The sequence below is a fragment of the Syzygium oleosum genome, unplaced genomic scaffold (genome assembly GCF_021117445.2).
Source record: "Syzygium oleosum isolate NSW1041296 unplaced genomic scaffold, Sole_v2.1 Sole_v2.45, whole genome shotgun sequence".
Classification (NCBI taxonomy): domain Eukaryota; kingdom Viridiplantae; phylum Streptophyta; class Magnoliopsida; order Myrtales; family Myrtaceae; genus Syzygium; species Syzygium oleosum.
The window spans coordinates 1,674,652-1,744,771 of NW_026607529.1; the positions used below are offsets into that span (position 1 = coordinate 1,674,652).

Sequence of the window (70,120 nt, forward strand, 5' to 3'; positions counted from 1 at the left end):
GTACCCTCAAACTATATTATCTCGATATCTGATAAGAGAATACCTCGAAGTATTATATTGTTGTATTACTTTTTCTTGGTTTAATGTTCGCTATCAGTCAAAGTTCGATCGAAATTTTAGAAAAATATTATTTAAAGAAAAGGTGACGTCGGCACTGCTGTCGTCGCCTACCGTCGACCAATTAGCAGCCACCACCTGCCCCTTTTAGTGCCGGGTCAGTTGGTTAGAGTGCCGATTTGATGAAGGCCTACGCTTGCTGTCAACATCTTAGTCACATGCTGAGCCGCACATGCCCAGCACATGAGCGGACCCGTGGGGCAACGTATTGATCCTACACGCTACTTCGCCGGCCGAGGCTGTTTCCAAGCCCGAAAATCGCAAGAGTGGGTTTTGAAGTCCGGATCGGCCTTCCTCCTCCCTTGTGCACGGTTTTGGAACCATTTCACATCATTTCCCCTTAATTGTATGCATCATTTCCCTTTCGAGGCTAGATTTGCCTATAAAAAGGCTTCAATTTTCTCATTTTTGTTCAGGGCAAGTTAGATTCCTCGCTTGTTTAGTTCTTTATAAAAAAAGGGTTAATACCAAGAAAAACCCCAAACTGATATATTTATGACAGATTTACCCCGAACTAATTTTTCAACCATAAAAAATCCTAAATTGATATATCCGTGACAAATTTACCATAAACTAATTTTTTTGCCACCAAAAATTCAAAATTAGTACACTTGTGATAAATTTACCCTCCATAAAATTGGATTAATACCACGAAAAATCACAAATTTGTAAATCTGTGACAAACAGAGAGGTAAAACCCCAAATTGATACATCCGTCAAATGTTACGTGTCATCCAACTTAGCAATTTGACGGTAAAATTTAACGAAAACTAACGGAAGGTAAATTTGTCACAGGTGTATTAGTTTAGGATTTTTTGTGGTCAAAAAATTAGTTTAAGGTAAATTTATCATAAGTGTACCAATTTGAAATTTTTTGTGGTATTAACCCTAAAAAAAATTATCATGAACTTACTACTAACATCTGTTTTCTTAATTACCGAGGGAATCTTGGTGGGCGAGGAAAATTGGAGAAGTGTGACGGATGCCAGGTGACAAGGTAGGGTCTAAATCACCTTTTTTTATAAAAAAAAAATAGTTGTTATAATGCTAGAATTAGCCTAGAAATTTGAATAGTATAGTCATTATGTTGTCAATTCAGAAAATTTTATTTCAATGGGAAATAAGCCGTCATTCTGCTGAAATATTATGTGCGTACCGAAGGGATCGGGCCGATGGGCTAGAGGGGTGGAGTCCTCGAGGGCCGTCATTCCGCGAATCGAGATCCCATGTATGTGCCTATAGTATACAAAACTCAATTATATCCATTTATTTAAAAATAAAATTCAACGATCTAATTTATTAATCCTCTAAAATTAAATAATATAACACAAAAAAATTGAAAAAAATAAAGAAGTGAACTAAACTTGAAAAAAAAATTGAAAAAATTGATTGACGCAACTTATTTGAAGCAGAATATGTTTTTACTTTTAAATTTTATGTTCTACTTTTTGAATGCGCTTCTGAATACATTTTTCATTATTCAATAAAGCCACTTTTTTTTTGGTCGAACAATAAAGCCACTTAATTTGTAACAATTCGAATAATTCTAATTATAAATCCATTTTTTGACATTAAAATATTTCAAAAGCATAAATAAGGATTAAGTTCTTGAGCTTTATTTTATTATGCTACCGCTTTTGTCTTTTATTATTACAACTCCCCGTGATTTTAAGCTTTAAATTAAAAAGAAAAACGCACGAGGGAGAGTTTCTGAAGTTTTGACTAATTTCATTGATACAATGAATACAGAATTTCATCAAAATCCGCTTAGTTTAATAACGACGTATTGAATAATGATGGAAACTTCTCATGTATATGTCTTAGTTTAGCAATTATAGTATACCAAGGTAAAAAATAAATGACATTTTGTCTTCTATATATTTCAATGGAGACAATTTGTACATACGCTAAGCGGCCTTGCTCTTTCAATGTTAGGATAATGATACAAATAATTCATGAAATCTAGCTCAATATGCAATGTAATCCCCAAAACTTCTAATTTGTTCAAGTCTTTATATTTTATGTATATATTCAATTTAGTCCCTGAACTATATTAAAATATTTGATATTGTCCTTCCATTAATTCAAGTTCAAGGATAATATCGAATATTTTCATATAATCCTGAAAATAGATTGAACATGTACCAAATGTAGTGACCGGGTCCAACAAGGGCGAGGAGTGATCGCCGAGGCATGAGGGCCTAAACAAGGAGCGACTATTGGCAAGCTTCTAGGATGGCAAATGAAGCAAGAATGAATCGAACTATGCACCAAATAAAGAAAGAATGATTCCGGGATATATATGTGAAAATTGGAATTAATTTACAAATGCACCTTTTGACGTAATGGTAATGCTTAGTTTTGGAACTCCAAAATTAAGAATGCTCGGGTAGGAGCACTATCAATATGTGTGACCTCCTAGGAAAGTGCTCGCCTTTAGACCTAAAGACAAAACGATGAGGCTCGGTATGGAATAGGTTAAAGCGGAAAATATATCAATGAGTTAACCTAAGGATGTCACAATATGGTATCAGAGAGAAACCCCTTCCAATAGGTGTGTGGTTTAGGGACGAACCACGCGGAAGTTGGTGGGCCTGTGATCTCTAGGGCATGAGGGCCTGCACAAGGAGTGGCTCATAACGGGCTTCTAGGTTAGCAAAGGGGGCGGGAGTAAACCGAACTATGAACCAAACAAGGAGAGAGTGATTCTGAGATATATATGTGAAAACTTGAATTAACTTATAGATGTGCCTTTTGACGTAACGACAATCCTTAGTTTTGGAAGTCCAAAGTTAAGCGTGCTCGGGTAGGAGCACTACCAAGATGGATAGCCTCCTGGGAAAGTGTCCACCTATATGACAAAGAACAAAACCGTGAGGCTCAATATAGAACGGACTAAAGCGGACAATACTTTGGTGAGTTAATCCAAGGATGTCACGCCAAAGTTCAAGGACCGCATTCAAGGATGACATTATATATTAGGCTAAAGTTCATGAACCATATGGAAACAAATTGAAAAATTTAAGGACCACATTAAATATTTGGCCAAATTTCAGGAACCATTTATGTCATTTTTATTTTATTGTTTGGTGATACATACATGGCCTTAGCATATGCGTTTTGTGTGCTTTTAAATTTTCTTAATTGGATTTATATTCTTCGTGAAGATTTTTAACATAACTCAATTGATTTGAATTTCTTATTTTAATACTATCTACTGTTAACAGGGCGTAATTTTCTGTATGTGGTATGCAATGTTCGGAGTCTTCTATATTTTTATCAATGAATAACAGCAAATTGATCACGAAAACTATATAAGAAAATTGATAGCCGAATATACTAGATTTAACCCCCAAAAAACAAATACGATATTGAAAAGCCAAGTAGTACATCAGTTTTACGAAGTAGTAAAATTAAGTCGTATCAATTCGTAACTCAACACAAATGTGACATTCAATTGGAACATTCAAACTCGACTTTATATTAAAAAAAATTACAAAAAAACAAGCGGTCAAAAAGATTGAACCACGTTCGCATGATTTGATAAAAGAAAAATGGAAAATGACATAAATGGTCCATGAACTTTGGCTCAATGTATAATGTGGTCTCTTAACTTTTGGTACATAGTCAATTTATTCACTGAGTTATATGAAAATGTTCAATGTAGTCATTTCATTAATTCAATATCAGAGACTATATTAAACATTTTCATATAGTTCAACACATTGCATATTGGGTTAAAGTTTAAAAACTGTACTGAAAAAATTAAAAATTCAGGATTCATATTGCATATTGAATGAAATAAAAATAAAAAATGGACTCGAGCCTGATGCTACTGCGAGATTCCTCTGCTGTCTGCGAAGAGCCGAACAGCGACACCGCCTCCCGTCCTACGTACGGGTACACGTATGCGAGGTTGAAGCGACAGAGACACATACATTGGCGATCCATTTAATTACTCGCAATGCCGATTAATTTAGTTCAACGTCCTTGTTGCTCCCCAGCTGGGACTTTGGATTCTTGCGGAAATTTCGTCTCCACCTCACGTGGCCAATCACCTCCTCGCCAAAAAAAAACAAGAACGCCTTCCCTCCTTCCCTCCCTCCCCGTGGACATTCCAATGCTTTCCCCCTCTTTCTTTATTCCCTTTCCTCGCGCTTTCCTCCCCTCTCTCGCCCCACTTGTTCCTCTATAAGACCACCCTTTTGCTTCCGTCTTCAATTCCTTCCTTTCTCCTCCATCCTCAGCCCCTCTTAGATCTGATCTCTCCGTCTGCCTTTCTCTGTCTCTCTGCTGAGGTTCTGCTGGTTTGACCTCAACAGGGGTCCCTTGCTCTGCTTTCCTCTGTTTCTCTCTAGGCAAAACGCCGTCTTGTTTGATTCTTTGCAGCTGAAACTTTGGTCTTTCGGGATCTTTGCACAAAATTTGTTTTTGCCCAATCGCTTGAAAAGTTTTGTTATTCGCGAAAAAGATCTGGTCTTTGTTCAGATCTGTGGCTGTTTTCGATCCCCTGTTGGAGAAATCTTTGCCCACTTCCGTTCAGGTTTGATGCGTATCTTGTGTACTTGATGTTTTTTATTCATGTCTCCGGTTCTCAGTGAAATCCTCCTTTCCGGGTTGATGATCGGTTCTTCAATCAGACGCAGGACCCACTTAGTTCAATCATTCTCTGTTCGATTCCTCTACTGGTTCTATGTTTTCTCATGAATAGTTTCCTTCGTTTCCAGCCTATATTACGCGACTAAGATCGATATTGATATACATATACATAAGCCCAAGAAATTATTATCATCTGGGTCCTGCGTCTCACAATATCTATAAATCAAAATCCAAAAGAACAAAAAAGAAAAGAAGAATTCGATCCCCTCTTCTCGGTCGAAGAAAGATTATTTGATGGCTTCGTCGAGCGGGAATTCCTCGAGCACCGTCCAGCTTCAGAACTCGGGGTCGGAGGGCGAGCCACGGCAGCTCCGGATGGACCAGAGGAAGAGGAAGAGGATGGAGTCGAACCGCGAGTCGGCGAGGCGGTCGCGGATGCGGAAGCAGAAGCACCTGGACGACCTCACGTCCCAAGTGACCCGGCTGGCGAAGGAGAACAACCAGATCCTGACGGGCATCACCGTCGCCACGCAGCACCTGGTCAACGTCGAGTCGGAGAACTCCGTCCTGCAGGCTCAGGTGACGGAGCTGAGCCACAGGCTCGATTCGCTGAACGAGATCCTAAACTCCATCTATCAGTCCAGCGGGGTCGCCGACGCCGACCAGGGCCTCGATCTGGGCTCTCCCTACGACGGCTTCTTCATGAGCCCGATGAACTTGGGTTGCGTGAGCCACCCGATCACGGCAGCTTCGGACGTGTTCGAGTGCCGATGATTCGGTTGGTCTATACGGGTGGTGGTCGACGACTTCCTTGAAGTTGGTCACAAACGGGTGGCTGAGGGGAAGCCAAGATTAGGGTACCTTTTGGTTATTTTGTTAAATAATAGAGTTGATTAGGTAAAAAGGGCGAGGTGGGTTTCTTAAATGTGACTGTCTGATAAATGTCAATGTCAATGTCGATGTTAATGTCAATGTTGTCTAGGCAATTGGTGGGGGGGTTTTGATCCTTTATTGGTGTTCCGTCGGTTCGTGTCATGTGAATGGGTTGATTCGCATAGTGACATTGTGACATTGTGTGAAGGTTTTGGAGGTGTTTGAGGTCGATATGGACATATGAATATGTATTGTGCACTTTTGTTGTTATTGATGTTGATGTCATGGCTCGAGTTTTGGTTGGTGGTTCAGAAAGAAAGACGCTTGAAATCCGGGCCTAAGCCGCCCTCTTGGGACTAATTTAATGGGGGCAAATCTGATTTGCATCATCATCAAATGTTGTGCTATATAGTCGAATGCAAGTTGCTTGATTGAAAAATGTTATGTTATGATGGAGATTCTTCGTTTTGGCTGGGTGCATTGCAATGGAGATTGCACTACGCTACACCACTTCTATAATGACAACGGAGAAGACGAGATAATGTTAGGTTTCTTGGTCAGTATGATTGACCCGTTCAATGTTTTTACTTTTACACTCGGTCCTCTTACATTCAAACAATCCTAATGCATCAACGACTGTAAATCAGAGAAATAGAGAAAAAATCACAAAGAAATAAAATGTGTACTTAGCAAAAGTCTAAAAACAAGCAAAATTCATCCTAAGCTTCCACTGGGCAGTGGGCACTCCTAAGTATCTTTGGACCCCGATCACTCCTACCTTCGATTCTAAAGAAACAAGAGATTAATTTGAGTGATTATGTGACATTATGGATTAACTCACTTGAAGTATTGTCTATTTTTATCCGTCCCATACCGAGCCTCATGGTTTTGTCCTCTGGCGTACATGTAAGCACTTTCCCGAGAGGTTACCCATCTTGGTAGTACACCCCAATACTAAACTTGATGTTATGTCAAAAAATGCCTCTTGTAAGTTAATTATAGTTTCACATATATATTCTAGGAACAATCTTTCCCTGTTTAGTGTGTAATTCAATTCATTTCAGCCTTATTCGCCATCCTAGAAACCTGTTAGGAGCCACTTCTTGTACAGGCCCTTTGCTCTGATAATCACTTCTCACCCTTCACGGACCGGGCCATTATAGGTTCATTTGCTCTTTGTAATGTTGTATGTGAATAGCATGATCATACATAAGTACGAATTTAGAATCCACTATGTTTAATTGAGCAATCAAATTATATGTATATGCCGCATGATAGACCTTAAATCTACACTTGGCAAAACTATTCTTTTTTTGGTTTTCTCTCTATTAATTTTGATCTTGAGAATGCATTCAACTCGTCAAAGCTAGTACCTTAGACCCATATTGCATCCCGAATCCAACAGTCAATTTTGACTCTTAGGGACCAATGGCTTATTTTCACAATGTCTAGAAGTTTGCGATGTCCCAATTTCAATTGCACGTGCCAAAACAAAGGATCGCAAGCATCCTAATGCAACAAAAATCAGGTTGAACGGAGGTTGAACAAGGGAGTATTTGCCGGTCAAATTTCAGTCAAATCTTCTAATACTCGAAAGTAAGGTCCTACTCTTAGAGCCCGAAATCGAACCTGGAGGTTTTGAAATCAAACAAAACTTTCCAGACCTCTAAGTTATGGTAAATGATGATTTTCACAAATAATAAATCACGGAAGCGCCATCTGATTCTTGGATTATAATTAGGCCCCGATTCAAGTAGAAATCTCAGTTTTGTGATTTAGCAATTTCATCTAGTAGTATTGCACTCGTCGGAAACTTCTAAAAGCATTCCGACGGTGCAAAAATCATAGAATCAGACGTAGGACGGACCGGATATAGACCCCGAAAGGGAGAATCTTGACCGGAGGCGCACGCACCTCTTCCTAAAGCGGCCAAATACAGCTATAGAATACCCATCCCTTTCTTCATTTTCACGTGGTGCTAAGTCTTCTCCTTTCCCTTTTGCTCTTGAAATTCTCTCAACTTGGGTTCAATTATCACATCATCTCTCTTACTTTCACGCGTTTTCCCGACCGAGTAGGTATGGGGACGTTCGCACTTTCGAGGTAAGTCCCGATTCCCTTGCTCTCAAATTCATATAGAAATGCATGCTAGGATGCCATAATGTCTAATACAATCATAGAATTGTAGAATATATCGTTATGCCGCCCATTAGTCGAAAAACGCATGTGCTTGCGCAGTTGTTATCCAAGATAAGAAATTAAAGGCTTGGGTTGTTATGCCGCCTGTTTGAATAGTCAAAAAAATGTTATTAGGCCGTTGTAATGTCGAAATAAGATATGAGTTATATGATACTTAGTTGTGCTACCGAAATATCACTAGAAAGTATACATGTTAGTAAGCCGTCATAATAACTGTGTAGTTCTGAAATTAGATCATTAAGATGCCAGTTACGATGAAAGTACGATAGAATAAATGAAGTTGTTACTTATCTATAAATTGTACAACTTGAAAGGAGGTGGTGGATGTATAGGAAAATTGTCCAAAAAGTCCAAATCTATTACACTTTTATCAATTCAGTCTTGAACCTTTTAATTTTGCTAATTAAGTCTTAAACATTTTTACTTCTTGTCAATTGAGTCAATTCGTCTAATTTTTACTTCCTAAACATTTTGTTTTAAACGATTAAGAAAATCGCTGACATGGAAGCCGGCTAGCCTACGTGTTGCTGACATGGACAATTTTTAATAATATTTTATATTTTTCAATTTTATATTTTATTTTCTATTATTTTTCCTTTTTCTTTTTCTTTTTTTCTTTTTTCTTTTTTTCCTCCCCTCCTTCCTCCTCCAGTCGGTCATCAAGCACCGGCAACTAGCTAGAGTCAGCCTCGCCGGCCTCAAGCAAGCCTTACCCCTGTCAAAAACTCGCCCACACCATCACTGGGCGAGGCCAAGCCTTGACGTTGCTTGTGAGGGCGAGTCTCGCCATGGCTAGGCGAGGCTCGACCTCGCTAGATCTAGCGAGGACGACCTCGCTAGATCTAGTGAGGACAACCTCGCAAGGGGCCGGCAAGACTCGCCCTCACCAGTGGCCTGCGGGGGTGAGCCTCGCCAACCCTCCCCCCTCTAGGCGATTGCCAATGTTTGGCAATCGGTTGGAGGAGGAAGAAGAGGAGGAAAAAAAAGACAAAAAAAGGAAAAAAGGAACAAGAATGGAAAATAAAAAAAGTAAAAATAAAAAATATTAAAATTATCCACGTCGGCACTTTACGATCAAAATTGGCTAGATTGACTCAATTGGTAAGAAGTGAAAAGATTTATGACTCAATTGACAAAATTGAAATGTTTATAACTGAATGAGCAAAAGTGCAATAAATTTAGAACTTTTTGAACAATTTTCCCTAGATGTATCAAAGTACTACATCAGAATACCCCTCATCCGTAAGTCAATTCACAAGCCATATAACAAAGGGATTGGGTTCGAGACTAGGATAGACTATGGCAATTTGGTTAGAAGTCAAAAGTCAATAGCCATCACGATTCGAACCCATGCACTAAAATCCCGTGCATGCGTCATTAAGATTCAAAGAATGATGATTTTGCTTTAATCTGACCAAAAGGAAAGAGTTTATTTCTACATAAACCTCACATTGTCCCAATATGAGAAGTTGAGCTACTCAATTGAGCAAAAATAAAGGAATTACTTGATTGAAGCATAGACAAGAATTCAAGTATTTGAGGCATCATTTTCCCAGAAAAATCAAGATTTTCTTAGTATGACTATGATTTTATTTATGACCTGTAATCGCATACTGGTTGGAGGATGCTCCCTCCTACTATGGTTAAAGAAAATATAGCCTTTTACTTTTTTTCTTTTCACTTAGACGAATGAAAATTCTCAAAAAATTTGGACATTGATTTGTATAATCATTTATAACTTTTTCATAATTCCTTACTTGAATTTGTTCAAGGCAAGCCTGTTTGATAATCGCATTAAGAGTTGAAAATTAAAATAATCGGCACTAGATAAAATTGAACTCATTTGGAGATGCTATCTGGTTTTGAGTCAAAAAATTTAATTTAAGTCGCAAATTTACTTAACAAGCTAAGTAGAAAGGATGGGTCACTTGTTGGACAAAAAAGGAAGGCTCGCTTAACTCATTTAATAGAAACATATCTTTTGAAAATTAGAATATTGTCCATTATGGCATTATGTATATGAAACATACCAACATTGCCTAATTACCTATTACCAATAATATATTGGTATTGCATTTTTAATTATTATCAAAACCTTATTTCTTTCTATTTTTAGCACTTGAAATTGTCAGTTCTTAAAATTCGGTACTTAAATTGTCACTACTTATAATTCAATTTCGATTTTTTTTGTGTAACCCAGACCCCCAAACTTGTATTTTGTTTGTTGCATTGATACAAGTTTGGAGTATTGGTGACACAAAAAAAGTTTAGATATTCATGTCATGGTACGTAAATTTTTTATAGTAAGAGAGGATATTTTTGTCGCATTATACAAGGTTGGACAGTTTCGGTGATTAAAAAAAGTTTGAAGTACTGATATTATAGTAAATATAGTTTAAGATTTTTGGTGGTATTTTTTATATAATAAGTTTGCTTTTGTGTGTGTGTGTGTGTTGGCCGTTATTCTCATGAGCTGCGCATTTATTTAGTGCCAAATATCCTAAAAAAAATATTAAAAATCGTCACGGCATAGTTTTCTATTAATCAAGTGGGTTAATATCACGAAACCCCAAACTGGTACACATGTGATAATTTTACCTCGAACAAATTTTTTTACCACTAAAAATCCAAAACTGGTACACTTGTGATAAATTTACCTCGAACTATTTTTTTGACCATAAAAAACCCCAAACTGGTACATTCGTGACAATTTTACCCCGAACTAATTTTTTGACCACCAAAAACCCCAAACCGATACTCTTGTGACAAATTTAGCCAAAACTAATTTTTTTACCACCAAAAACCCCAAACCAGTACACTTGTGACAAATTTACCATCCATTAAATTTGATTAATATCACGAAAAATCACAAATTGATAAACTTGTGACAAACAGAGGGATAAAACCCCAAATTAGTACACCCGTCAACTATCACTTGTCATCAAACTTAGCAATTTGACAGTAAATTTAAATGGAAACTAACGGAAAGTAAATTTGTCACAGGTGTACCAATTTGGGATTTTTGGTTATCAAAAAATTAGTTCGGGGTAAAATTTAGTTCGGGATAAAATTATCACATATGTACCAGTTTAAGGTTTTTTGTGGTCAAAAAAATAGTTTGGGATAAATTTGTCACAGGTGTATCAGTTTAGGGTTTTTAGTGATATTAACCCTAATCAAATTTTAGCAAATTGGGTTTGCACCTGCTGAAAAGTCCTAATGTTGTCATCACTTTGCCCATGACAACCTCTCGACCGACTCTGTCGCCAAGCCGCCTTTGCCTCTGGGCTCCCCTCTCTCCTACGACTAGGCCCTCACGACGGACAATGACGGTGAACAACCATCTATCGTCATCGTTCACCTCGCCATCCCTCAATCTCTCTATATCATAGGCGAGCTCGATGTTGTCAACATCGAGCTCTTCGCCCGTGGTAGAGCTTCGCCTCGTTTCCCGACTTCACGGCTTTGAAAGACCATAGTGACGACTAGAGGCACTGTCCGGAATGGGGTGGTGGTTCGCCGATGAACGGAGGTGAAGGATGGTGGCGGCAACGTCTACATCTTTGGTTGAGGGGCTGAAGAGAGAGAGAGAGAGAGAGAGAGAGAGAGAGAGAGAGAGAGAGAGAGAGAGAGAGAGAGGTGCTTGGACATGTTTGAGAATGTAACTTGCAATTGTGAACAATACTTTAAGCTTTAACCTCTTGTCAACTTGCTAAGCTGGATTTATTGCCGGCATGTGAATGCTAGGGGTGTAAACAGTTGGGTTGGGTTGGGTTTTCTTGAAAAACCGAACCGAACCAAACCATTAAATGTGCCCTCCTGAACTGAATCAAAACTCACTCGAACCGAAAAATTGATTTGGTTCGGTTTGGTTCGGATCAGTTTTCGATTTGATGAAGTCGGCGATGACATAAACATTGCCGCGTCAAAGGGCTACCAAACCTCATCACACTACGGAATTCTCCGAACACGACGGAGAACCGCGTCAAGCTAAAATAATCCAAATGCAAAAATCCACAAAACAGGTGACGAGAACAAAAAAGATCGAGACTTTTCCACAATTCGTACGCAAAAACAGCACACCCATAAGAGGGAAAACAATCAACAAGAAAATCGAGAAGCAAAGAGAGAGAGAGAGAGGGAGAGAGGTGACCCGTAGGAGTCGAATCTTAGACAAATTGTTGTAGGCTTCTTGCTTTGAGCGACGTAGGAGTCGGTGCTGAGAGAGAAAGCCCTAAAAGTTTTGAGTCGTTGCCTCAGGCAAGAGCCCTGCGATGAGCGAGGGCAAGAAGGAGGGGGCCGGCGACCGCGAGAAGGAGAAGGAGAAGGCGGAGGCGAAGGAAGAGCCGGAGCGCGATGATTCGCTGAGGCCGGGGACGCAGAGGAGGTGCAACGCTTGTGCGAGGGTGAGATAGAGCTTTTACTTTTTAGGGCTAAAACCAAAGTGTTTATTTAAGTTCATTTCGGTTTGATCCGAACCGAACTGAAAAAAAAAATTGGTTAATTTTGATTATCTGAACCGAAATCGAAACTGAATCGAAATGCACGAAATTTTCGGTTCGGGTCGATTTGGATCGTATTTCGGTTCGGTTATGACACCCCTAGTGATGCCACTTCAGACGACTAAGAGTGACTTTAGACCGAGGTTAACAAAGGACACATTTGGGATTTAGGTAAAAGTTTGTGATTTGTTTTTAAGCAAAGGGATATCCACACTAAAAGTCTTAAAACTTGTTACGAAAGTCCAACTAATTCCTAAAACTTGCAAAAAGCGCAATCAAGTCTTAAAACTTGTCAAATTTGTGCAATCGAATTCTTCTGTTAACTCCGTCAAATTTGGTTGACGAAAAACGCCGATGTGATTTTTTTTATTTTTAATCTATAATACGTGGGGATGACGTGGCTAAACGATATCGTTTTGGTCAAAATCTAATTTTTAATACAAATTTAATTCAAATTAAATTAAAAATATACTAAAATTAAAAAGAGAGAGAGAGTTGGAACATGAGGGCTTTGCAGCCTTCGTCGGGAAGGGCCGGCGGCCCTCGCAGGCAAGGGCTTGTGGGCACTTCCTGGTGAAGGTGGGGCGGCGGCGGTTACGAGGGTTGCAAATCCAACTTTCCCTTTTTTTAAATTTTAGTTTTCTCTTTATTTTTTAAATTTTAATTTAAATAAAATTTGCATCGAAAATCATATTTGGACCAAAATGACTTCGTTTTAACCTTATATTTCATGTTTTAGCCACGCCATCGCCATTTAAGAGAGAGAAAATATTAAAAAAAATATCACGTCAGCATTTTTCATTAATTAAGTTGGACGGAGTTAACGGAAAAATTGGATTACATTTTCATGACAGATTTTAGAGAACTTCCGGTACACATATACCTTAAAGAGAAAAGAGTTTGAGGTAAAATTGGAATTGTGTCTAAAGTTGAGAGTCGTTTTTAAGGAATCGGGCCGAACCCCCATGCTCCGTGGAGGAGACAATCGAAGACGGGACGGAGGAGGAAGGAAGGAAAAAGGAGAAGAAAGAGGTAACAACAGAACAAGAAAAGGAAGACAAAAGAGAAGAAGATCAATTCAAAGGACGATTTCTAAAAACCGATGTGCCATTCCGAGAGCAATTGCACCCACTTGACACTCTCTCGAACGGATCCCAACACGAAATTACGAGTCGGCAAAAGTGCGTGCCGTCAGATCATTAAGGTCCCCGGGTCAACGGTCAACCGTCGTCCTCCTGTTTAAGGGGGGGTGTACGACTTCGCGTGGGGCTCGGCTTCTTCAACAGAAGGACGAGCTCAGCCGTCGAACTGGGCCAAGGGCGGGGCGTGGCCCATCCGTGGGCGCCACTTTGTGGCCGAAAAGTCATGAGTGAGGAGTGCCACCATTCCCCATACACACACACACTCTCTCTCTCTCTCTCTCTCTCTCTCTCTCTCTCTCTTTTATATATTTTTTTAATTGTTAAAACAACTTTTGAGGTAAAGGAACGACTTCCTTGCTAAGATTTGACTGCATTGTCAACCCGAAATAATAAATGCTTCTTTCTAACTTGCTCACACGAGTATTATTCATAATCTTAGCAAAGTTTATGATACCAAAATTATTCGCTCGTCAATTTAACTTGTATAAAAAAGTGTACGGATCATGAGGCCTTCACACTTTATAATATTACGTGCGAGTGATCAATTCCTTAATTATACGTCCATGAAATGATATCGATTGCTCAGAAAATAGAGAAATCCCTTTAAAAAGTTCCTAATGATATTGGTTACTTAGAGATTAGAGAAATCCCAAATTTTATTTTATGTAAGAGAAGTCCTTTTGAAATGATACTAATTAATAAAAGATTAAATTGGAAAAATGACCAAAAAAAAGGTTACTAAATATACTCCTCGCACATGTTATCAGCCTGTTGACATCCACTTTCGTGAAATGAAGAAAAGAAATATCCCGGTACCTATTCTCAATCCGAGAAAATGACTACGAGAGGAGGAATTTGAGAAAAGTAAAAGGCCCCTAAAAATTAAAATAAATAAAAAAAGAAGGAAAAAAAAGCGAGAACCAAACACTTTTTTCAGCTTTTCTTCTCTGCCGTACAGCGGGCCTCCCCACTCCCTTAACGCCGTCATAACGGTACCGCTCCCTCCTCTGCCGCGAGCGCAAACGGCCCACCCCCACTCACCACTCACGCCGTTATAAGCGAAGCTCCGCTTTCTCTCTCCTTCTCTCTCCTTCTCTGTCTGTGCTCTCTCCCTCTCTTCCGTTGCAGAGGAACTGGAGCTCCCCCTTCTCTCTCCCGTTGAAGCCCTAGCCAAATGGTTCGTGCTCGCCTCTTGATCTTTCCATTCGCCCGCGAGAGCATCGCGTTCTCCATCGGAGGACGACCACCCTCGCGCAGACCTTGAGATTCCGAGAATCCGGTGGCCTGGTCTCTTTTGTCGTTTTTTTGGGCATGGTTTTCCGTAGTCGTTTGCATCCTGCTTGATTCCCGTGTACTTCCGGCATGTGGTGGTGTGTCGACGTCGCATTCCGTGCGGGCCGATTGGATTCCGCTCCCGCCGCTCATTTTTGGGTGTGGGTGAAACCGCGCACTTCGTTAAGGGGGTTTCGATCTTCTGGGTCTCTCTCTGTGCTGAGATTTGATTTGCTTTTGTGTTTTGATTGAAAGTAGGGTTTTGGTGCTTCTGTTCTTTTTTGTTTGGCTGTGTTTCATGGATGGTGTTGCTATCTTCTGGCGTTGATGCTTGAGCAAGTTGCTTGAGCCCCTCTGGATTATCGAGCTTATTGGGAGAAGGGAAGAATAGAATATATGCTTTGGCTCGGTGTTTCTTCTTTATCTGTTTGTTTGCAGTTGATCATTTGATGTCTTGTGAAGCCCCTTTCTATTTTGGAATATTGAAACAAGGTGGGATGCTTTTAGGATTATGATGCGCATTATTGGGATCCCATCTTTAAGATTTTACGAAAGCTTAGCAGGTTTTGTTGGAAGTAATTGAATGAAGTCTTCCCTTCTAGAACTTTTGTAAGGGATAAAGAGTGCATTTTCGTGTTTTTTGATTGTATATTACGAGGTCATCCTACCGGTCTTTGAACATGACCCATTTCTGTTTTTACATCAATTGTAGTGAAAGGGCGATATATTCTTTCTTTGGAAGAGCTTGCTTTCCCGAATTCCATCGCATATTTCACATGTCGGTTAGAGCCACACTATATACTTAGCATTTCCATCCATGAATTATGTGAAACTGATGCTAACACGTAATAATCTTTTTCTGCAAGTTTTAATCTGGTAGTACCGGCCTGCTAGGCATCCTCCCTTTCATGCATCTATATCAATGATTACCGTGTTATCGAAACAAGCTTGGAGCATACATATATCTCTTCCATTTTTAACAGTTTGGATTTTCTTGTTCATTAGTCATGATTTTGTTTTGCTCGATAGCTTGTGACTGTGTTTGATTCATTTGAATCTTTATCGTCTCATACTCTTCCATACACTCTAAATTGACACTTTATTCCAAGGATAGTTTTAATCGTATGGTATTTATTTTGTTGCATAAGTCTTATGGTTGCTTCCATTTTATGCAGGATGAAATTGCATGAAAACTGTGAGCAGAATTACATTGCTTTGAGGTACTTTCCCTTGGTCTTCTGGGTAGTATCTCTAAACTTTGGCTGAATAATCTTGATGCTCATCTTAGATTTGGATGACATCATTGTTTAACAGCGCTAGATTGCTTCTAGACTCGATGCACTTTTAAAAGTAGAGAATGATGGTCAGACAAAATACTTGCATGTGAAAGAATCATGGGATCAGCTTGCTGTGTTGCTTCCAGAGAACAAACTGTTCCCTGCCGAGCAGCCAATGAGACTTTGCACAGGAATATCATATATTCGCCGTCGTGGAGCTTCCGTTGGGAAAATAGAAGACGTGTGGCTGGTGAAATTGACAATCCACCATATGAGCTCAATCATGGAAATAGCGACTGTGCTCCCACTGAGATTAAGGAACCAATCAGTTCAAGACGAGGCCACATATCAGATGGAAGAAGTCCGTTGGGAATCATGGGTGCTCCTATCTCTCAACAGTCCCCAGCTCATGATGTAGTAGGAGCTGATTCAGCAACATCAATATCTGGTAAGTATGACATTCTGTTAATTGTGTCATCTTTGGAGGAACATTTCACAGGGCATTACTTAACAAGGTCTGTATTAGGGTCCATTTGGGAAACTTTAAAGTAACTAGTTCCCCTGGAGAAGTTGTTATACAGGAAAGTTATAATCTTAGAAGCTGGGAAGGCTTGGGCTAATGTTCACATGATTAATCTACACGATAATGTTGCCTACTATTAGTCTTTGTTCAATTGTTGTCTTCTAAATTATATTGATCCAACAAAAGAAAGCTCATATAACAGGTTAAGAGATTTCTTGCACTCAAGCCGTTGGTGCAGTGTGTTTCTTCTTAGTTATTCCAAAATGTCTCTTCTCTTGTCCTAAGAGTGTTTATTGGAAGTTAAGTTCCCATTTGATGATAATTCTGATTGCACTCGGTGGTGGAAATCATAAACACATGTTGCCGATTATTGCAGAGAGCTAGTACAACCAGTGAAACATGTTAGGTGGCAAGTTCCTCCTGTTTGTGCATGCCATTACAAACCAATAACTAAACATGTTGATCTACCATCTTGTTGATAGGTTATAGCTATTTGGGACTCCTCAGAATGAGATGAATGGGAGCCTTGTTAGTTACTGTTGTTTTTTGGCCTCAACCAGCTTGTTTTTTGCTCAAAACGTCCTTCTCTTAAGACTTGTTGTGCTAAATCTGATGATCTTCTTGTTCAATGTAGATATATCCCAGGCAAACAATGACTCTGCAGAGGTTAGTTTGAATTGATTGAGGCTGATTCTGCGGGAAGAGTTTAGGATGATGTTCTCATTAAAATTGCTAATTTTTCAGCTGAAGAATGCTGCAGAATCCCCTGAATCAGTCACACCGAAGATCTCATTTTCCACAACCATACCTCCATCCTTTTCAATGCCAATAGCAGATCCATTGTCTTCCCATACTCCTGCTATTCCTCCAAATTCTACCCCCTCAAGACGGGCTGTAGGACACCAGTTGTTGAGACAAATTTCTGATAGTCGGATTTTGGGAATGAAATCACCATGTAGGAACTCGGTATCTGAAGGAAGACCATCATTCGTTCTGTCCCCTTGTAGCAATGAGTTCACTGCAGGATCCCAAAGTGGCTTTTCTGATGGCTGGTCTATGCGCACATTTTCTGAGCTTGTGGCCTCTTCTCAGAAAGAGAGGTGGTCTTTTGACAGTGAGCAGTTCAGCTCTGGTTGTGGCAAGATTAGTGGATGTAGCAGCAGGTTCTCATCTTCACCGTCCATCGATTTGCAAACATGTGGCGCGTGTACTAAGCTCCTGACAGAGAGATCATCATTTAGAATTACCAGCAATGAGGTTGCAGTGGTTGCAGTTCTGGTCTGTGGGCATGTTTACCATGCGGAGTGCCTAGATATCATGACTCAAGAGACAGATCGCTACGACCCGAACTGCCCAATTTGTACAATGGGAGAGAAGCAAGTATTGAAGATGTCCAAGAAAGCTGAGTTAAAGTCGAGGAGCTATAAGATATTCAAGAAACGGGTTGGGGATGGTGACTCAAAGATTTTTGATAAAGGGAAATTGATGGCACAAGAAAGAAAAATTCCCAGGTTAGAAATGAGTTCCAGTTCAGGGAGCTCTTTTACAAAGCCCTTCTTAAGAAGGCACTTCTCTTTAGGATCCAAGTGGGGCAGGTCCTTATCAGAGAATGATTCTGCGAGGAAGAGGGGCTTTTGGTCGAGATATCGCAGAGATTGAACAGTTCTAAGAGGTTAGTAGTCAAAGCACATTGCAAGATTACAGATATTTTAGTTTGATTTTATCAAGCTTTTGCGCAGTTTAAGTCTTATTATGCATATGTAATTTGAGGACTCACTTAATATGTCTCTATGACAGTCAATATCTTTAAGAAGTATACTGGGAGCGATCGCTCGGTTGGGCTTCGAGCACTTCTTGGAGTCTGATATATGGAACTAAAGAACAGCATTTTAAATGCCGGCACTACCTACGCCATCAATATCAGGAGTGGTACATGGGATGTGATGGCGTTGATCTGAAGTTACAGCAGTACGGGGTCCTGTTTTGCCCATTCATATGCCGAATTTCCATTGAAGTCAGTTTCACCTTAGGCAGCATGGGACTTGATTTTGTGCCCGCTAATGGAGAGGATTACCTCATTAGGTTACTGATCGTATAATGTGAATCCTACTCTGGATTCGGGAGCAATGCAACTCACCTTAGTTTATCTATTGATGGCTGCTTATATATTGATCAGGCGGCTGTTATGACATGCTATTGATGGCTATATCTTTAAAATAGTGCTGTACCTTGTAACTCTAATACAGATCAACTTAAGGTATGTCATTGACATTCCACTTGGTAAAGGGGTTGATCGCTTGAATTTGTCATGATTAGTAAGAATTTCCCGCGCGCATCTGAGGCTACTTCGATTGGAAAACCAACTGATACAAGAAATCAAAGGCTGACATCATTGGGATTGATTGGTTTTCTCAATTTTATAGGAAGAAAATGCAGAATCCATATTTACCAACATATAACTCGAATGACCGTTCAATGCAACAAATTGAATATGAAATATTAAAAGAAATTGTCAAGAAGGTTGTCTAAGAAAGACCCAAACATAAAAGCTATTCTAAGTTATCTAATGACCAAGTTAGCTTCAAGTATCATCATATTCAAACTCAAGACTGGACTTTCGATTGTCTCCATGGGTTGAAGCATGTGTGGCTTGTCAATCAGCATTTCCATTAGCATAATCTCCAAACCCAATTGAGATTGTCCTCAACTGAATCAAGGAATTCATCTCCGATCATTCTGCTGTTATCTTTGGCGAAGGGATCGTCGCCTATGTAAGAAGGTATCTAGCAAGAGTCTTGACAGCAACCCACCGATATTTGTCCCACATATCTTGCACATAAAACACTTTGTTGAACCTGAGAGACCAACACACATGGATCATCACTCAAGTTCCAACCGTAGCACGTGAGATCACCCATAATTGGGTGTTGGTCCATCGCACTGCGCAGCTTGAAATCTTTGACTTGATGATGATAAGTCCACTATTTTAGCCGGTCTACTCTTCTCGTGATCTCTTGTTTGAAATCGGATGCCATCTACGGCATACCCCTTGAATCGTCTCCCCCACAGTATCTGGTCCTTGAGCTAGCCGTCTAATTTCATCAATTTGTGTTTTCGTTGCTCTCCAAAGAAGCAACCTACATATATAGATAATGTTGAAAGACTAAAGTTTCTTCACATACTCAATTTCATCGAGATACAAAAGCAAAACAAAAAAAAAAAAAGAAAAAGAAAAAGAGAAAGATTACGTGTACACGAGATATAAATCAAGTTTGGAAACCTCCATTTCATCTGTCCAACTCTCTTCTAGATAGCTGATGAGGACGATTTTTTCTCTTGATCTCAGATTCAAAGTCAGTGTGCACAGTCAAAGACAGGCGTCAAATAACAAACAAAAATATTGAAATAGCCTTTTCAAGACTATCCTACTATCAAGATTTCTATCGGATTGACTACTCCCTATTGAATAAGGGTTATTGAAGTATCTCGAACAAAATGCGACACTTTCTTCCGTAAGATACCCTTCTGCAATGGAACCTTTGGGATGTCCTCTAGTTCGAACATAAGATTTTGACATATAGAAGGACCGATGGACACACGATATAGTTCATGTTTAGTGTATAAACAAAAATAAAGTAATCTCAAGATTAAAACATTTCACCTTTCAGGTAATAACATCCATTGGCAATGCACATGTCCGGCCACGTTTGCCTCTGCTGCTGAATTAATAACTAAATGAACCATAGCGGTAAAGAAACCTGGTGGAATTATTGTTTCCATATTGCATATTGTTACCACAAATTGAGACTGCAGCCTCTCTAACTCACCGACATCAAGAACCTTTAAACATGATGCTTTATAAAATCTGCAAAATTCCATAAGATGCTATTCTCACATCTTTCGGCGACAGCCTCCGCAAAGCTATCAGTAAAAGTTCTTGTATCAATATATGGTAATCAGGACTCTTGTTACCAAAAGTTTTTGGTTGCTTTAAATTGACATTTCGAGGTACAGTTGATGCATAACCATCTGGATCATTTACTCGCTTCAGCACTTAACAAAAGATATTTCCTCTTTTGGCTTTAGAGAGTAGCAACCACGTGGCATATACACCATGTTTAAACCACATTGCTATGGATGAAGCGTTGTCTCTGAAGATTAAGATGCCTCAGTCAACTGCACAGGATGGCATCAGAGTGATGATATGAGTCTCCCTTTGTGAAAAAACCGCAATGCTTGGTGGCCAATCCTGCAGCAGCGCTCCACATTCATAAAAATCCCCATAGGGAGATCTATGGAATGACAACAAGAACATCAAGCTGTTGAGGTTGTCAAATGCCTGAAAAGTTTGTGACTGGTTCACCTAGCTAACTACCCATAATCCACGTCAATCTGCTCGATAATGCTCTGAAGCCCTGATTTATAACTTGGATGAAGCAGCTTAATTCCTAGCTCCTGTTTCAAACGAGTATTCAGAACTCGCTTCTCATCCCTTCTACTCACTTTCTGTATTGTTGACTCTGTTCGTTTAGGATATTTGTCATCTTGAAACCAGCCAGAAAACCTTTTCCCAACCAAGTCCTCTGCATACTTGAATACTTCTTCCCTTGGTGCTGGATCATCATCGACAACATTGTATATATTGCTGGGTAGTAAAGAGGAGTGCATTCATTAGCAATTGCAAACATTTTCTAGTATGCATAAGTAATGAAGAGGGGAAAGAAATCAGGGATCCAGAGTGGCTCTGCTTATTCCATGTGTTTTCATATAACTGTCATATATTCTACTGTCATAATAAAGTTGCTCCCATTATGTGTAATCTAGCAAAGTTTAGGGATAAGTGCATTGAAAGTCCTAAAACTTATCATCAAAGTGCAATTGAGTCCTAAAATTTTCAAAAAGTGCAATTAAGTTCTAAAACTTGTCACAAAGTACAATTAAGTCCTAAAACTTGTCAAGTTAGTCCAATTAAGTTCTTCTTTTGATTGCACTTTTTAAAAGTTTTAGGACTCAATTGCACTTTCGTAACAAGTTTTAGGACTCAATTGCATTTTTTGAAAGTTTTAGGATTTGATTGCACTTTCATGACAAGTTTTAGGACTTGATTGCACTTTTCGAAAGTTTTAGGACTCAATTGCACTTTCGTGACAAGTTTTCGGACTTCTAATGCGCTTATCCCCAAAGTTTATTAGTCAAGATATGATTTGGAGCGATCTGAGAGATAGAAGGTGAAAGAGGCAAGGATGGGACTATGATTGGCGCATTGTTGCTTTGACGGTAAAAACTTTTGATCCAGGGGAATGACGAGGCACATAATAACAATCCTGGAAACTCGTTCATTCAGAGTACAATGCTACGGCCATACAACCCGTTTAGGTTGCTCTCAGCTTGACAAAGCTACTGTTTTCATGTACTTTAGGGCAATTTCTGTGTTAGGCCGATTTTCCATCACTTGTGGGCCCATATGTTATGTCATTATTTTCGTTTTAATTCTGATTAGTCTTACTTTCTGAATTTATTAGGGTTTTGCTAGGGTTTAAATGGTACTTATTTACTTCATTCGACCATTGCCTTTTCTCAGATTACAGTAGCATTAAAATTTCTATCAATTGTGCTTCAAGTCTGTTGTGCCATTCTGTGTGCATTTGAGATTTATTTACGATTTTCCATTTCCACTGTGTCTAATTATTGCCCCAATGGCGCCTGCCCCGAACATAAAAAAAGCCCCAAAAAAGAGCACCCTAAGAAGGAAAACCACAGGGACAATGCAATATCTTAATTTTTCAAGTTTATGGACTCAAGATAGTGCATGATAATAATAAACTGTTAAAAAATACCTCGAAAATGGCACATAAATACCAGCTCTGAGTGCTTGACAAATGTCATCAACATGAACTCTGGATGTGTATTGCCTTGATATTCTCGTCTTCTGACTGTCCGACAAAGGTTTTTTGCTAATTATTGTATCAAGGGCACTGCAATGATGAATGTAAGGAGATCAGATTAAGTGAAAAAAGTAATGAATTCAGTAGCAAACAACAGTCACCAAGCGAAAGTTCAACTAAATCATCATCTATCACCAAGCATGTTTGGAAAAAAGGATCACTGGGGTTAAGTGCACTGCAAAATGAAAGACAATTTATAACATCTCAAATCTCGACATCCACTGATTTCTAGCGCGTGGAAAATTCTAAACCAATAAAGTTTGAAGTAGTTTTTTTTGTTTGGTTAAATATAAAGTTTGAAGTAGTTCTGTTGTCTAATAACTAAAAAAGCCATATTGCAGATCTGAGTATTGACTTAAGGCAACATCATGCCAAAAATATCCACAACCTTCTTCCAGGGCCATATATGCCTCCAAGTCGGAGCACCAAGGAAGAAATTCCAAGATTGTGGCCTACATCTAGCCATTCCTCCTCAGCACGTAACCTCAATCTAGCCAACTCAGTTGAAGGATTTACTGGATAACTGCCACACAATATCACATGACTTTAGCAATGAAGTAAATTCATCTTACAAGAATCCAAAGGTGGTCATTGATTACTCACTCTTCATTCACCCATTCACCACCACAATCTCCATACACACCTATTAATCAGAAACAAATTTAGACAACCAAATGACATCAAGAAGCATGACTAGACAGAAAATTGCACACAGAAAAAGGTCCCAGCTGAAGTAAAGACACAGTACTCTTTATGCAAGAGTTTAATCTTTCTAGATATAGCAGTGTAACGTCATTCTGCTTTTAAAAAATCAGAGCAGATCATTCCAAAATCCAATGTAAGATGTTGATACAGGCTAAATTCAGGAACTAGCATTTGGATTTGCCTGGATGCTTAAACATATAAAGTCCTTGTAGACTACTAAAAATGCCTCGAGCCTAACCAAGGTCATAAGTCAAGCTAACAGGTGCACCAGATGCATGGTCCCCAATTATAGGGACTAGGGAGTCCTATTCATCCTGCTCATTTTACTCTAACACTAGAGCAGCACGAGCTGGAAATAAACTTGGCAAGGCAAACTATGCTATAATTGAGTTCATTGAGTGACATTCATTCATCTTCTTTTAATTTCCACTGTCACTCTCCTCTCTCCATCACTTCAAATTGACCTCCAGCTAGGTTTTACAAGTCGAGCTACCTATTATCAGTGCTACAGCCATGTAAGCCTTAGAATCAAGTTGATGAATCCATGTTTCTTGGATTTTAGCAATAAATTGCAACCAACAAGTCTTCTAAGAAGGCCAAACCAATCAATAATTAGTTTTCATTTTCCTCTGTTTTTTGCCCTCTATATGCATGTGTGTGTATGTGTGAATAAGTGAGTGGTGGAGAAAATGTGCACTTGATTCAAACACAGCAGTTAGATAATGCACTGGGTACAGTCATGTGAGATCATCCAGCAATCCAGAAGAATGCCAGGACAAGAACATTGCACAGTGGCAGCAACACGTGGTCTGCATCATTGTAACAATGTCCCTCATTATTTTGTAGGAGATACCCATTCCAACATGTACATGTTATGCAGAGGATCCACGCATCAAAAAAATTACATACAGAGCAAAAAATAATGGCGCTTATATCCAAATTCTAAGATGATTCTCTTGATAACGTTGTATAAATAAGCACTGTTCCAATTCCAACTCTGATGTGGACGTACCTGTAGATGACAAATAACAGAGCCATTGCAGATTTCCATCTCTCAGCACGCGCTCGAGAAATTCTCGGTGTTGTAGCATCTATAAAACAAAAAAGTAGCCAAAACAGCCTAATTAGCCGACATCGGGATCCATTCATTCATTCACATTCTGGAAGGAAACTAACACGCGACCAGGAGAGCGCCTGTACGTACCGGATCGCCAACGCCCCTCACAGGGGGTATAGAAACAAGTAGGTGGGTATAATCTTTCAAAATGTCCAGAGTACTCAACCTGAAAAATAACGACACCCAGACGCAATTGACGTCGAAATCGACACTCGACTTCAAAGAGAACAACTGGGTCGATACAATGCACAATAAAAATGCCATAGCATAAGGGGACACACCAAAGTTCAAATTTTTATTACGTGATTCTCAGTCTCACGCTACCATGAAACAGCTTTGACTTCGAAGTTTGAGGAAGCTAAGGAACAAACACTCACTCTGGTACATTCGCGTCCAGAACGTGTGCATCCAAACCCTCCTCCTCAAGCTGCATCTTCTTCTCCAGGCTCCGGCAAGACCCCGAAACAGCCCTATAGCCCACAACAATTCACCGAACAGATTACACACATTCTGTGAAGCTAACCGAGCTTAAAGCTACTCACGAACTCCGCTCGAATTCGAACAGATCGCGGAATGAGAACTGTACCATCCCCGGTCCTTCATATGCAGCGCGAAGGACCGGCCGACGTAGCCGGCGCCGAGGATGAAGAGCCGCCGGCGAGAGAGCTCCCGATCGAGTCCGGCTTGGGATTTGCGAAGAAGAGGAAGCGGACGCGGGTTGGGCCTCGCGGCGGTCGACGACGCCCGTTCGGGATCGAATCGGAGCGGAGCGGCGGTGAATCGGAGCGACATTTTCCGGCGAGTTCGAGTGCGGGAAAGGGAGGGAGAGAATGGGAGTAACCCGTAAACAATAAACATCCCTTGCATATGTTCTCGTGGAAATTCAATTTCGCTATTTTTGTAATATAAACATAGGTTTATATCACAAAAAAAATCCAAATTGGTGTATCTAAATTAATATTTTGACCCTAGAAAATTCCAAACTACTACAGTTATAACAAATTTATTCCAAACTAATTTTTTAACCATTAAAAACTCTAAACTGGTACATTTGTGCTAAATTTATCCCCCGTTAATTTCCGTTAAATTGGATTAATACCGCGAAAAATCATAAATTGGTACACCTGTGACAAATGGAGGTAAAATCCCAAATTGGTACACCCGTCAATTGTCACGTGTCATCAAACTTAACAATTTGACGGTAAAATTTAACGAAAACTAATGGAATGTAAATTTGCCACATGTGTACCAATTTGTTATTTTTGGTGGTCAAAAAATTAGTATAGGGTAAATTTGTCACATGTGTACCAATGAGGATATAGAAAATTAAATTCTAAAGTATCTTTTTTGTCAATATTCATGGAATTTCGCTTTAAATCTTCTTGCTCTAGTTAGCCTTTGGAATCTATTGTATACATGAATCGTTTAAAAAACGTATGAGCCGACCTTTTTATTTATGCAAAACATCATAAATAAAAGGAGGAAGACAAAATGTTTTTTAAATTTTTGTTAGGCTGGAACTTTTATAATTGCACGTTGACGATATCCAGAGCTATTTTTTTAGTTTAGTTAAAGCTCAAGACCATGACTCAATTTCGATTGTTCAATAACTGCGAGATCAAAGCTAACAGCTGTAGAATAGCAAATTATGATAGCTTTGACATATTCTATTAGCTAACTAACTAAAATTTTAGATTCAATCATTTATTTATAATTCTAAATCCGGTGCTAAACGTTGTGTACGACGCTCATTTTAGAATCAAAAGTTTTTGCCTAATTACTTCAGTGCTAAATCGAAGAAACAGTTCACCAGAAAATGTTGTTATGTGGCTTTGTTAATTAAATTTTTTTATATGAGTTGACATTATATTTAAAAAATCTCATTCACGCGGAATTGCAAAACGACGCCACTTCATCCGACGTGGCACCATAGTCCCAAAACAACGTGTTTCATGGGTCAACAAAAACGACATCGCACCAATAGTCACAAAACGACGCCATTCTACGGCTCAATAAAAAACGATGCCCTTCCTTCCGTCGTGGTCAACCCTCGGACATTGTCGCACCTCTCCCTTTGAAAGTCCTCCCTCATCGTCGCCGTCTCTCGGTTGCCGTCACTCGCTCTCTTGAATCCCGCCGTGCAGTGCTTCTGTCCCACATCGCTGACTTTTGCCGTCAAAACTTCGTCGATCTCTATCGTCACCCACCTGCCATCGCGCCCTCGTTGGACCGAGGTGACTCTCGCCCCCTGTCCGACTTTCGCCGTCGAACTTCATCTAGTGGTTGTGGCCCTCGTTGTGAAGTTTCATCGTTGCCACTCATTTCCTCTGTTTCACCATGTTTCGTGGCCGAGAGGGTCAAAGTGGTTGAATCTCGGCTGAAACTTCATCGCTTGTATCCATCTTCGATGACAACGAATTCCTTGATCTCTTCTTATCAGTTTGACGATTGATGGTGATTAGGATTCCTCCTCATTAAGGCAATTTCTTCGAACTTCGTTTTTGCTGCTTATGAATAAAGCCGAGTCTATAAATTTCAGCTAGCTGGCGTAAAAACCGGCCATGATTTAGTATCCATTGATGATTCGAGCTTGCTATTATGATGTTGCGATCGGTGGGAGCGGTGCTTAGCGACAGTAAGCGATCGGTGTGAGCGGTGCTTAGCGACAGTAAGGTGAACACTTCATTCAGCCAACAGATTTAACCAACTTTCTCAAGTACGCTTCACAACTTCATGGAGACATTTCAACAAATAGCCTACGTGCAAAGAGATTGCTAGATCTAGTCATGAAATCGAAATTGCTTTCCATCTAAAATTAGTAATTAGAATAACAATGTCGTTACCAATCCTCAACTAACAATTTAGATGTTCAGTGATTTACGCATGGGTTTCATGGACAGAAATTGGTCTCACACTTATCCAGAACAAGGCAGGAAAGAGAGGAATGAAATTGCCTTGTCAAGGAGGGATTCTCGGTTGCGCTTACTGGTCGAGCTACACGAGTAGATGCAGCTTGTTGATACTGCTGGTTTGTGCTCTCACCAGCACGTGTTTGTGCAATTGATACAAGCACAATATTGCACCAACACTTGTTTGTGCTGGTGCGTGCTGGGCATTGAAATGATCATTTTTTAACAACGATTGACACTAAAGCGATCACTTTAAAAAAAATTGGCATTCAAACGATCATCATTTACAACTTTTAGATGACATTGTTTAGGGGTTACATGCTGACTAGGCACACAGGCGAGCCACGTAGGACTAAGAAATTAATAAAATATAGCCACATCGGATTTCCGGCAACCAAGATCGGAGTTGGCACTTAAATGATCCATTTTTTTTTATAAAAGTGGCACTTAAGTGATCCTAAAACAAATTTTGGCACTAAAATGAGTGCCGCACGCAACTTTTGGAACTTCTACTATGCTTCTCCCTTCTAAATCTTATATAAAGTGCAAATATGCTGTGATTTAAATTATATATATTAATATTAAAGATAATTGCATGATTGAGTAAAATTCTTTATTTTATTCTAAATCTTGTTTAACTTCTATATATTTAAAAGTAGGAAATATATGCTAATTTTTTTAAATAAGATGTAATTCATCATAATTTTATTTAATTGTTTAGTCATTGATTGAGCTGCTTCAATAATGGTCCTATAAATTATTACAATGCCTTTTCTTCTATTCATGCACCTTTGTGGAAAGAAACTATTCGAATAGATTAATTATATATTACAAACCAAACTTGCGATCGGTTGTTTCCCCTCCAAAATCAAAACCTACCAGACGTAAGTGGACTTTGAAACTTGGAAGGTACCTTCTGCACTTATTGAATGATGGAAATTATTCTTAAAAATAATACTTGCACGCCTCATACGATAGTGAATTCTCAATTTCTATAGTGGTTCTCCGGATTTTCACAACAATACGTGAGCAAATGATGTTCACCCTTTTGCTTAAAAATTATAGGGTTAATACCACACGAAAAACCCTAAACTGGTACACCTGTGATAATTTTACCAAAAACTAATTTTTTAACCATCAAAAACCTCAAACCGGTACACCTGTAACAATTTTATCCTATGTTAGTTTCCGTTAAATTTTGCTGTTAAATTGCTTTGTTAAATGACATCCGGTAGTTGACGGATATACCGATTTTGGGTTTTATCCTTCATTTAGCACAGGTATACCAGTTTGTGATTTTTTTTGCATTAATTCAATTTAACTGAAATTAACGAAGGGTAAATTTGTACATTTGTCACAGGTATATCAGTTTGGGATTTTTCGTGATATTAACCCAAAATTAATATCTACACAAATTATTCTACTTCTCCTCTTCTCTTAATGTATAACCATCTAGATTTATGCCTTCGAGCGATTCAAATCTTTACATATTTCCTCTACAAAATATGAGGCTGAGGCAATAATTGGCATCTAGGGGCAAAGTTCAATTCCTATATTGTTTTTCAAATTTCATTTTTCAATTTTCTTGTGTGATCGAACACTAACTCTTGAAATTCGTACAATATTTAGACATTCCTAGTTTGTCAGTTTTTACAAATTTTTTTTTGGTCGAAGTCAGGTTTTACATTTATATATGGAGCTGATGCATGGAAGGTAAAATGTGGAGAGGCCATTTTTTTTTTCTTGGATTGAAATAAATTAGGGAATGTAGAAAGGCCAACCACTAGGCTACACTTCCAAATTTTAACAATACAAAGTCAAACCAACCATTTTTCGTTTCTCTCGAAAGCAATTAACCCAGAATCATTAATTACCATTTACCAAGGTAAAAACCAAGGAGCAAAATCCCTTCTCAAATACACTGGTAAGCAGAAACCATATGTGTCCTTTTCTTCTGTGAGTGAGCAGCCAACAGCAAGGCAACCCATATGTTCATTACTGAAAACCACATGCATAAGATCATGAAATATCATGTAAGAAAAGAAGCCCCACACCCAACCAGGAAAAGGACAGAAAAACCCAGAAAACATCTCTCATGTCACCTCCTTCAATTCAATTTTGTTCAGTTGTCCACCACAAAAAGAAACCAAAAATGCTAAACTTGCACTCAACCTGCCAGGTTTCCCCCATTCTCCAAACTAGCTCATTGAATCCTGACAGTGAAAGTGACTATTCGATAAACACTGCCCGGGTAAACTTTTCTTTACACAAGCGGGTTTGAGATCAATATGCATGTCCATATTGATGTTCATTAACAACTCACATGGACACATATCTCGATCTCCAGCTCGCTTCTCTAAAAGAAATTTTGCACTGCTAGCGTGCTGAATGAGAGTTTTTTTTTCCTTTTTGTCTTCTTTTTGGTCTTCATACGAAAAAATATTAACTTCACACGATCAGGAGAAATTCTTGTCTTAACTCGGATCTAGTGGACCGAATGAATCACAACCGTCACATGAGTCCCACCCGTGAACCTTAAAAAATCAATCGCTATGGTTTCAATCGATCCATAAAACTGGGTCTAGACAAGAATTATTCCTTAACAAGATCCTTGATGCTGGAACAACAATCAAGGCAATTCTCTCTACGTACAAGCTTCTGGTGTTGAACAGCCAACAATACCATGTGTGCGACAAATTATACGGGTGCGAAGTTTAGCCGTTGATGTTTGGCCAATTGCATGGACGAGAAGCCAACCAACCCCCACCTAACAAAATTATTCAGTCCGGACAGTTGACTCCAACAATGCAATTTGACGTTGCTGATAACTCCAACTTGTTCTAAGGAAGTTCTGAGAAACCAAATATCTTCTTGTCCTTCCTCGTCATTCTCTCTCTCTCTCTCTCCTTCATTGCAGGAGGAGAAAGAAAAGCTCACTCCTTTCCCATCAAAACCATCTCCTGACTGAAGTTCCCGCCATCTTCTTCTGACACTCAAGATTGTCCGAAAAGAACAGAGAAAAGGCCAAAAGAGAAGAACCAGAACAAATGGAAGAGCAGGTTACGAATGTGATTGTAGGCGGAGTCGTTTCGTGGACGGTGGTGTTTCTCGTGATGAGGAAGAGCTTCCCGAAACGCTCGTTCGAGTTCTGCAACCGGACGGTGTCGACCCTTCACGCGACACTGGCTGTGATTTTAGCATCTCTCTCCGTCCAAGACTGGATGTCCCCGATCTCTCCTTTGGCCTCAAAACCATCTCCTCTCCAGGTAAACAGTCAGCTCGCTGCTTCTTCAGTGAATCACTTAGTTTTTTGAAGTTCTTGAAAGTGTTACTAGACAGGAACACTTCATTTGGATTCCTAAAGCTATATCATGTTGAATCGAGTTCAGTCGAGTCTGAACTTTTTCGATGGGTACAATCATCCTCGAATAATCTAAAGGTCCTGAAAACAGCCCAAGTGGCAGCCTTGGCGCTGCAAAAATAAAATGGAGCTGTGGTGACGGAAGGCTTGGTTACAGTTTATTTGAAAAAGTCCAGGACTAGAATCACATCAATTGAAAGAGGTTGAAGACTCAATTACATAATGTACATCTGATGTACTTTTCTATGAATTGGTGGTTTCTGAAGTTGCTGAATTGCCTTAGCGTTAATTAGTTCAGCAATGGTGGGTTCTGATCTTTTTTTTTTTTTGTGTGCGGGACAGGCGCGAGCATTGGCTGCGACTCTATCGTATCTAATCTACGACCTGTTGTGTTGCCTGTTCGACAAGAGAGTGAGTGTCGACAATGTGATTCACCATTTAGTCAGTATTACCGGAATCAGTGCAGGCCTGGTTTATCAGAAGGTACTGATCTTTGAATTTTCGTCTTAATTCTGTTTGCTATTTTGTTCCTATAGAGGTGTTTCTTCATTGTGCAGATTATAAGGGTAACAGACAGGGGTCATCTGTTTGATTCCTAGGAGAAATCGACACTGGAAGTATCTTTTCTGTCGTGATTATTCTGTTTGGCTTGAAGTCGCCCCAAAATAATACGACCTGAAGAAAATGGTTTTTAATGATTTGGACAAATCGTTCTCAAAATGATCCTAAATGAATGCAGCAGCTTTCTTATTTGAAGTTACAAGAAGAAAGTACGTTTACTATATACTGTAACAAAACCGGAAATCAGAGACAATAATTGTATCGGTAAAGAATCATTCGAAAAATGCAATCTTTCATTTGGATATGCTTCAGGAAGTACAGTGTTATCCCATTTCCGCTCGCCATCATAGGCCATGATGTGTTCTTGCTAGGGCTTAACTTAAGACTGGGTACTATGCCCTTGAGAACAAAATCTGTCCCCAGCTATAGGCTTGATAAAAGGGACATTAACTTCAATCTAGATTACATGAAAATGCTTTCTTTCTTAAATGTGCCATCATAGTTCTAGTATGCATGTAATGTCATTCTTGTGTTATGATGTGCTAGTGTGGATCAGAGCTGGTTGCTGCACTGTGGATAACAGAGCTGTCCAGTCCATTTCTCCACATGAGAGAGCTTCTAAAGGAGCTTGGTTATAGGGACACCGACCTCAATTTGGCTGCCGACGTAAGTCTTTTTCATTCTCTAGACTCACAACATCAAACTGTTTCGCATTGCAAAAGAAGCAAATATTTACAGGCTTTAACTTGAAATTGAGGAACTGATGAAGATGATTAAATGTGCCTTGTGGTCAAACAGATTGCCTTTGCCATCATTTTCTCGATAGCGAGGATGGTGGGCGGGCCTTACCTCACCTTCAAGACCCTATCTGCTGACAACCCTTTCGTAATTAAGGTTCTTGCCAAAATTAAGATATCCACAATTATGGTTGCACTGGCACCCAACACTTTTCTCTTCTTATGTTCATGGATTCTTCTGGTCTTGGGCTTATATATTAAACATTTTGAGGTTTGTGTGTATGGCTTCTCAGGTTATGGCAGTGGCGTTGCAGCTGGTCAGTGCTTTCTGGTTTTATAAAATTGCCAGAATGGTGAAGTACAAGCTCACGAAGAGAACCACTTCTAAAAAGACTGCTTAAACCCTGTATAGTGCAAGGACAAACTGCAATGTGAGAGGTAGGATAGTGTAAAAATTTTTGAGGACCAAAGTTCGTGGATTCTTTCATGAATTGAAGGGTGGTAAAAAATTTGTCTGGCACATGTATCATCAATTGGATCAGGACAATTCTTTGGTGATCACATTGGATAAACTGTGTCTCTTGGTGGATGAACTAAATTCCTTAATTGTCTTCAATGCCTGAATTGAACGTTGAAGAGGATCCACATGCATTTTAACTATTATAAAAAAAATCTCATGACGGTAGAAATTTTGATATCTGCATCACTAAAGCTTTTCATTCATAAAGCTGGCATTACAAGTACCAACATCCACAATCTGCGTTCAACTTTTCTGGAAAATATAAATCACCATCCCAAGCAGGATCCACCACAATAGGTAGACTATGCTTTCTATTTGACTAATTAACCTGATGACAATTCTTCCTAACTTCGCCGTTAAACCCAATGAGAGGACTGATGTTACCCATCTTGATCATGGACCTGGCAAATTGCTGGAAGAAGAGGCTCTCATCTTCAGCATAGGCTTTGACCAGCTTCATAGTTGTCCCCACTTTTCCGGTTAAGAGCACTTCATCCGAAGTGAGAAGGCCTTTGCCCCACAATATGAGCTTAAAGTAGGTGTTGTCGAACTTGACTGGGGAAGCAAAGTCCAAGGGTGAGATGTTGCTGTCGCCGCCCGACCGAGGGCAAACTGATTTCAGATCCTGGTAGTAGTTCCTCTCGAGAGTCGCATCGGGTTGGTTGTTCCCGTTCTGGTTGTACAGCCTCTGCTTGAAGCTTGAACACCTCGCCACCCCAATTGTGTGCCCTCCTGCAAATACCGACAATATAATTCACAATATGTTACATTGACAGCACTTAATTGAAAATGAAAGATTCAGTAACAGAAATCAGTTTTCATGTGTTTACCTTGATGTAATCAACATTAATTTAGAAAATTGGCGACAGAGAGAGCTTACTTAATGAATTTTCAGTGATGAATAATCGGTGGTACCTGAGAGAGCGACGAGATCGGCTTCATTTAGGCCTTGGCGCCGGAAGAGCATGATGAGATTTTGGATTGTGGAGTTTGGAGGGGGAATGTTGGTATTAGAGCCCGTAAGACTTGCTGTTCTAGAGTCCCTTCTTCCAAGAGGAAGCACCCAATTTGGTCCACCGCTCTGTCAAAGCTCAAAAAAAAAAAAATTGTTAGCCAATCTAAGAAAGTAAAACTATAGAAGAAATGTCGCTTCCTGATATTGTTCAGATGGTCTTAGCGGTGTTACATGTTTGAATATGGACACCTTTTGTAAGTTTAAACTGGTGGGAGTTTAAGTAGAAGGAAATCGCAGTTTTGATCTTGACATTTAAGCATTTAACCAGAGTGAGGAATACAAAAGGAGTATCTATTGTACCAGAACAGTAGATCCTCGGGCCGAAAGGGCAACAATATCTGCACAAGACACAACGCCAGGGCATGCTTCTTCCAACTTGGCCTTAATTTCATCAATGACTTCAAACCCCCTGAGGGAATTTGCATTAGGTAGCGACCTCTTCTCGCTGGCTATGGTTGCACTATCATCCAGCAGAACCGATGCATCACATCCCTACAACAAATAGCCTGTTAAGCAATGGCTACTCCTACATTGCAGGCACTAAGCAGCTCTAACGTATCCAGCCCGACATTTCTTTAGGTAACGTAGGCGTATGCTTTAGCCTGTCTGACTTACACTGGAAGAGCGAAAACACCTACTATTGTTAGTGTTCTTATGTGTTAAGAAAGTTCTTGTTGTTTTGCATCAATACGCTTTCTTGCTGTTGTCACTATATCTTAGCGAGTACTGAAGCAATCATAAAACCTGTCGCCAAACTTGTGAACCTAGTAAAGTATGCCAAGAAATCGAACCTGCACGAAGCAGTCGTGGAAATGAAGCCGGAGCAGGGAAGCGGCCATCCTCGGTTCCCTTTCGATGGCTTGCTCCAGCACCGAAACAACAATGTCATTCACTTGAGGGCACGAGTAAAGATAGTATTCCGGTAACAGGCCATGACCCCCGCCACTTCCGCTGGACCCTCCACCCCAACCGAAGCCGAGGCCCGGGTGAGCCATGGACAGTGTGGACAACAGGAAAGCCGAGGCCACTACAGCGAGGACGACTTTGGAGAGAGCCACCATGATTGTGAATGAGAGCAAGGAGTCTGAGGGTGTGGTCGGATAAGAAAGTGTCCTGTAGGTCGATGTTACTTATAGGAAGGGAAGTAAAGCCCATCACAATCAACCACTCTCGGTACCAACTCCTCTCGCAGTTTCCTAATGTGGATTGCAATGACCATGTCAACTAGTCGTCTGTCTCACACTATGGCTTATGCTTGGAGAGAAATGAGGCTAGACAGTGTTTCTGGTATTACCTGCTCCAAAGATCACCTCCATGTGGCTCGCCTTTCTAATTGCCATTTCTTTCTGTTTCTTTCTTCTTTTGCATTTTTGCTCTTACATCATGCTTGGTACACATGAATTGGCAACTCCAGCTTAATTCTTAATCCTGCGTGTGGTGCGAGGCGCTAATTGAACCGCAATGAAAGTCTAGCCGATGTTGAGAATGTAGTGAGTAGACTCTGTTCAACTTGTAGCCTTACTTTTTGTTGTTTCATACGTAAGGCTTTTCATGTTTCTTTGGCCAAGGACGACTTTAGGATCGAACTTCTTCAAATGACCATTCAAGAACTGGGCTAGATCATTGTTTGGCATGCTGAAGAGATAATCAACTTAAGAAACCAATCATTTGGCCAAAAATAAAAATAACGAAAGCCTTAAAAAATCAATCCGATCTAAGAAAACTATTTTGTTGTTACCAAAAGGCTATTGAAAATCAAATTATTTTATCCTTAACATTTACCAATAATACATTAACCATGCTGCGCTCGACTATTACATGCTTTGGAGTACATGATCATATCGATATTGAATGAAAAGTGATTTGGTGCTACAGACGTTGGATTAAAGGGAAAAATGCCAGAAAAGTTATTCACAGAATTTGGACTTCATTTGTTTCACTGAAAATCAGCAATTGGTAGATTTTTCCTATTTACAACCATTTCCTATTGATTTACTTTCCATTCCATACTTCACCGAACCATAGATGTGTACTGAGTGACTACTCCAGCAAGCCTACTTAAACATTGAAAGAGGAATGCCCTTTCCAATTTTCATAACGAAATCAAAGTTTGAAAAGGGTTATTTTCTCTAGCATTGTTAATCAAAGTTTCTTCAAGAAAAATGTTAATGCAGCAACAGATGGAATTCCTTAGATATGACGGAAGAAGAAGAATACAATATAGACGCACAAAAAAGAATTGAAAATATTTACATCAGGTCAGCTGTATACAAAGTCCACTGGGGGACTCCTGCTCTTATCGACCACCTAATGCTGCGCAACATTCTCTAGAAGAAAATTGGTATCTCTCTCTCTCTCTCTCTCTCTCTCTCTCATGATGCATTTCATCAGCAGAGAGAGTGCAGGCAGAGGGAAAAGGAATGGGAGATGTCCAATGTACTAGGGGCAAGGCTAGGATATGCGTAGCTGCCTCATTGGTGTGAGCATCCTCGCAAAGCGCAGCGGAACGTGTGCCTTTACCAATGTCCCGTTCTCCATATATTCCTGTATTTTTAAGGCAAGGAAGGAGCATCATGAATAAACAACGAAATCTAAGGGTCTCTTGACAAGATTATCAGGTAACAAACTAGAAGAAGTTGAAGCAGGCAACACTCACGGTCTTCTCCACCATTCCTACTTGATGGATGGTACTGAGGAGTTCGCCTTTGTCAAATGGGACCAATGCTTCCACCCAAACCATTGAATCCTGAGAAAAGGAGTGGAGGAAAGAAATATTTATTTATCTATCATGAATGCATACAACAGTCAGAATGATTAAATCGCAGATAAAGGTTTTGACCCGAGACCTTCACTTTGTCCTGAACTGCGTCACAGAATTCTTCTAGGCCCTCGCCAGTCAATGCGGATATGTAGACAACATCTTCCCTCCTCTCCGCTTCAAGCTTGATCTTTTGAGGATCTTTAGCTTTATCAACCTGTAATAAACGATATGAGGGTCAAGGTTTTCATGACTGATTCACAAACAATCATGGCTTGCCAGGTAGAATTCAATTTAATCAGATATGTATTGCTCAAGATAGAAAAAACTCATTCGGATTTTCTTTACTTATATCAGATTTTTTTTGTGACTGATGAACCAAACAGCAAGTGAACAGAGTCCATTCACAGGTTTTTCTCCCTCTCTCTTGAGACCCATTTTGTGTCATCAATTCTTTGGTCATGTGATGTGTCCATCTGAAAATAAATGTTATGTCACTCTCCTACTTAGCAAGATATTGTATGTACCTTGTTCCAGACCATCAACTTTGGAATAGAAGACACGTCCAACTCTGATAAAACATTGTCCACAGCTTCTATCTGTTGCTCAGCTAGAGGATGGCTGAGTATAAGAGCAAATGCAAGTAAATGAAGTTGGCTCCCAGATAGCAATTATCTTTAAGAGTATGCCAAGTATACCTGATGTCCACTACATGCACCAATAGTGAGGATTCAGATATCTCCTCTAGTGTTGCTCTGAAAGCAGCAACCTGTAAAATGTAGTCAGTTGTAGATAAATTGCAATTCATCACCTAAAACAATAGTGAAGACCAATACCAGCATATTCATTATGATGACGCGATAAATAAACAATTTTTTGCTTCTTATGATGACAACTTTCACTAAGTTATGAAAATGGATGATAAACCATCTCACCAGCATAGTAGGTAATTTTTGGATGAAACCAACAGTATCTGTCAGTAGAAACTCCTTCCCATTTTTTATCTGGATGGTAAGCATGAAACCAAATTGTTAATATACTGTCAATGAGATCATCAGACAATTGATTTATAATTGCACAAAACTCATCCAAAGATAAACATTTTACACCCTGGTAACAAATGACTTTCCTCTAAAACTGACCTGGACCCTTCTAGTAGTTGGGTCTAGGGTTGCAAACAAGCGATCTTCAGCAAGGACATTTGCCCCTGTCAACCGGTTCAGCAATGTACTCTTTCCAGCATTTGTGTACCCAACCTAAAATGTTTCCAATGGTATTCATGTATAATCACTCACGAAGGGAACAAATGTCTGTATATACCATATATGAAACATAACTTACAAGTGACACTACAGGCACAGGAACAGAAGTTCGCCGATTACGGTACTGCTTCCTATGTTTTCTAACAGATTCCAGCTCTTTCTTGAGGATGCCAATCTATCCACCAGAAGGAAGCATGACTTTCAGCACATCCATTAAGGAATTGCATCCAGATGCTTTTGATGGTGGCTCAATATAGCCAAAACGTAAGTCTTTATAAATGGTCCAATGAGCTACTTACTTGAGTCCGCAATATACGCTTATCCACTTCAATCTGTTTCTCTCCCATACCCTTCACTTGGCCTCCAGCTTGACGCTCAAGGTGGGTCCACATTCTCGTCAACCGTGGTAATTGGTACTCCATTTGTGCCAATGCAACCTGAGAACAATTATTGAGTTGCAGTGCAAAGGTATGAGCATCATGTCATATTAGATGAAATTGCTCTTTAAGCTTCAGAAGACTAAGGAGACAGGAAGTCACATACATGGCGAGATCCCAATTAAAGTGAAAACTTCTCAATTAAGAAAACTATAGTAGAAATTACCAACCAGAAGCACTAATAAAAAGAGGCTGCAAACTGCTATGTAGTGATCAGAAGAGGGAAATTGCCTGCAAGGCTGCTTCATGTGTTGCTGCCCGCTGGTTAAATATATCAAGAATAAGAGCAGTGCGGTCACAGACTCTAACATCTCCACCAAAAGCCTTCTCCAGATTGCGCAATTGCCTGAGAGTTCCCCCACTTAATATGTCATTAGCATTGATAAGACAAAGCCCATGGGAGATAGAATAATGGTTTGCTTCAGTTCCAGCTGCTAGTGACTGACTTCAATTCACAATGAAAAGATAGAACTTGCAGAATTTGACACGCAATAATCATAAGACAAGAAGAGCATGCTATCAACATGCTCTCTGAGCATTTAATCTGCATCAGAGTGGTGAAATCTGCTAAAATAATCCATGTGCAATTCACAGAACAGGATCATGCTGAATCCAGGAAACCACTCACATACAAGAATCTTGTTCCACAATTTTGGAAGTGCATGACATAAAGAGGCTCAGAAGTCTAACATAATATGCCAGAAAACAGTTGAAACTTCTCGTCATATTGAGGCAATTGAGATCCAGGAAGTGGCACTAGCACCAGGAATTTATTAAGGGAGAACATTCTTTTAACAGTTGCATTGCAGAAATGGGTCAAAGTGACTGTAATTGCCCAGAAAGGGTAGCAAGAAAACTGAGATTATCTTGGTTTTGCAAATTATTAAAATGCTAAAGGACCAATGTAAAAGAAGCCATGCTAGCCTTATTTTCCATAGTGTTTATATAGCATAGTGCTAATTGCATAAGCAACTCGAAGAGGAAGCAAAGGTTGAGCCATCATCTCTTTTGTCTTTGGCCAGTATGAATGGAAATAAATCGACAATGGGTTGAACCTTACCCTGGTGAAAGCTCATCATCAAATATTACAGTCTCCACATCCAGCGCATGGATTGCACTTTTGATTTCTGAAACCTTGCCCGATCCAATATATGTCCTCGGGTTTGGAGATGATAGTCTGCATCCACAGTACCGGCAATTAAAGCTCACCTAAATCAGATTGCTGAAGGATAATAGCAAGTAGAAGTATGGCCTGGAGAGAACTAATATGCAAGAAACATACTCGATAAGTTTGAGAAAGGGACAAGATGAAGCCTAGCACAGTCTGTATAACCATGAACTTGTGGTTGGAGAATGCTTTTTTCTTTTTTGAAATTTTAAGTCTTTGGATTGCCCATATTACAGGATGACAACAGAAAGTGGAGAGACTAAGGGATGAATCGTCAAATTACCATTTGAGAAATCTATACTTGGAAGTCAATAGCGGGATAACCTACAACATCTCCATTTCACATCTTATAACGTGAACCTATATTTTACCCATTGTATCCCTTCTGTGTTACAAAATATTAACCATCGGGCAAAAACTTATCTCATTAAGGTGCATCAGATTCACTCACTGAGGGTGAAAAGGGGCCGACGGAAAGGAATATGGGATATTGATGAATATATAGCTCCTATAGTAAGGCATAATTCATGGAAGGCTAACCACTGAACAGGATGGAGGAATCAAGATGTAGGTGATCCATATCCTTTAATAATGAAATAAACAATTAGTTCATGACGGATTATATTCAGTGGAAGCTCATCTATAAAAAACCGATGGTCAAGAAAATTACATAAGCACAAGAAAGCTAAAGGCATTCACATACTCACTTTTGATATGTAGAATCTACAACCATCAGTCCTGCAGTGTCAGCTAGCAGAGCTAGTTCCTTAAGTGATTCATCTATTCCGAAAGACTCCTCCCTATCACCTTTATGCTCAACACCCACAAGGTATGCCTTCTCTTCAAAGACCTAAGGCAAATAAACTGAATCAAATCAACTTAAAACACAAACACTCAAAGGAGCACAAGAGAGATGATTCAGACTGGTCACAACAACTAAAAATCAGAACCCACTTGTAGACAACCCGGATGCACTTATCTCTACCAAATTAGAGAGAGAGAGAGAGAGAGAGAGAGAGAGAGAGAGAGAGAGAGAGAGAGAGAGAGAGAGAGAGAGAGAGAGAGAGAGAGAGAGAGAGAGAGAGAGAGAGAGAGAGAGAGAGAGAGAGAGAGAGAGAGAGAGAGAGAGAGAGAGAGAGAGAGAGAGTTTTTGACAAGCCCACTTGAACCCCCAAGCTTCAGCTTCTGTAATTATCTGCTCTTTGGTGCTGCCTTTCCTAAATTACTAAGCAACAAGCACCTGACATTCTGGCGCTACATTCACCTTAACCTCCAAGTATGCGATCACAAAAGTAATCATATCAAAATTAGTCCTTAAACAATGAAGTCTACAAAATCTGACATCATAATTCCACTGCATTCACCTCCTCCAAGTACACAACCACAAAAGTTATCATATCAAAATTAGTCTTTAAAACAATAAACTCCACAAAATCTGACAATATAATTCCACTACATTTGGCTGATAGACATAAACTATGGAGTCACCATTCATCCTCAAGCAATTCAAACTAATAAAAAGAGCTTATACAGCTTAGCCACGAATAAATCCATGCTAGGATGTTTATAAGAAGCACGCAAACCATTGCAAGTGCAACTCATAGCCAACGCACTTGTAAATCAGATATGGCTAGCATCTTTTAGCGCATTACTGCTATCCTTACATTATCGATTTCCAATGCCCCATCCTGTTGCCACAAGAAATGGGAATAAATCCACGACAGAAGTTCACACCGAAATATCAGGTTCAGGAGCCTCCGTTGAGTAAATCATCAGAAAGCAAATATCTTGGTCGATCACTACAGTTCACTCCCCGGCGATCTTACACAAAATAGACACCCTTTTATTGTTCATTTTCAGCACTGCACCAATTGATTGTACTCCAGTTATATCCAGAAGTGCATAAGCTTACAACTTAAAAACCTTATAGGCAATTAAAATTCATTCCCTTCTTCATAGACAGCACGACTCACGTCCATCCATTCATGACCAAAGCACTTTCGACCATTCTTAACCAACCGAATTGAGGCGCAAACAACTCAATTCCCAACAAAATGGAAAAGAAAAGGACACAGAAAAAACACACCTCTCTTCCATTCCGCACTTTGAACCTATCCTCGAAGCTGTCATCGTCTTCTCTCTTCTTCTTCGCTCTGGTTGACGAAGCGGTCGCATCTTTGGTATCATCTCCCAAATAGGTCTCTGCAACTCCATCGAGGAACCCGCCAACCCCTTCTTTCTCTTCTTGGGTTTCGACTGCTGGGGCTTCCACTTCCACGGCAACGTTGTCGGGGGACACAACACCGAGCCCATGTTGAGCAGCTCTTGCCAATCTTGAAGGATTGAAAGATCGTGGCTTGAGAGACAACAAGATTGGTCGATTACCATTACTAGTGGGATTCAAGCTCCATGAGCGGTGAGCAAATGGAGACGGTCTGCTGGTGAGAGACGAGCATGCCATCGCAAGAAATTCTCTTTGCTTTGTCTATCCAAAAATATTAGAGCAGGAAACGAATTCTTGCTTCGTTCACCGGATGTCCTGCTCTTTGCTTTTGTTTTTCTTTTCCTTTGTCTCTTTATTTCTTTCTGCGTTTTGGTTTGTGGTGTGTACAAATGATCGAAATTGGTCTGAAATTTAATTAAGCGGGCTGATATTGCACGGTTCCAAGAAATGGACAATTCTTACAAAAGTTCGCGCATTCGACAACCCCTTGAGATTAGAAGTGAGCATGGTTTGGAAGACTAGACCAACAAATGAAAAGGGAAAATTATGAAAAGAGTCGTAAATTTATTGTATATATGTCAATTCAGATTTAAATCTTTTAATTATACCGATTGAATCATAAAATTTTTCATGTTATGTCAATTGAATCCATCCGACTAAATTTGGACACTGACCGTCCTATGTGACACGGCTGGTGCTGACGTGGACATTTTTCAATAAAATTTTATTGAATTACTTTTACAAATTTTGGTTTATTTATTTTTTTTCTTTCTTTGTTTTTTTTTGCGAGTGCCGGTGAGAGTTGACCTCATGTGAGGACCAGTGCCGAGAGAGGGCGTCGCGGCCCCCACTGGCCACAACGAGGCGACCCTCCCCCACCTTTAGCAAGGGCTAGCCTCGCCTGCGTCTGTCAAGGGCGGCCTTATCCGAGTAAGTGTGGTCCTATGATGACGGTTGGAGAGGGCTGGGTGAGGTCGCTCGCCCTCAACGACCACAATCAGGCAAGGGTTGCCTCGCCTGCATCGTTTGAGATTTGCCACCGGCATAAAGGAAAGAAAAAAATAGAAAAATGAAAAAGAAAAGAAAAGAATAAGAAATGTTTAAGAAATGTTTTAAAAAGTTGTTCATGTCAGCGCCGGTACGCCACATAGGACGATTGGCCACTGGCAAAAAGGAAAGAAAAAAACAGAAAAATGAAAAAAAAAGAAATGAATAAGAAAAATTTTAGAAAAGTTTTAAAAAGTTATCCACGTCAGCGCCGGTATTCACGTAGGACGACCAGCACTGACTGAATCGCCATATCAGTATTTTCCGATCAAAATTGGCCGGATTGACTCAACTGGCAAACATGAAAAGGTTTAGAAATCAATTAACACAATTTAAAGGTTTAGTACTAAATTGGCATAAGTGTAATATGTTTAGGACTTTTTTGGTGAATGAAAGGGACTCCACAAACAGAAGAAAACGGGGATATGACCTAAATACTATTAAGTTATCACAGGTAAAAAGAAATATTAAGATAAAAATTGAAACTAGTATCCGGCGATAAATCAAAATTCTAAGCTCAAGCAGCTAAAATATTCTCTCACGGACTAAATCCACAAATTTTACATGAAACACTGATGCACGGTGAGTCAGCGAGAAGTTGCGCAACGCATTCGATGGGACGAATGAAAGCGTTTTTTATGTTTTATGGAAAATAACTTTTGGATAGAGTTCGCCACAAATGCATAAAGAAATGTTCCATCAGTTAAAAATGAAGTTAACTACCCAAAAATTGGATAAAAAATTCACTCATTTGAGAAAAAATTTCATATATTGTCAACATATTCTTGGAATCGAGAATGCATCATTCTCCTATTTATAGGCAAACTAAGACATAGGAACTTGAAAAACGTTCATTTAGAAAAGAGATAATGACGCAAATAGTCCTTAAACTTTTAATTTGTTCAATGTGGTCTCTAAATTTTTAATTTGTTCAATGTAGTCCTCAAACTTTTGGTACGTGTTTAATTTAGTCCCTCAACTATATGAACATGTTCAATCCCATCCTTTCATTAATTCAAGTTCTAAAATAACATCGAACATTTTTATATAGTTCAATGACTAAATTGAATTTATACCAAAATTTCAGGGATCACATTGAATAAACTATATGTTTAGGGACCACATTACAAATTGTGCTAAAGTTCAGAGGCCACATTGAACATATTAAAGTTCAAGGACCACATTGCATATTTGACCAAAGTTCATAAACCATTTATGTTATTTTCCCTTTAAAAAAAAAAACTCAAAGGAAACGAACCTTACTAAAATTAGGAATTCTAGTCAAATTTGAAAACCAACTCAAATTAGAAAACTTACTTAGAGTAGAAAATATATACAAATTAGAATATCTATTTAAGCTAAGAAATCTACTCAAATTAGGAAACAACTATCCAACCTTAACCCATCCCGAATGTGCATTTATTCTTCAACTTTTATAAACTCTATCTTGGACGGATTCTCCTCATTGGACGAATGGATGATGTTATGACCGAAATCTCCATTTTATTCACATAAATATCAAATGGGCTGGATTGATTGATGAGATTTGAGGTGGCCTTGTGAGTTAATTATCTTTAATGGAATGTGATGCCTCCGCGTTTAACACTATGGCTTCGTTCGTTTGGCGGAAAATATTCTAATGGAAAATATTTTCCGGGTTTTCCGGTGTTCGGGGGGCGGAAAACGTTTTCCGTGGAAAAATATTTTCCTTCCCCCCTCACAAAATAGCCTAAGTCTACGGAAAATGACTTCCGCTTCTTCAAAAGCGGAAATCATTTTCCGGAGCTTCTTCTTCTTCTTCTTCACTAAGGTCGCCGGCCGCCGCCGCCGCGGCCGGTCGCCGGCCGCCGCCGGTCGCCGGCCGCCGCCACGGCCGCCGCGGCGGTCGCGGCCGCCGCCCGTCGCCGGCCGCCGCCACGCCGCCGCGCGTGCCGATCGCCGCTGCCGCGCCGTGCTGCCGCCGCGCCTCGCCGCCGACCGCCGCCGCGGGCCGGACGCCGAACGTTGGCTGCCGTCGCCGGCCACCGCTGCCGCTGCCGGCTTCGCCGCGCTGCTGCCGCGATCGCCGGCGCGCGGACGCCGCCGCCGCCGCCCGCCGATCGCCGGCCGCCGGACGCCGCCGCCGCCGCCGGTCGCTGGCGAAAAATATTTTCCGAAACTTTTTCATACTGGTCACCGAACACTGGAAAATTATATTCCGGAAAAACATTTTCCAGGAAAATAACTTTCGGGAAAATATTTTTCAAAAGGAGAATATTTTCCGCCAAACGAACGGAGCTTATATGTTGTGTTCGTTTATCATTTCTTGTCGTTTTTTCAAAGGAATCGGTTAGACAACTATGAACTGTACGCGGGTAAAAACGTACTTCCATGTAGGGGTGCAATCAAGTTGAGTCAAGTCGATACATATTTACATAAAAAACTGTGATATCCAACATAAATTTCGGGGGATAAAGCAGCCGGTCTGGGGGAAGTTTTTTTTTCCGTTTTGCCTTGACTACCCAATCTGCAAGTTGATTTGCTGTGTTAATGAAATTTCATGCATTATCGACCAAAAAAAAAGGTCGATACATATAAAAAGAATTGGGCACATATATAACAACAAAAAATAGTACCCACTTAACACATATATAACAAAAAAAAATCATCAGAGTGCATGTCAGAACACAATCCATATTATCTAGAATACAAGGTTCATAGATTTAAGGATAATTGGTTCCAAGGTGGGTCAATTCCCATCCTAGAACCGGAAATGAGATCGAGAACCAATTTTGTTCACCCTGGAATTAGACCGGAGCAGCTGGTCCCGAGCCAATTCTCAATCAGCGTTATTATAATTTTTTATTGAGATAACTGCTATGGAAGTCCTAAAACTTGTTATGAAAGTGCAATTGAGTCATAAAATTTTTAAAAAGTGCAATCTAATCCTAAAACTTGTCGCAAAAGTGCAATTGAATCCTAAAACTTTCAAAAAGTGTAATCAAATCTTAAAACTTGTTAAGAAAATGCAATCGAGTCCAAAATTTTCAAAAAATGCAATCAACAGAAGTACTTGATTTGATCAGTTTAACAAGTTTTAGGACTGTATTGCACTTTTTGAAAATTTTTGAACTCAATTGTACTTTTGTAACAAGTTTTAAGATTTAATTGCAATTTTTAAAGTTTCAGGATTCAGCTGCACATTCATAATACATTTTAGGATTTCTAATGGACTTAGCTCATTTTTTTATGGTTTCCGATATTAATACTTTATCCTCAATTTTTTTTTTATGATTTCTGCTATAAAAATAAAAATATATATACTCTATGCCGGTTCAAAGCCCCAGTTCAGTTCAATAACGGGCCGACGCCCCAATTCAAATCACTTTACATGGACTCAAACATATTCGTATTAGTCGAAGCTCAAATTAATTTTGACAAAACGATTCACTCATCATTGTTGAAGGCCAATAGATAAGCAGATCGCTTAATACGCGCTTATGGAGACATAAATATATCGTAGACCCAATTTTTCTTGTCAAACCATTCCAAGAACAGCCTATGCAGATCATACAGTCCATCGAGACTAACCGAAATCCATGGTATAACTTCCAGAAGACATCAGAGACTGATTTGAAATACAATAACTCTTACACCATTCACTTTTAAGGGCTATTCAGGTGATCAAGCATACTTCAAACCAAGAAAATTCACCTGTCAAAGCTAGTTTTCGCCCGATAATGAACATCCCTAAAAGCCAGTCAAATGTAAGAAAAATTATCAAAAAAGTCATAAACATTTTAATTGTGTCAATTGTCCAAAACCTTTTTACATTTTGCCAATTAACTCCATTTGACCAATTTTAGCCGAAGATTGCTGACATGGATGCTAGTAGTGCCATGTAGGATGATCATTATTAACGTGGATAATTTTTTAAAAAAAATTAAAATTTTTAATTTAATTTATTCTTTCTTTTTTTTTTCTTCTTCCCCTGCTGGTAGTAATGGCCAACGATTGGCTAGAGGCAAGGGCCAACCTTGCTGGCTTCGGGCAAGGCTCGCCAAACGGGGCTCGAGCTTGCCGGCGAGGTCGGTCCATGCCAAATGCGTTGAGGGGGACCCTCGGTCCCCCTCATTGGCCATGGTGACTAGCAGAGGAGGAAGGAAAAAGAAATAGAAAGAAAAGAAAAAAATAATAAAAAATTATTCAAATTAGTGCCAACCATGTCATGTAAGACGGCCGATATTCACGTCAACAATTTCCAGTCAAAATTGGCCCGATGCACTCAATTGGCAAAACAAGAAAATGTTTAGGACTCAATTAACACAATTAAAATATTTATAACTAAATTGGTACAAGTGCAATAGGATTAGGACGTTTTTGGTAATTTTCCCGTCAAATTTAAACACCAAAATAAAAAGCAAGGCTCAATTCAAGATTGAGTTTTACCCCCATTAAAATTCTTATATGTGTACATCTAACCCTAGATTGAACAATTTCATTTCGAATGGCCCCCACAAATGAACAAAATGCTAAAGTTATGAATAGGTAGCTATTTTAGATAGAGGCAAAAGGACACTATAAGTACCATAACTTGTGTACGGCGCTCACTTTGGTGCCATAACTTTTTTTCGGATCACTTTGATGCCAAGTCGGAGGAAAAACGATCACTTAAGTGTCATAACTTTTTTTTGGATCACTTTAGTGCTAAAATTTTTGAAAAACGATCACTTAAGTGCTAAAATTTTTGAAAAACGAACATTTAAGTGCTAAAATTTTTGAAAAACGATCACTTAAGTGCCAATCTCCGGCGAGCCACGTCAGCTTCAGCGAAAAATTGTGTACGGCACCGGAGTTGGCACTTAAGTGATCGTTTTTCAAAAATTTTAGCACTTAAGTGATCGTTTTTCAAAAATTTTAGCACTAAAGTGATCCAAAAAAAAGTTATGGCACTAAAGTGAGCGCCGTACACAAGTTATGGCACTTGTAGTGTTCTTTTGCCTTTAGATAGACCTACGCCATATTTATTTTTGTTGGCCTTTTTAAGTATAAGAATACTAATTTAGTTACTACGACAGATATGCTCAGCTTACTTGTAAACTATTCATTGATTTTTTGCCCTCGGAGAAAATTTTTTTCTAGATCCGTCCCTGCTCACATGTGGGTGATTTTAGGGTGATGAATGACCAATCTAGAATCTAAGTTGGAGGAAATTTCCTCTGATCTTATTTGGAAAAAATATGGCCCTTTAGGTGAGAAAAAATTACAAAAAAAAAAAATCCTAAACCTATTGCAATTGTGCCTATTCAATCGTAAACCTTTCAATTGTGTTAATTTAGTCCTAAACATTTTCACAATATGTCAATTGAGTCATTTTAGCCAATTTTGGCCGAAAATAGCTGACGTGCACGCCGATTGTCCTTCATGGCACAATCGACGCTAATGTGGATAATTTTTACAATTTTGTATAAAAAATACATTTTTAAATTTTTTTTATATATTTTCCTTTTATTTTGACCGGCGAGGGTCGTGGCTTGCCCGGGCCCTCGCCAGATATGAGCGAGGCCATCACCAGCCGCAAGCGAGGGCCGCCTCGCCCGCGATTGGGAAGTCCACGAAGGCCCTAGGCAAGAGCCACGAACCTCAACGACCGACGAGGGTCGCTAGCTACCCTCACCTACCAAAATGAAAGGAAAAATAGAAGAAAGAAAAAATAAAAAAAGTAAAGAAAAATAAAAAAAAAATATGAATAAATTTAAAAAATAATTTAAAAAATGTCAACATTAACACCAGCTGTGCCGTGCCACAAAGAATGGTCGGCATCCACTTTAGCGCCGGTTGTGCCACATAGAATAGCCGGTGTCCAAGATAGCGATTTCTGATCAAAATTAACCGGATGGACTCAATTGGCAAAATGTGAAAAAAGGTTTAGGATTCAATTAGTACAATTGCAATAGGTTTAAGACTTTTCTGGTGCTTATCCCCTTAGCTGATAATCTATCACGCAAAATTAGGCCAGAGATGGCAATATGGAGACTATCCGTTTATGCAATACAAGAACAACACGAGATACAAAAAGAAGAAAAAACACAAATACGATGCAACTTAAAACACTTAAACTCACATGTTGACACGAATTAATATGTTTTCGTTGCAGATCGATTTTTTGACTTATAAAAAGAAAATTATAATATTTTATGCTAACACAAGCTGACATGAATTACAAAAGCGACTCCGATATGCTAACATTTATAGCCGGTCCAAAACTAGACATATTTGGCCTTACATCTTCAAGAAAGACGGTATGAGACAATGCATACACAATTTATAATGATTGAAAACACCCAAGAGAATCCCATACGATCACTAGAAATTTGCACACAGAAAATAATCAGTGGCATCCTCCATGGAATGGGCGAGCTGCAGAGTTGAACAGTCTAACAGAAACATCGCTAACTGCATTGCCACATACCTCTATCAAAAGTCGAGAATCACAAGAGTGTTGCCTGCTTCAGATTCGATATCCGGTTCCCCTAGCTATCATCAAGTTAAGCCATTGAAGGACAATCTAAATTCAGAAAATCAGTTCATGAGAGCAACGCTATGTTTTCACCATTGCGCATTAAGCACAGACCGAATTATTCTTTCGCCTTATACCAGATTACGCAGTATTATTTACTTGGGCCTTCAAAAGTACAGTCAGTTCACCATCTTGGCAAGCTAGAAAACAGAAACATCTTTACTCTTGACCAGCCTCCATCTCTATCTCTTTCTAGTGCCCAGTGATTCATTTAACTTTCCTGCCCTTCGTCAAAAAGTTTGTGATTTTCAGGTTACTTTCAACATCTGCATCTTCATGCATGATTACACCACCCACCAGGAAAAGTGAAGAAAAGCAAAGACAATCCAATGACTCTTAACATGCCCACAAGTCAGAAGGAGACAATCTTGAAACTGGGAGTGTGCGAAGTAAGCCCTCTCCTTTTTTCCCTGTTACACTTGAATTCTTCAGAAATGCAGACGATAGAACTATTTAGCCTTTGCCTCCCCCTCTCTCTCTCTCATTTCTGGCTACTAAAGATGAAGAAATTTGATGCCTTTATGGTCTATCAACCAAATATAGGGCTACCAGTTTTGGAAGTTTTGGAATCCTATCCTTGAAAGTTGGAAATTTTTATATTTTATATTTTTCTTTTCTTGCAAATAAGTCTTCTGGAATGTACTCTTGAGTGTATAAATACCCACCCAAGCTTAATGGAAATACACAACAATTTATGTCTCAACATGGTATCAAAAGCAATCTGGGGCATGCCCCTTTCAACCCTAGCTTTCTTCTTCCTCTTCTTTTTTCTTTTCTACAAGGGTGGTCGGCATGGCCCTGGAGAATAATGCCGCCATGACCACACTACCATAACCACCATTACAAACCCTCCTTTTGCACTTCCTCCATTCAGACCTGCTCACCACTTCCTTTCTTTGCACTCACAGCATTCAATTACTTGCTATGGAGAGCGCAAGTTATCCCGTTTCTCAAGGGACAAAACCTCTATGGTCATGTCGATGGGACCAAATCGTGTCTTTTTGATGCAGCCCAAGTAGTTCTCCGGCAACAACTAGACGCTTCCATCATAGTCTTCTAATTGCATCTCTCTTAGAATCAATTTTACCTTTCATTCTTGATAAACCAACTAGCAAAGATATCTAAGAAGCTCTCAATGCCTCTTTTGGCTTAGCTTCTTGTACACATATGCTCTCTCTTCATCTCAATTTTAACGTCTGCAACAAAAATAGAATGAATCAGTTATTGATTTCCTCTAGCGTACTAAGTCCATTGCTGATGAGATGGGTGATGTACCTCTTAAACCGGAGGATTTCAATGTCCACATATTTCGTGGTCTCTGATCTAATCTCTAGGACATTGTTCCTACATTACTTGGCCACTCTAAGCCAGTCTCGTTTAAGAATCTTCAAGGTCTTCCCCTTAATAACGAGAGTACTAAGGCCTTCCAAAAGTTGCGAATCTCCAAACCTTCCTCTCAGGCTAATTCGTTACATGCAACTCTGCTCAATGAGATTCCTCTACCTCTGACTCCATCCCTCATAATTCCTCTTTCTCTTGCTGAGATCAATCCATAGGTTGTGTGTGACGCTAAAATGTCACGCGTGACACGTGTCCTTTCTAATTATATCTTATAATTGTAATTACGCATGCTGAAGCACAACAAATATTTCCCAATATCGCCGACAAGAAAATCGCACGAGTTTCATAATATACATATCTTCAACTTTATACATACACCAGCAGTTATTATCACAATATAATACATAGTCTTGGAAAGAAGGTTGGGTCTACTAGCACCACTAGTCCCACAATAACCCAAAAGCTAGCAACCATCAATTTAGGGGTTGATGGCCTCTGATAACATCTTGCCCCCTCTATCGTCATGTCCAAGGGGACCTTTCTACAAACTGAAAAATAAGGGGTGAGTCGAAGCTCAATAAATGAAATCTCTAAATCTAAAGTAGGAGTTTACCTTTACACCCACCCTGGCATAACAATCACAAACATTCGGAGCAATATAATTAATGTATGAGCACACACCTTGTGACGCACCAGAACGTCACGCGCAACACATGTCTTTTAATAGATATTAATTAATAATTAGGCCAGCGGAAGTTAAAGTCTGAACATTTCTTAACCATGAAAATCACACAAGTTTAGTCAAAGTACTTATGCTTCTTATAAACATAACTTGTCAGATTTACAACCTCAAACAAACATATTATAAGCACAAAAGACAAAAGTCTGGGTAGGTCAAGGTTGCCTATCTCCATGCTACATTCTACTCCAAAAGACTGCCCCTACATAAGTAGACTTTACATTCTGGATCGTCTATGACCCCCAACGAGTCGTAGATGTCGCCACCGTCATATCAGCTAAACTGCCGCAACGGCCCAACCAAGTCACCATTGAGGTTCACATACCATTCTATAAACCGATGAGGAACTCACTCCGGAAGCCCCACATCAACCTATATGGTAGATATACATCTAGTATAAACTATATCTACCCTCGGGAAAAGCGTATCAACGTACTGGCACTCATAGTGTCTAGGAAAACTAGCAAACATTGGCGGCAGATTGTCCATTCCTACACGTCTGAAAAATAAAGGAATGAGCCAAGGCCCAGTAAATGAAATCTCTAGTTTTAAGTTAGGAAAATTAACCTACCACTTCACCTAGCACAAACAACATACATGCATAACAAACAATATGCATAGAATTTGAATAAATGTTATACCTTTTCCATTTGGATATGCCATAATGATCTGATCAGTTCAATATTCCACAATAATTTCATTCAGACGCAATCATATGATGTAAGACATTCATGCTCATGTGTTAGGTTCATTACTTTTCCCTCTCGAACACTCCCGGGGCATTTCAACCAACGGGGCATCTCAATTCCAAGGCATCTCGGTACACTCTCCGGGGCATCCTGACCAACGGGGCATCTTGACTCCCGAAGCATCTCGGTACACCTTTCGAGGCATCCCAACCAACGGGGCATCCCGACACACGGGACATCGTCACCATTAATTTGTGGGTGACGGAATTTATATTATTCTCATGTAAGCCATAACAAATAAGTATTTGTATGCACATACTCACCTTCTTTTTTACATCACATATCCCTTAAAGTAATGAAATGCATCATTCGAGCAAATAAGTATGAAGCAATACAGGTTTAGACTCAAAAGGCTAAAGTCTACTCAAGTTTAGAAAGTACACATATCCAGATTTTGAAATAAAACTTACTCGATTTAGAAAATATATATTTCCAAATTTTAAAAATAAAGTCTACTCAAGTTCAAAATACATATGTCCAGATTTTGAAGATAAAGTCCACTCGAGTTCAAAATACGTATGTCCAGATTTTGAAAATAAAGCCTACTCGAGTTCAAATTACATATGTCCAGATTTTAAAGATAAAGTCTACTCGAGTTCAAAATACATATATCCAAATTTTGAAAATAAGGTATGCTCGAGGTCAAAATATATATGTCCAGACTTTGAGAGTAAGTTCTGGTCGGTTTTAAAAAATAAACATGTTCAGATTCTGACAGTAAAATGTGCTCGATTTTAAAAGTAGACATGTCCAGATTCTGACAGTAAAATCTGCTCGATTTCAAAGATAGACATGTCCAGATTGTAACAGTAAATTCTGTTCGATTAAAAATAGACATGTCCAGATTCTGATAGTAAATTTTGTTTGGTTTCAAAAATAGACATGTCCAGATTCTGACTGTAAATTCTGTTTGGCTTTAAAATAGACATGTCTAGATTTTAACAGTAAAATCAATTGGGTTTTAAAAGTAGACATGTCCAGACTCTATCAGAAAATCAGTTCGTTCTCAAAAATAGACTTGTCCAGATTTTGACAATAAAGTCTGTTCAGTTTTAAAAGTAACCTGAATCAGAATTTGAGGCTAAAATCTGCTTAGTTCAGAAGTAAACAGAATCAGAATTTGAGGCTAAAATCTGCTCAATTCAGAAATCAATAGATTTTTACGAACGATGGTTAAGTCTGAACCTAAAATATGACTTTATCCAAGTTCAAATTCATCATTTCCATTCACCACATGTACCCCCATTTAAGTCAGATGATTAAGTACCTTTTGAACATGCATGAAATTAGCAAAAACGAATCCAACCATCACCTCAAATATGACGTTTTCAGGTTCAGATTTAACAATTTAATTTGCCAATAATACCACACTTTAAGAAGACAATTCACACACATTCTAAACACATATAGGGCTAGCAAAACAAACCGGCAACCACCAAATCTACCATATTATAGCACATAAGATAGCATATCATATCCATCCAAGTTAAAAGCAACAAGTAGATTCATCTAACTTAATTCTAGAGTCTTCACTTACCTTGCTTAAATCTGAACACTCAAAACCAGCTTGTAGATTTTGGATCGGGTGTTGATGAAAGTAGATTCTCTTTGGAGATTGACGATGAAGAAGAGAGTTACGGTTTTGGGGTAAAAATTATCTTCGATGTTACCCAGATGAAAATGAAACAGAGGAGTAGATTGTGAGGTGGATAATTGCATGTACTCCTAGGTGGCATTTTCTTATTTCCATCCACGGCCAGGTGTGCGAAGTCAAGACACATTAAGGATGAGTAATAGCCAAGTAATGATGACTTATGGCTAGGTGTCAAGTTAATGCAAGAAACTTGGTTTAAGAAGGGCATGTGGTATGTTTGATTTCTCTAAATATGGTCATGCATGAATCCTCCATAGGCCACGTGAGATCAAGGTGTCTTGAAGGAATTTTGTGAGAATAAAGAAGAAAAAGAGAATATCTTTCCCCCCCTTAACGCCTATTAGAAATTTATTAATGGTTATCAATAATTAACTAAAGTTTAACTAATATTATCCATTAACTACTAAGACGACGGTAAATTAATACTGATACAATGTTAACGTACACTTCAACGTTTAGAAATTTTAAATACGTCGAACTCGAAACAATTACGTTTCCGAATCCGCGCCTCACAATTTACGGTCCAATAACAATTTCTACACGTCCGTACAAGTACTAAGCTAAATAGTACTTAGCTTATAAACTAAATATCATTATCAAGCACGGAAAATTTTCAATGTCACATGCATATTATTACGAAATTTCCGGATGTCACACTCCTTACCTTCTTTGCAAGTGCCTCGCACGAATGCATGGTATTATCTATTCAATGCACATGTATGGCATATAATTTATTGATGCATCAGCTTCATTTGGTGCCTTATTAACATGCATATATGTATATTCATGAGCATGCATCATATTCATTGTTACATCACATCCCGATTCGCGGGTCTATCTGATTCACGGGGCATCTCAACTCCAAGGCATCCCGCAACATCCGTCCACGGGGCATCCCACCATACTCATACATAATCTTAAACGCGGGGCATCTCGACTCCCGAGGTATCCCGAAACAATACCCGATCGAGGCATCCCAATCACACAGAAGGGCATCCTAACTCTGGGGCAACGTTGCCACACTCACGTGGACTACGACACTTTTCTTTTTCAATATTCAATGTTAACGGATATGAATTTATTAATTAATGATGCTTAATATTCAATATTCAATGATTCTTATTCATTTTTCATCATGCCTTTCAATGATCACATAATAATGACATGCTTACCTCATTTCATTTCTCATGCAAGCAATGATAACATTATTATATAATTAGTAATGTGAACATCGACAACGTGAATATTGACAACTCAAAGATCGATCGCGTCATTAATCGACAACACTTAGCTAGTAATTTGATAACTTAATTAAATTACAAAAATATCACTTTCAAGTTCAGTATTCGTCATTTTCACATCTTTTATACTAAAAATTATCATCACATCTTAGAGAAACAATCAATAGGAAATCTATCAAACACCTCCTAGGCACGGAACAAGCTTAACGATCCAATTCAAGTGAATACAAATATTCCACATACCATAATTAGAATTCACACAAGTGAGGAACCCAACATGCTATTACCAAACTTACTCACACATGATCATAAAACTCACTTAAAGTAAACACCCATCAAATAACCAAGTCAAGTACTCGTTAGAATAACCTAGATTAACGCCTAGAGTTTTCACTTACCTTGAATAAAAGGTTTGAGCAAAACCAAAGCTTTGGATACCTTGAAGGTAAAATAAGCAAGAACACCAATTAACAACTCTCATTCTTTGTAAGCAACAAAACTAGTTTGATAAAATAAAAGAAGAGCCTGAAAGTTCACCTCGTAAAAACTTGGAAACTTTGATTTAGAAGCTTTGAAAACACAGACATGGGAACTTTACATTTGATTCAAAAGGGTTGGAAAAGAAAGGGAAGGAAAAGTGGCATGAAACTCTCTCTCTCTCTCTCTCTCTCTCTCTCTCTCTCTCTCTCTCTCTCTCTCTCTCTCTCTCTCTCTCTCTCTCTCTCTCTCTCTCTCTCTCTCTCTCTCTGCAAGAATGAGTTAAAGCTCTCTCTATTTAGAAGTTGGATTCTTGAAATGGTCTCACACGATAGAGAGGGCATGTATTTAAAAGCTTTCATGAGATACAAAAGGATAAGAACAACTAACCAAGGGTTAAATGTAATGATAACTTTGAGTTAAAATCATTAGATCTAAGAATAGAAGGGTACATGTTCCAATTGAAATGCTTCAAGTGGCCCTAAGTAGATAGCTTGGATACAAGTGGTCTCATAAGATTAGCTAGAAAAAGATATTTTGATTCAAATGAAAGATGGCTTCTTCTTGGCCAAGTAAATTGGTGAGTCATAAGGGCATTCATTGCCTTAATAAATGAAGGGGTAAGTGTTCCAATAGAATTGATTCATGTGCCCCTATGCTAATAGCTAGAGTGCAAATGGCTTGATATCATAAGCTAAGAGAATATGTATTTATGTGAAGGAGAGAAGACTTCATTTCATTTGGTCCAATGTGAGTAATAATCATTCTAAACATTAATAAACTAAAGCCAAATTTCATGAGGCAATGCACGACCTCATCACTACCAAGCTCCATATCTTTAAGAGGAAAACGTGTGAGGGGTTAAATACTTAGGGAAAATAGGAAAAATAAGCACAAATGGGAAAATTGTTAATTGGTTCAATAAAAAGATTTTCATAATAAATATTTTGTTAGGTTACCAAAGTATCTACTAATTAATACATAACAAGGAAGCTAGTGTCCGTTCAAAATGCTAATAAGTCCGAAAAATATTTTGAACCCATTAGTGAAAGATAATGGATGCTGAGAAAATGTTAACTCAGTTAATTTAGAACTTGAAAATCATCCAATATGAAACTCGGAGCATATAAATCCTTTCTTCAACTAATATGGCAGCAATTAATTAATAACCGTCACATTACACCATCAACGTACATGTCAACCTTTTATCAGGCAAAAGTACACCACAAATGCCATAACTTGTGTACGGCGATCACTTTGGTGCCATAACTTTTTTTCGAATCACTTTGGTGCCAAGTCGGAGGAAAAGAGATCACGTTAGTGCCAATTTGGCCGGAAATCCGACGTGGCATTTTTTATTAATTTTTGACGCCGACGTGACTCGCCAGAGGCTGAGTCAGCGTGTACACTCAGCATTTTTTATTTTAAATAATTTTTTCCAATGTGTACAGTCAGCATTTTTAATTTTAATTTTTTTTCCTTTTTTTTTCTTCTTTCCTTTTTCTTTTCTTTTCTTTTTTTTCTTTTCTCCCATCGCCGGCCGATTGCCGGTGGCTGGCCGGCCACCGGCGAAGCCCGGGAAGGGCTGGGCGAGGCTTGCCCATGGCCGGCGAGGGGCGGCCTCGCCAGATCTGGGCGAGGCGACCCTCGCCGGCGACAGGCGAGGCTGGCCCTCGCCGGCCCAGGCGGGGGCTGCCCTCGCCGGCGTCGGGCGAGGGAAGCCCTCGCCTCGGGTGGGCGAGGTCGCCCTCGCCCGAGTCGGGCGTGGGCGACCCTCGCCCGACGCCGGCGAGGGCGACCCTCGCTCGAGTCGGGCGTGGGCGACCCTCGCCCGACGCCGGCCGGGGGCGATCCTCGCCCGCCCGTGAGAGGGCTCCCCTCGCCCGACGCCGGAGAGGGCTCCTCGCCTCGACGCCGGGCGAGGGCGAGTGGAAGCTCGCCGGCGTCGGGCAAGGGTCGCCACGCCCGACTCAGCGAGGGCGACCTCGCCCGCCCAGGCGAGGGCTTCCTCGCCCTACGCCGGCGAGGGTCGCCCCGCCGGTGTCGGGCAAGGGTCGCCCACGCCCGCCCAGGCATGGGCGACCCTCGCCCGACGCCGGCAAGGGTCGCCCTCGCCTGTCGCCAGCGAGGGTCGCCTCGCCCATATCTGGTGAGGCCGCCCCTCGCCGGCCATGGGCAAGGGCGCCCTCGCTCAGCCCTTCCCGGGCTTCGCCGGTGGCCGGCCAGCCACCGGTAACCTGCCGGCGAGGGGAGAAAAGACAAAAAAGAAAAGAAAAGAAAAAGGAAAGAAGAAAAAAAAAGGAAAAAATATTAAAAATTAAAAATGCTGACTGTACATGCTGGAAAAAATTATTTAAAATAAAAAATACTGACTGTACACGCTGACTCAGCCTCCGGCGAGCCACGTCAGCGTAAAAAATTAATAAAAAATGCCACGTCGGATTTCCGGCCAAATTGGCACTAAAGTGATCTCTTTTCCTCCAACTTGGCACCAAAGTGATCCGAAAAGAAGTTATGGCACCAAAGTGATCGCCGTACACAAGTTATGGCACTTGTGGTGTACTTTTGCCCCTTTTATCATATCGGACTCTAGGCGATAACAATTACGAAAAATCATTTTAAATATTATTACAAAACATGGAAATTTCGGATGTCACATCGTGGGGGTCACGGTAGTCACTTTGGCTGTGGTCGTGGTGCCCATGGTGCTCAATAAGGTTGGGTATGGTGTTACATCTGTCAACATACAAATCACTCTGCTGTTGTGTGCTACCATCGCCCTCTTGGTATGTCTTACTACCCGCCCCTACACATACCTCTTTGTATACTTCATCTTATCAACCATCTTACTCTCCAAATGCCAACTTGAGCCATGCCCTTCCCCTTCTTTTACCTTCATGTACCAACACCTTACCTTGGTACCCTAACACAAGTGCCTCCCACCCTGTCATGCCGATATACAATCCCTCTCTTCCTACGGAACTTATAATGGATCGGATCAACTACACATGGAAAATGTAAAGGTCCCAAAATCACTAATATTGGTACTTCTTCTATTCCCTCCACTTTTCAATTCTTTCTTTATGTTTAAATGACGTTATTCATGTCCCTTATATTTCTAAGCATTTATTTGCAGTTAAAAAATTTGCGACTGACAACAATGTCTTCTTTGAATTCTATCCTATCCATTTTCTTGTTAAGGATATAGTGACCAAGGTGGTTCTTTTCAACCCGAGCAGTGGTGGTTTTTACACCATACCGCAACAACCTTCAATGCCTACTACCGGTATTGTGGAATTGACTTCCATGGATGGCTGCATCAACGTCTTGGCCATCTCCATGAGCATCTCTTACGGTTTATAATCAAAGAGAATAATTTGTCGTGTCAGTTCACACGGTTGAGTTAGTTATGTGTCGCCTGTCAATTGGGCAAGGCTAGTCGTCAGTCCCTAGGATTGTCTCCAACTTACAATTTGTTTCCGTTGAATTTAATTTATAGTAATGTTTGGGTCCTTCTCGATTTTTTCAACTGATGGTCATCGCTATTTTGTTAATTTTTTTATTGCAAAAAATTAATTTACTTTTATTCTCTTTAAGGAAAGTCATATATTTATTCTGTTTTTCTTACTTTTCAAGTTCTTATTGAACGTCATTTTTCACGAAAAATATAAGCCATTCAAACAGATTAGGGTGGGGAATTTCATACCCTCCCATCCTTTTTCTCAAAAATAGATTTTGCTTGAGAGCATATCCGCCCATCATACCCATGAACAGCAAGAGGCGATTGAGTGTTGTTATAGGCATATAGATGAAATCGATTTAACATTATTAGCTCATGGCTTTGTCCATTACCAATACTGGCACTACACATTCAAAACAGCAGTCTACCTCATCAACCGGATGCCAATCACTAATCATATCTCCCCCTTTCAAATGGATTATTCCTTCTTAACAATTTGTGAGTGTTGCTGTTTTCCATATCTACGCCTTATAATGCCCATAAGATAGATTTCTACTTGGTTCCCTATATTTTCTTTGGAACAGTCCCTCTCACATAGGGTATCGCTGCCTTGACCCTATTACCAATGATCTATACATCGCCCAACATGTTTGTTTCAACTCCTCCATTCTCGGTCTGTTACCTAATTCATCACTTCCTTTGACTATGTTGGTACTGTGAGCTTCGAACCCTATTGGCATTCCTCTCCCTAACAGATCGCAGACTCCTACATCGGCTCCCACAGTGTCGTCTAATACCAATTCATCCACCTCCCCTGTCTAAGAACCTGGCACCTCCATGACCTTTATTATTCCCCCACCTCATCGGCCTCTCCAGCATCGCCGCTACCGCCCCCGCCCCCACCTCGGCCAACACACACCTACACCATGCAACTTCGCTTTCGTCCTCCTCAAGTTAATATTGCCATCACCCCTCTCACTTAACCAACATCATTCACCCAAGCTAACAAAATCCCTGAATGGCGTGCAGCTATGATTAATGAATTTAATGCCCTTTTAAAATACGACACATAGACTTTGGTCCCTTGCACTTCCTCCATGAATCTCGTTGGGTGTAAGTGGGTGTACAGAGTTAAGCGCAAAGCAAATGGCAATCTTGAGCGCTATAAAGCTCACCTTATCGCTAAGGGTTTTTATCAACAACAAGGTTAGGATTATACAGAAAACTTCAGTTCAATTGTGAAGATTACCACTATTCACTCCATTTTATCTCTTGCTATGTCTCAAAGGTGGCAAGTGTGACAACTAGATGTGTACAATGCCTTTTTACACGGGATTCTTTTTGAAGAAGTGTATATGAAGCAATGCCCTGGGTTTGAGGACTCAACTTGTCGTGACTGTGTTTGCAAGTTACATTGTTCTCTTTATGGTCTCAAGCAAGCTCCAAGAGCCTGGTTTCAACGACTTTCATAGTTTTGCTTCATTTGGGGTTCTCGACATCACAAACAAATCCCTCATTGTTTTTCTATCGAATAGGCACTAATGTCATTTATTTTTTGATCTATGTAGATGACATTCTAGTTATAGGTAATGCATCTTCTGCTATCAATACAATCTTACAGAAATTGCCCGAGAGTTCTCCATTAAGGATCTCAGCACACTGCAATTCTCCCTTGGGATAGAGGTTGTTGTACACTTTGAAGGGTTGCTTCTCTCTCAAGGATGTTTTATTGATGATCTTCTTCACTGGGTTGGGATGTCTAAGTGTAAGTTTGTCTGAACTCCTATGGTCATGACTACAAAACCATCTAAGAAGCGATGCCTTAATGTCTAATCCTACTTTATATCAATCTATAGTTAGTGCCCTCCAATATGTGACATTGACAAGACCAAATCTCTCCTTCTTTCCCGATCCAATGGTACTCGCTTGCAAGCCTTTTGCGATGGGGATTGAGCTGGTAGCTCTAACGACCGAAAGTCAACTGGAGGGTATGCTATTTTTTTTAGTCTTAACTTGATCTCTTGAAGCTTCAAAAAACAACGAACTGTAGCATGCTTTTCCATAGAGTCTGAGCATAAAGCCATTGCTAATGCTACACCTGAACACATATGGCTTGAGCCACTCTTTCAAGAGCTTGGGTCACTCCTCTAGGTACTCCCATTCTTTGATGAGGTAACATTGGTGCCACTTATCTGTCTGCAAATCCGATTTTCCATACTCGTACCAAACATGTTAAAATTAACTTCCACTTTGTACGTGATCATGTTGCCAAATGACAGCTCAGTGTGCAATTTATCTTCACAGCTGACCAACTAGCTGATGCTCCAACCAAAGCTCTTCCTACAACACGTTTTGAATTTTTATGACACAAGTTGAAGACTCGCGGTCTCAACTATTCCACTTGAGGGGGTGTATCAACCATATATAGGGCTATTGGTTTTAGAAGTTTTGGAACCATATCTTTGAAAGTTAGAAAGTTTTCTATTTTACGTATTTCTTTTCTTACATGTAAATCTTCTAGAATATATATTCTTGGGTATATAAATACCCACATAAGCTTAATGGAAATACACAATAGTTTTTGTCTCAACATGGTCAAGGAAATCAAGAGGGACCATCATTCCAAACAATGCAAGTTCAGAATTACTAAGACTCTTAATCATGAAGGCCGAATCAAGCACTAGGATGAAAAGCTAGTTGAATCATATATCTGAACTCCAGTTCAATATTCAAATTATCAGCAGCTTGAATTTTGAAACAAGAGAGCGATTAAAAATCTGAAAGCCGAAGGCTTAATCTAGCATCAGGTGATAACAAAACCATCTCAAGTGCTAGTTCAAGAACACTGATAAGTAAATACTCTTAGGTGGTAATGGTACTACCAAAAAGACAATTGCTTGTCGATAAGAGAATAAAATAGTCACCACCAGCAGTGCAATAGCAGAAAGCAATAAGCTGGTAATGTCATGTCACTAGCTACATCTTCGGTCGTACAGCCGAAGTTTCCAGTAAAAGAAATGAGTGACTAGGATTTGGTGTCGGCGACATTGATTCTCTCCAATCCGGGTATAGTATCGACAATCTGCAGTTGGAAGCACCTCTTCCATCGTACCAGAAGAGCAAGAACTCATGGTTTCCTAAGGAGTTGACTCTGAAAAAGTTCTTCCATCTGTCCTGCGGATATACACCATTATCATACTTGCGTAATTTGGTGGCCCATTCGTCCACTGATGGACCTTTTAAGATCACCCTCTCAGGCAGTTCTTCGGGAAAGTCCTCCACAACTCGGGTGGGATTCTCTGCATTGTAGTTTTGGGTGAAAGCATACTCTTAAGTCACCACATTTAGCAGTACCCATCATATTTAAACAGTCTCGATAGAACTAAACTCGCCAACTTGTGCAAGCAAGAACAGGATGCTGATGTGCACAACAAAACCAGCATCCAGTTAATTCCAATACTAATATTCTTTACACAAGTCAAATAACAAGTTCTATCAGAAAACTCAGAAACACTTGCAGTCTTTGGGTATTGTGTTGCTTCCAGTTTTTGTCTACAATTTCCACACATAAGGTAGGACAACCCACAAAGCCACATCCTTTATTTCTTTGTTTTAGGTAAAAATCCAAAAGATTTCCCACATAAGAACAAGATACTAAAGTGGACAAAACTCTATGTACTAACCTAGTTTCGGTTTTTCTTCTAGCTTTAGGTTTATGCTCTGTATTTTTCACGCATAAGGCCACAATATTTTTCGTGACTGTTTTCCACAAGAATCCAAAAGATGCCCCACCGGTTTAAAATTTTGTTGACGCTAATAAGCTACTTTGCTTCAAGTAAGTTGAGGCCTTTTTTCATATTCAATCAGCTATTCAGAAAATCCCTTCAAACCGGTGAAAGAATAAGAATAAGAGGGACATGGGAGAAACAATTCAAGGAACACAAGGATGAACAACAGACCAGGGAGTCCATTGGTTCCTTAAGGTAACTGAACTGGCAGAAGCAGCTTGCTTGGGCCGTGTCTTGAACCCGAGACATGTTGCTCTCTTTCCAGGTGATCTGCAACTTCTTCAAGACTTCCCACACTCCAAGGGAGTCCCTTTTGTCTTTTGATTTGAGAAACCGTACCAGCAGAAGCGAGCAAGCACGCTTTGCTCTGCTCTGTTTCCATTTCATGCTGCTGCATTTTCTGATGCCGGACGTTGCTTTCACGACGTACTACGCATGCAGGCTTTATGAAACGTGATCCGGGTAAAAAAATATTGTCAAGATCCGAGTCGATGGATAAAATTTAATATATAAATTTTTATCTGTAATTTAATAATTAATATTGATGTGATTTAAACTGAATCATATATTACTTGTTTGTGCTAAAACAAATATTATATAGTACTTAGTTGATATTATGATTAATATAATTAGTAATTAAGATGATCATTATATTGTGAATAATTTAATATTTAGTTATGAAAATTTAAATGATCATAGCTAACATAAGCAACTAAGATTATGCTGATTATTATAAATGAATTATGTTAATGTATTAAGAAATTAAGTGTTCCCAAGATAACATAATTCTTATTACATTTCAATAATTTTCTTATTATTTAATGTTTCATTTATTAATCGTATAATATGTGATTATGTCATGTTTCATTTCAATACTACGAAAAACCCCAAACTGATGCACATGTGACAAATTTAACCCAAACTAATTTTTTGACCACAAAAAACTTCAAGCTAGTACACTTGTGACAAATTTACTCAAAACTAATTTTTTGACTCCCAAAAACCCCAAACTAATACACTAGTGACAAATATGCCATCCGTTAAACTTGATTAATATCACGAAAAATCATAAATTGGTGAATTCGTGATAAATTGAGGGGTAAAACCCTAAACCGGTAGAATGGTGGCGGATCCTCGATTACCAAAAAAAAAAACTCTAAACCGGTACACCTGTTAACTATCACGTGTCATCCAATTTAGCAATTTGACGGTAAAATTAAACGGAAACTAACGGAGGGTAAATTTGTCACAGGTGTACCAATTTGAGATTTTTTCGTGGTCAAAAAATTAGTTTTGGGTAAATTTGTCACAACTATATTAGTTTGGGGGGTTTTTTGTGGTATTAACCATAGTTTTATTGGTATATAAATAATATAAATAAATTTTATAACATTTTATAAAGATATAATTATCATTAATAATCTACCATTAGTGGAGTGAGTGGGAGAAATGAGTTGGAGGTACTTTGGGAAAAGCCATTATGGCCAGGTTGTAATAGCTATTATACGGGGGTCATGTAATAATTATTATAGCTTCGATTGTAACCAGGATTGCGCTGTAATGGCCATTATTGCAAGCAAACAATGTTATAGACGGTCAAAATCTACAAAAGACATGTAATGTAATAGCAACTATTGCAACCAAACGTGCTATTGCATTTTTTTCAAGGCCATTTTTCCTAAAATCACACCATGTAACTTATTCATCACACTATTTTTAAATCATATGGACAGTTCTTGTCCAATTTTTCGTTAGCCATGCTTTGGGTGCGAATGAAAATCATTCACCCCAATTTATGGTCAGAAATAGATTTCTATTCCCTGGACGAGTTTCTAAGCAGAAAGTAGCGTTTGATAACGACACAAAATTTTTGTTCCCATAATAGAAATTCGTTTGATTGGTTATTCTTAAATTTTTGTTCTTGACAGCCGGCTGGTGAGGACAAGCAGCGGGAGGTAAGCGATAAAAAGAGTTGTTATTTCTGTTTCTGTTGCAGAAATAGTAAAGTAAAAAAAAAAATTTACTTCTCATTTCTGTTTCAAATATATTATGGGCTAAAAATTTGTCTCGGAAATAAAAAATGAAGTTGTGTTGCCAAACTGATTTCTGTTTCAAATCTGTTTTCCGAAAATAGAAAAAATAGAGAAACAAAATGGTTATCGTTTGTGCACAAAAGCAATGGTACATAATATGAAGTAATATTCTTGTATAGATGCTCTTGCCAGTTTCAGAATTTTTGTTCATGATTATCCATCGATTTGATACGTAGTCATATCAATTCAAAATATTCAAGCATTTTGTTTAACCAAAAGAAAGACAAAAAATGACTTGGAAAATCATCATGGACGGTTGGGGTGAGCGATTCCAGGTTCTGTATAGGTTCCGCTTGGAACTTGAAACCGACTCATTAGAACAGGTTCCTTATTTTTTAGAACCTGGAACTTACTTTACAATCTACATACCCTGGAACCTAGAACCTACCTTATCACAAGTTTCAGGGTCGGTTCCATGTTCTACATAGATTCCACCTGTATTATTACCTGTATTATTAATTGAATGATTGCAGTTAAATATTACATTTTATGGCCATCACTTGCTATTATAATCCACTGACTATAATTTATAAAACATTAACAAAATAAAAAACTCAGTCATAAAATGGAAGCTCAGACTAGTGGTTTTACAGATTACATACTCATCATTGGACGCCATGGAATACCGCAGAATTGTGTGAAGACACGGACTAAGAAAAACACAAAAACTTATTTCAGGTTCTAGGTTCCAGGTTTCAAGTTCCACTAACTTGGAACCTGGAACCTGGAACCTACCTGTCGAAACAGGTTCCTCAATTTTTAGAACTTAAAACTTGAAACCGGACAAGTTCCCAACGGTCCGATTATCAGATTTCAGGTTCTACCCTGGAATCATGCTCACTCCTAATGGACGAGACACTGTTTGTTGTAAATATTAAGAGAAAGAATGGCCAAATGCCTAATGAATAAATGAATTTAAATTCGCAAGATAAAAATATTATTGCTTTTCAAACAATCCAAACAATTACAAAAACTTCTCTCGAAGTACAAAAATATCCACCGTTAAATTTTTCCATTCATGAAAGTTACAAATTATTGATTTGGACACTGAATTTCAATTTGGAGCAGAAAGAACTCAATTCGAGAACCTAGCCCTTTCAATCTGGGGTTTCTCATATTCTCTCTTTTTCTCGTTGAAATAGATGAGTCACTGATGTAGAAGACTCGAGAACAACATCGTTTTCAGACGAGAGAAACGTCGTTTCGCTCTTCCTACACACGCCGGCAGATATGTCGGTACTTATATCCACGTTAAAAACCACATCAGCTTGTATGGACGAATACTGATTGATATCTACTTATGTCTTTCGAGTAAAATTTTGTGTATTTTTTCGGATCATTTGAAAAGTGGTTATATTTTTGTTCTGCGAGCATAAATTCATGTATATGTTTTGGGATTTGGCTGAGAAAGAGCACATGAACATTATGCTTGATTGGCTGGTGACTCTTCTTCTGTTATAACCATTTACAATCAATTCGTTGAGTAGCTGAGTTATCGCTCTCCTCATCGATAATTAATTTCTTGGATTGGTTTCCCTGATAAACTCCCTCAACCTCAATGAAAAGTTCAAGGGAAAATTACAAAAAAACCTAAACCTCTTGTAATTATGTCAATTCAGTCATAAACTTTTTTTTGGCGAATTCAGTCCTAAACCTTTTGCATTTATGTCAGTTCAGTCCATCTGGCCAATTTTGGCCACATAGCACTGCATGCACTGACGTGGACTTTTTGAATAATTTTTTGAATTTATTTTATAATTTTTTTCTTTTTCTTTTCTTTTATTTTCTTTAATTTTTTCGGCTGGGATGCTCTCACCGGCACTGGGCGAGGGTCACGGAGCCCTCGCTTGGCCCAGATCTAGGCGAGGTGGAGGAAAAAAATACTAAAGAAAAGAATAGAAAAAAGAAATTTTTTTTAAAAATATTAAAATATTATTTTAAAAAGTCCATGTCAGCACAACCACTGTCACATCAACGCCGCCACTGTCATGTCAGCGCCGACTTGCCAAAATTGGCCAGAGAGACTAAACTGGCACAAATGCAAAAAGTTTATGACTGAATTAACACAATTACAATAGGTTTAGGACTTTTTTAATAATTCTTCCAAAGTTCAACCACATCGAGTTCGTTCTTTGTATCTAAAACACCATTGGGATCTTTGAGCAAACTGCATGGCCACGTAACTTTTGCCGTTGCGTGTACCAATTTTGATTTTTTTTTTGGCTAAAGTGCCAGTTTCGATTCTATTTCGGTGCTTAACGGTGCTGCAATAGGCTCCTTTTGGCACTACATGAGACGAGATTGTTTCAATAAAGAAACAAGTCATTTGGGTCATAAGCCTAATTGGCACTAAATAATCTATAATTATAACTATAGCATAGGGAAATTTGTCCAAAAAGTCATAAACCTACGGTACGGCGGTCAATTTAGTCATAAACCCTTAAATTGTGTCAATTTAGTCATAAAGCTTCTAATAATTTGCCAATTTAGTCCTAAACTTGTTAACGATTTGTCAATATTAACCATTCCGTCCAATTTTGAACAAAATGGTTGACGTGGTATGTGGCATGACTGGCGCTAACATGGATAATTTTTTTTTCTTTTTTTTTCCCTCTGCCGGCCTCAAGCGAAGGCTACCCTCGCTGACCTCAAGCGAGGGACGTCTAGGCCTGGCCTAGCACGACCCTTGCTAGGGGTCAGAGAGGGTGGCCCTTGCTAGGGTCTCTGGCAGCCATTGACAAGGCTTGACAACAGCTGGTAGAGGGAAAAAGAAAAGAAAAGAAAAAATGCATGATATTAAAAAGTTGTAAAAAATTGTCCACGTCAGCGCCGTTCGTGCCACATAGGACAGCCGGTGCTGATTAGACTGCCATGTCAATGATTATTGGCCAAAATTGGCCAGAATGAGTAAATTGACAAATCGATAAAAGGTTTAAGACTAGTCAATTGAAAGATTTATGACTGAATTGATCGTCGTACAAGGTTTAAAACTTTTTTTGACTATTTTCCCAGCATCTATGTGTCATTACTATAATGATAACATGTTTAGTAATTCATACGCCATTATTATATTTGTTTTCATTATAGCAAGATTATAATGATGACTATAACATCTATATGTCCTTACGGATATATTATCATGAATAACTATGCTAGAAATAGTATTTACTATTTTCATTGATATTGCTATTAATATTAATATTATTATAATATGTGATTACCATCATGATTTTTATTTTTGTTATCTTAATATTATTATTATGACATTGTTATAATTCATTATTCCAATTTTTAGAAATATTGCTATAGCTCTCGCTTAAAAAAGTTTATGTTATGACACCTCAAAGATACAAGCTGCTAGGAAGATGGTGAAGATTCGGAATGAGGGGTCGAGTTTGGGATCTGGGCTGAGGAAGGAAGTGAAGAAGACGTAGAGAGCGAGGAGGAGGATGAAGATCAGAGCTTGCTTGAAGCGAGACAATTTGGGAGCGATGAGGATCAAAAGTGTAACGACTCGGTCCTGCGAGTGATGAAAGTGCGGCTCCACCTCGATGATGGCAAAGGAGACAGGAATAAACGGAGTCCCACATCATCTGGGGAAGGTGAAGTGATGTGATATATAAGGTGTGGCACCAGTCTTAACTCCCAACGAATGAAATTGGGGTCGCATTAGTAGGAGGTGAAGTGGGTTTGGGTTTTCTTGATTTCGTGGATTGTTTGCTCATTGACTCAACAGCCGAAACAAATGGGATTGAAGAGACAAACAGATAGACACCACCATACGAAGAAGAAGAAGATTTGGGCGAGGGTCTGTTGTTAGCTAGGGTCGCCAGCCATTGGCCGGGGCCCGGCGACCTCGCCAACCACTTGCCGTCCATCCCCCACCATCGCCGGCCCTTTTCAGCTATGGAGGGGCGGCGGAGGCAAAGGCCCTACAGCTCTCGCCGTTTTGCCTTCTTCATTTTTTTAATTAGTTTATTTTTTAGTACAATTTGAATAATATTTAGATTAGAAATCATATATTAACCTTATCATTTATATTTTAGCTACATTAGCACCATGTAGGAGGGAAAAAAAAATAGTCATGTAGAGTTAACCAAAAAACTTGAATGCCTTAGGATTCAATTGCACTATGGTGACAAATTTTAGAAATTCCAGTGTACTTATCGCTTACAAATATTATCATCTTACAATCTATATTGTCAACATTTCCGGTAATGTTCACTATTCCATTTTTTGTAGGAAGCTAATGAAACATATATTCAATTTCGTTCAATTATCAAACCATCTATCGTTTCCATTTTGAATACTAAAAATTTCAACGCTTAACATTAAACGCCTTAAAATTTTCGGTATTTATATTCCAATTTTATCAAACGAGCATGACTCAAGGGTAGCTGACATGATTGATGTTGTTGCATAAGTTCCTTCGTAGAATTGTGGTGGAGAGGTAGTATGTCATCCTTTGGGCACCAGCACTAACAAGGTGAATCAACCAAGTCGTCCATGTGGAGTGGAAAAATTCCAAATAAGGACAAGAAATGCTGTTGTCCTCGTTTTCTCAAATAAGGGCTGAAGTAGCCATGCCAGTTTCAAAAAATGACCTAACTTCACTGGCTGGTCAAGAGCATTTTCGTCATTTACTTCTTCTTTTTTAAAGTTTTTCCTTTTTTTTCTTTCTTTTTTCCTTGATCTAGTTTTTTTTCTTTTTAAAAGATAGATTTCTTAATTTTTAATCTAATTTAACAAAAAATTAGATTAAAATTGTCTTTGGACAAAAATACCCTTTACCAGCCGAAATATTTAACCTGCCAGCGAGATCAAGCCCTTATCTGAAACTGCTATGGCAACTTTAGGCCATTTTTTTAAACACTATCCACTACAAGTCTTTATTTGAAAAAATGATAACATTTTATACCCTTATTTGGAATTTGCCCTTATAGAGATTAGCATTTGCAAATAAGTGTTCGTTTCTCGATAATTATGTCGCGCCAGAACGAGAAATTTGCATTAGAGGAATACATAATCAATAGTCTGTTTTCACTGGTCAAATTGGGGAGTAGAACAGTGAATTTGTTAGTAGAAACATGGCTCATGGCACCTAGCCATTGGACTTCTGTCAAAAAACTCTTAAAGACTTGCAAACCCTGTTGGCCTGCTTCAGATTTGAATCCAACACTTATGGGTATCATCGAGTTAAGGCATTGAAGGACATTTGAAAAAAGAAAAAAGTTCAGCTCATGAGTGTACAGTTATTGTTTACAGCTGCCCCTAAGCATAGACCGGGGCTATCCTTTCGCCTTTCACTAGATAACACGGTATAATTTAATATCCGGAGCCTTCCAAAATGCTATCTTTCAAGATGGGGTAAACCAGAGCAGAGACTTCTCTCATCGCCAGCATCAACTGATCTCGCAAGCACAGTCAACCATCTCTTTCTAGTGCGCAATGATTCGCTTTACTTGCCTGCCTTGTTCATTAAAAGATTTGTGATTTTCAGTGTACTCTCAACATCTACATCCTCATGGATGATTACAGCACCCAACAAGAAAAGGGACCAAAAGAAAGGCAAAGATACTCTAACGTGAAAACGTGCTCACAGGTCACAAGATGACAATCTTGAGGTCAATCTTTAAACTGGGAGTGTGCAAAGTGAGCCCACTTTTCTGCTCTGTTTCACTAAGTACTTCCCTCTCTTTTCACAGATCACAGCAATGCAGATGACAGAGCAATTTAACCTCTTTCTCTC

The 70,120-nt window shown here is 39.3% G+C and overlaps 7 protein-coding genes across 11 annotated transcripts in view; 4 read left to right on the plus strand and 3 right to left on the minus strand.

Moving 5' to 3' along the window:
- Positions 1-4,496: 4,496 nt before the first annotated feature.
- On the plus strand, positions 4,497-5,859 carry LOC115679605 (bZIP transcription factor 44). The gene has a single exon (XM_030603223.2). The coding sequence runs from the start codon at positions 5,011-5,013 to the stop codon at positions 5,488-5,490; it is 480 nt and encodes a 159-aa protein (XP_030459083.1). The 5' UTR covers positions 4,497-5,010; the 3' UTR covers positions 5,491-5,859.
- Positions 5,860-14,512: 8,653 nt separating this feature from the next.
- On the plus strand, positions 14,513-18,789 carry LOC115679603 (uncharacterized). 3 transcript variants are annotated; one of them, XM_030603220.2, is made up of 6 exons: positions 14,513-14,609; positions 15,880-15,924; positions 16,019-16,429; positions 17,139-17,170; positions 17,249-18,176; positions 18,302-18,789. In XM_030603220.2, the coding sequence occupies exons 3-5, from the start codon at positions 16,099-16,101 to the stop codon at positions 18,161-18,163; spliced, it is 1,278 nt and encodes a 425-aa protein (XP_030459080.1). In that variant the 5' UTR covers positions 14,513-14,609; positions 15,880-15,924; positions 16,019-16,098; the 3' UTR covers positions 18,164-18,176; positions 18,302-18,789. The 3 variants fall into 3 exon arrangements, with proteins under 3 accessions (XP_030459080.1, XP_056162526.1, XP_056162527.1); XM_056306551.1 differs by having other exon boundaries at positions 14,520-14,609; positions 16,095-16,429; XM_056306552.1 differs by lacking the exon at positions 14,513-14,609 and adding an exon at positions 14,701-14,719.
- Positions 18,790-18,975: 186 nt separating this feature from the next.
- LOC115679604 (uncharacterized) lies at positions 18,976-25,115 on the minus strand. Of its 2 annotated transcripts, none has more exons than XM_056306554.1 (9): positions 24,858-25,115; positions 24,649-24,741; positions 24,359-24,437; positions 24,167-24,245; positions 23,053-23,092; positions 22,838-22,972; positions 22,342-22,479; positions 19,759-21,149; positions 18,976-19,641 (listed from the first exon to the last, which is right to left on the minus strand). In XM_056306554.1, exons 1-8 carry the CDS (start codon positions 25,061-25,063, stop codon positions 20,876-20,878), a joined length of 1,044 nt encoding a protein of 347 aa, XP_056162529.1. In that variant the 5' UTR covers positions 25,064-25,115; the 3' UTR covers positions 18,976-19,641; positions 19,759-20,875. The 2 variants fall into 2 exon arrangements, with proteins under 2 accessions (XP_056162529.1, XP_056162528.1); XM_056306553.1 differs by having other exon boundaries at positions 19,753-21,149.
- A 4,866-nt stretch (positions 25,116-29,981) lies between these two features.
- Positions 29,982-32,359, plus strand: LOC115679567 (uncharacterized). The gene is made up of 5 exons (XM_030603181.2): positions 29,982-30,446; positions 30,884-31,024; positions 31,649-31,768; positions 31,901-31,996; positions 32,133-32,359. Exons 1-5 carry the CDS (start codon positions 30,228-30,230, stop codon positions 32,238-32,240), a joined length of 684 nt encoding a protein of 227 aa, XP_030459041.1. The 5' UTR covers positions 29,982-30,227; the 3' UTR covers positions 32,241-32,359.
- A 169-nt stretch (positions 32,360-32,528) lies between these two features.
- LOC115679566 (peroxidase 9) lies at positions 32,529-34,478 on the minus strand. The gene is made up of 4 exons (XM_030603180.2): positions 34,166-34,478; positions 33,675-33,866; positions 33,275-33,440; positions 32,529-33,091 (listed from the first exon to the last, which is right to left on the minus strand). Exons 1-4 carry the CDS (start codon positions 34,433-34,435, stop codon positions 32,679-32,681), a joined length of 1,041 nt encoding a protein of 346 aa, XP_030459040.1. The 5' UTR covers positions 34,436-34,478; the 3' UTR covers positions 32,529-32,678.
- A 1,093-nt stretch (positions 34,479-35,571) lies between these two features.
- On the minus strand, positions 35,572-41,572 carry LOC115679765 (uncharacterized). 2 transcript variants are annotated; one of them, XM_056306563.1, is made up of 13 exons: positions 41,086-41,572; positions 39,707-39,849; positions 38,892-39,008; positions 38,063-38,192; positions 37,694-37,831; positions 37,474-37,569; positions 37,275-37,388; positions 37,068-37,136; positions 36,831-36,901; positions 36,660-36,753; positions 36,221-36,349; positions 36,031-36,120; positions 35,572-35,918 (listed from the first exon to the last, which is right to left on the minus strand). In XM_056306563.1, the coding sequence occupies exons 1-13, from the start codon at positions 41,458-41,460 to the stop codon at positions 35,826-35,828; spliced, it is 1,659 nt and encodes a 552-aa protein (XP_056162538.1). In that variant the 5' UTR covers positions 41,461-41,572; the 3' UTR covers positions 35,572-35,825. The 2 variants fall into 2 exon arrangements, with proteins under 2 accessions (XP_056162538.1, XP_030459324.1); XM_030603464.2 differs by having other exon boundaries at positions 38,063-38,177; positions 41,086-41,569.
- Positions 41,573-70,094: 28,522 nt separating this feature from the next.
- The window catches only part of LOC115679619 (BEL1-like homeodomain protein 11), a 3,022-nt gene continuing 2,996 nt past the window's right edge, over positions 70,095-70,120 (plus strand). The window contains exon 1 of the mRNA XM_056306544.1: positions 70,095-70,120. This exon is cut by the window's right edge and continues 17 nt beyond it. The gene's annotated coding sequence lies outside the window, so the exon portion shown is untranslated.

Bases quoted from the DNA above. Each gene is read 5' to 3' on its own strand.
- LOC115679566 (XM_030603180.2), bottom strand. From the start codon at position 34,435: ATGGTGGCTCTCTCCAAAGTCGTCCTCGCTGTAGTGGCCTCGGCTTTC. The intron at 33,867-34,165 runs GTTCGATTTCTT...TATTTGTTGTAG, and splicing joins TCCACGACTGCTTCGTGCAG to GGATGTGATGCATCGGTTCT. The intron at 33,092-33,274 runs GTACCACCGATT...CGGTATTTGCAG, and splicing joins CGATCTCGTCGCTCTCTCAG to GAGGGCACACAATTGGGGTG.
- LOC115679567 (XM_030603181.2), top strand. From the start codon at position 30,228: ATGGAAGAGCAGGTTACGAATGTGATTGTAGGCGGAGTCGTTTCGTGG. The intron at 31,769-31,900 runs GTAAGTCTTTTT...GTGGTCAAACAG, and splicing joins ACCTCAATTTGGCTGCCGAC to ATTGCCTTTGCCATCATTTT. The intron at 31,997-32,132 runs GTTCTTGCCAAA...ATGGCTTCTCAG, and splicing joins ACAACCCTTTCGTAATTAAG to GTTATGGCAGTGGCGTTGCA.
- LOC115679765 (XM_056306563.1), bottom strand. From the start codon at position 41,460: ATGGCATGCTCGTCTCTCACCAGCAGACCGTCTCCATTTGCTCACCGC. The intron at 37,389-37,473 runs GTAAGTTATGTT...GAAACATTTTAG, and splicing joins CTGTGCCTGTAGTGTCACTT to GTTGGGTACACAAATGCTGG. The intron at 35,919-36,030 runs GTGAGTGTTGCC...TTAAAAATACAG, and splicing joins TAGGAATGGTGGAGAAGACC to GAATATATGGAGAACGGGAC.
- LOC115679605 (XM_030603223.2), top strand. From the start codon at position 5,011: ATGGCTTCGTCGAGCGGGAATTCCTCGAGCACCGTCCAGCTTCAGAAC.
- LOC115679604 (XM_056306554.1), bottom strand. From the start codon at position 25,063: ATGTCGCTCCGATTCACCGCCGCTCCGCTCCGATTCGATCCCGAACGG. The intron at 24,246-24,358 runs GTACGTACAGGC...TTTGTTTTATAG, and splicing joins TGAGGGGCGTTGGCGATCCG to ATGCTACAACACCGAGAATT. The intron at 22,480-22,837 runs GTTGTGGATATT...TCATCATTGCAG, and splicing joins ATATATGGCCCTGGAAGAAG to TGCCCTTGATACAATAATTA.
- LOC115679603 (XM_056306551.1), top strand. From the start codon at position 15,881: ATGAAATTGCATGAAAACTGTGAGCAGAATTACATTGCTTTGAG. The intron at 15,925-16,094 runs GTACTTTCCCTT...TGCATGTGAAAG, and splicing joins CAGAATTACATTGCTTTGAG to AATCATGGGATCAGCTTGCT. The intron at 17,171-17,248 runs GTTAGTTTGAAT...CTAATTTTTCAG, and splicing joins CAAACAATGACTCTGCAGAG to CTGAAGAATGCTGCAGAATC.